The sequence below is a fragment of the Aulonocara stuartgranti genome (assembly GCF_965226115.1).
Source record: "Aulonocara stuartgranti genome assembly, chromosome: 3".
NCBI lineage: Eukaryota > Metazoa > Chordata > Actinopteri > Cichliformes > Cichlidae > Aulonocara > Aulonocara stuartgranti.
The window spans coordinates 77,304,079-77,366,836 of NC_138941.1; the positions used below are offsets into that span (position 1 = coordinate 77,304,079).

Here is a 62,758-nt window from a genome sequence, read left to right on the forward strand (position 1 = left end):
TCCGTCTTCACCTGCTCTCCTGCCAATATATGACCCAGAAAAGAAACAGATGAAACGTGAAATTCACATTTTTCCGCCTTGACATATAGTCTATTCTCCAGCAAACGCTGTAACCCCTCACGTGAACCTGGTGTTCCTTGGGAGTCCTGGAAAAAATAAGAATGGCATCCAGGTATACGAAAACAAAGGGATTCAGAAAATCTCAAAGCACATCGTGACAGCGATCAATCAGGTGAAAAGATAAATACAATTCAGCCCACGCCAACGCTTCCCTGTAAACTACTGTGATGACCGCGACGCCATGCTGCCCCTTTGTCTATAGCGGAGACCTGCTGCTGGTGCTCAGCACGAGATCCCTGCGGTGATCAAAAGGAACTACCGTGGCTGCAGAGCTGGGAAAAAACAAAGACTTAAGAGGAAAAGACTACGTCCTGCTCTCCCGTCAGTAGTGACTGGTAATGTTAGATCGCTGGTTAATAAGATGGAGGAGATTGTGATGTGTGGGGAGCAGGGAAATTATTTTACTGCTATTGTTAAATAATCATCATCATTACTATTGCATTAATAATATAATCTACAGCATTGATATTGCATTCAGATGTTTAAACAGTGTGTGTGTCTTTCAGAAAGACTAAAGTCACAGGCGGACAGGAAACTGCAGGCTTGCAGAGAGTTTGCAGAAGTGAAGTTATTCTGAGGAGCAGGTTAGACGAGGCTATTTTAATTACTAGGTTATTCAAATTGTCTGGTATACTTTTATATTCTTTTATTAAGCTTTTAGTAGAGGTACTTGATTATAACATTTATTCAACGTAGTACATAGATCTTCTGGACCATGGTTGTTTGTACTCTCCTTCCTCAATATTTGAACCTTAACAGACGCTAACAAGGACAGAGAAAGTTTTCCGAGAATGCAGTGTTATGTGTTTCACGGAGACATGGCTGCATAAAAACATCCCGGATCAGGCGGTGGATCTAAATGGATTTACGTGTGTGAGAGCAGTCAGGGATCCAGGCAGCAGCGAGAAGAAGAGTGGAGGAGGACTCGCTCTTTATGTTAGCAACCGCTGGTGTTCCCCCAGTCACGTTAAGGGGAGGATGGCTGTATGTAACAAACACATTGAACTGTTAGCAGTCGGTCTTCGACCATATTATTTACCGCGAGAGTTTTCTCTCGCCATTATCATTATTGTTTACATTGCCCCTGACGCTAATGCGGCACAGGCTTATGACATCATCAGCTTGGCGACAGCGAATCTCCTGAATCGAAGCCCATCTGCGTTTGTGGCTGTAACGGGTGATTTCAACCACGTGAACCTCTCCACTGTTCTACCCACATTCAAGCAGTATGTGGACTGCAAAACAAGAGACAATAAAACATTGGACTTGTTTTATGCCAATGCTATTGAGGCATACACCTCCATCCCTCTCCCTCCTCTGGGCAGGGCAGCTCACAACCTGGTTTACCTCCAGCCCCTTTACAGACCTGCCGTTCAGAGACAACCTGCAGTCACAAAAACAGTTACAACATGGACAAGGGAGTCGGAAGAGACTCTGCAGGGATACTTTGAGGCAACGAACTTGGATGTTCTTTCTGAGTCTCATCAGGACAATATAGACAATCTCACAGGCTGTGTTACAGATTACATCAACTTCTGTGTGGACACTGTTATTCCCAAAAGAAACATTCTTTGCATCCCCAATAATAAACCATGGATAACCAAGAACAAAATAAGAGCTTTCAGAAACAGTGACAGAGGTCAGTTAAAAATGGTGCAGAAGGAGCTGAAAGCCATGATTGCAGAGGGAAAAGAGTCTTACAGGAGGAGGCTGGAAAGCAAACTGCAGGAAAACAACACAACAGGAGGTGTGGAATGGAATGCGGGCCATTACTGGCCTGAAACAAAAGAGAGGTGTTGGGATGGATGGGGACGTCGAAAGTGCTAACAACCTAAATCTACACTTCAATAGGTTTGACTGCCCTGCGTCTCCTGTCTCCACACCCAGCTCTTCTCATCTTCTCCATCGACTCCATTCTCCTCCCCTCTCTCCTGCCCCCTCAGCCTGTCTCACCCTATCCCTCTCAGAAGATAACACCAAAAGGGAATTGGGCAGACTCCACTCCAGTAAAGCTGCTGGCTCGGATGGTGTCAGTCCCAGGGCCCTCAGGTGCTGTGCTTCCCAGCTGCCTGGAGTTCTGCATCGGATCTTCAACATGAGTCTGAAACTGCAGAGGGTTCCATCGCTCTGGAAGACATCCTGCGTGGTTCCTGTCCCTAAAAAGACCCCCAGTGACTACAGGCCAGTGGCTCTGACTTCACATGTCTTGAAGACGCTGGAGAGACTCATCCTGAGACATCTGCATCAGCTGGTGGAGTTGGACCCCCTGCAGTTTGCTTATCAACCCCGTATCGGCGTGGAGGGTGCCATCATCTACCTGCTGGACCAGGCTTATTCTCACCTGGACATTGTTGGGAGCACTGTGAGGGTCATGTTCTTTGACTTCTCTAGTGCTTTTAACACAATCAGACCATCATTGCTGCTGAATAAGCTCATGGAAATGCAGGTGGACGCCCCACTGGTAGGTTGGATCATGGACTATTTAACAAGTCGACCACAGTATGTTTGACTGAAGGGCTGCAACTCGGACAGCATCATGAGCAGCACGGGGGCGCTGCAGGGGACGGTCCTATCACTCCTCCTCTTCACACTCTACACGTTTGACTTCAGGTACAAGTCACAGTCATGCTCTCTGCAGAAATCCTCTGATGACTCTGCCATTGTGGGCTGTATCAGAGATGGACAGGAGGAGGAGTACAGAAGTGTGGTGGACAGCTTTGTTGAGTGGTGTGAGCTTAACCATCTACAACTTAACATCACAAAGACAAAGGAACTGATCATGGACTTCAGGAAGCATGCTCCTCCTCCTACCCCTGTCACCATCAGAGGGGCTGATGTAGAGATCGGTAGAGGACTAAAACTGGACTGGACCCAAGAACACCAAAAAAAGGGCAGAATCGCCTTTTCCTTTTTTTTTTTTTGCCTGTCCCATTTGGTTCTTTAGCCGTCAGAATTGTTGTCTGAAGACCAACAAGGATACCCAATGGATTTACTTTGCCAAATGGATCATCGTGGCCTTGCCGTATTGGTCCATCTGATCGAGCTTTTTGTTATTATTTATTTTATTTTATTTTCAGTTGTTACAGACAGGACAGACATGACTGAGGGATAGGAAAGGGAGAAAGAAAGATGAAGGTAAAGAAAAACAGAAGGGAAGAGGGACAGTGAGAGAGGGCGCTTAAAAAGAGAAAAAAAATCTCCTGGATCACCTGTTGAGAGAAAAAGAAGAGAAAACAAGCAAAAAAAACAGAGCAACATACTAAACACAACACCATCACGTTAATCTAGCTAAGTGTAAACAGCAGTAGTTAGGGCTGGACCAGGTGACCCTGAATCCTCCCTTAGTTATGCTGCAATAGATGTAGGCTGCCGGGGGATTCCCATGATGCATTGAGTTTTTCCTTTCCAGTCACCTTTCTCACTCACTATGTGTTAACAGACCTCTCTGCATTGAATCATATCTGTTATTAACCTCTGTCTCTCTTCCACAGCATGTCTTTATCCTGTCTTCCTTCTCTCATCCCAACCAATCACAGCAGATGGCCCCGCCCTCCCTGAGCCTGGTTCTGCCGGAGGTTTCTTCCTGTTAAAAGGGAGTTTTTCCTTCCCACTGTCGCCAAAGTGCTGCTCATAGGGGGTCATATGATTGTTGGGTTTTTCTCTGTATCTATGAAGCGCCTTGAGGCGACTTTTGTTGTGATTTGTGATAAATAAAATTGAATTGAATTGAGCAGTAAATACTTGTTAGATATTTTAGTATTATGGGAGCATGTACTGGGTATTCTTTTGGTGATATTATACAAAGGACCCTGTTTCTGCAATGCCCTTTGTTTGAACCTCATCTCCTCTTGCTGTGTCAACTGAAGATTTTATGGTGTGAAAGTAGATGCTAAGGTTGGAAGGAAAACACCAACAAAGCACTCTTTTTACTTATCACTCCCTTGCAGAGGATGTGTACGTAAAGACCATCCGGTTTGTGTCAGAACTCAGGATGTCGGAGACCTCTGTATAAGATTCATAGGCCTTGAGAGTGCACCTGTAGAACAAAGGATTCTAACTGTTTAGTGTTTAAACGGACCTGTCAAAGGTATGTTGAGAAACGATTGTAGAAGGCCCCTTTCAGAGGGAGGGGGGGAACTTCCTTATATGGTTTTAACTTGATATTTGTTGACACACGAACCTCTCTGTCTATAAATACCCAGCACAAAAGAATAAACCTTTGAGTTGATTTTGGGAAAGCAACCTGAACAGTCTCTGCATCACTTTGTTCTCCTAACTGCTCCCGACGTCGTAACTAACCCGCTGACGGTATATTGCTGAGTGTTACTTAAGAACAATTTTGAATCTTATAGGGTAAAGACAAAGCTAAGCCCAAGCCTCGGAGAAACCCGGTCCACGGACCAGACCCGGGACGGAGTTTCTTTCAATACTAAATATTGAATGTTGTTGTGTAGCAAGCAGGACCGACAGCACACATTGTGCTTGGAAATCGCAGCCAATAGAGGTGTAGTTTATGTCTATGAACAGTGAACACCCGTGTGCACACCTGTGTGGATCAGCGCGCTTGTATTCAAATGGTTTCCCCATGTAATGGTCTGCTAGAGGATGTAGAGAGCCGTAGCCCCGTCCCCCAGGGCATGAAGCAGACATGGAGGAGATCCAGGCCCCAGACATCCAGAGGCCCTAGAGTGCGAGAGCCCAAGGAGGACCCCCAGAGGGGCATCTATGCCACCCTCCTGGGAAGAGCTGAGGAGAGCCCCAGAAGAGGGGTCACCCAGTAGCCACGGAGCAGAGGCCAGAGGGGGCTGCAGAGGTCGGAGGCCCGAGGGGCCCCTTTGCCCCGGAAGAGGCCTGACCGAGCAACAGAGTCGGCTTTTCCTACTGAGGCAGCTCAGATCCTTTAATGTTTGTAGGAAAATGCTGACAATGTTCTATCACTCTGTGGTAGAGAGTGTTGTGTTCTTTGCAGCTGTGTGCTGGGGCAGTGGGGTGAAGACTCCCGATGCCAACAGGCTGAACAAACTGATTAAAAAGGCTGGTTCTGTCCTGGGTGTCAGACTGGAGAACCTGGAGGAGGTGTCTGAGACGAGAATGCTAAAAAAGCATCTTTGTATCATGGACAACCCCTCCCACCCCATGCAAGCACCGAGCAGACATAGCAAAAGACTCATTGCCCCGAAACGTAGAACTGACCGCCACAGAAAATCATTTGTGCCGGTGGCAATAAAACTGTACAACTCTTCCTCACTCTGTAGGTGATTTTCTGAGGATTAATAACAAAGCTATTCTGTTCACATTCAGACCGTGCAATATCACCCAACAGTTTCTCGTTGAATCTTTGTTTCATCTCCCCATCATATGCTGCTGTTATCCTTTTATCCATTTGCACAATACTATGTCACTTTTAGAATCACATGCACTGATAGCTAAGCTAAGCTATTTATTTTTTTTAGGATATAGTTATATTCTGTTATATAGTTATATTCAATATTATATTTTGCACTAACCTACTGTATATTACTGTATACTTGTATTATATTGTAAATATTGTATATCTTATTAATCTGCTCCTCTGTCTCTCTTGCTACACTGAGCATGTGTATGACAAAAGAATTTTCCTCGGGATAAATAAAGTTATTCTTATCTTATCTGAAAGAGTGCAGTGGTCAGTGTCTTCAACTTGGTCTTGGTACATGTGACAAAAACGGCACTTACATCACAATTTGATGACATTACAACTAAATAAATATGAACTGTGGCTTTTTGAGCAACTTTCTGGTTTGAGTCAATCATTCTAGAGCAGGGGTGGCCAACTCAAGGCCTTGAGAGCCGGTGTACAGCAGACTAAGAAAACATGTAGGGAGGAAACACAGATGACATGACCCTGAACACAGGAAGACTGAGGACTTAAATACACACGGGGTGTTGAGGGGAAGTGGAGACACATGAGGACACAGCTGACTAGAATGAAGATAATAACGCCACAGTAAACAAATAACATAGAAACAAGACTTTGGAAATAACCATTAAACATGATAAGACACAAAAATGACAACATAAAGTGCAACAGAGACCAAAACACAGGAGTGAAGACAAAAGACACAGTTTTAATGTGAACTGGCACAGCAAGCAAAGATAGTTCTTCCCTTGTTCTTGTTAGTTTTATTCATGACTGACAGATAGATAGATAGATAGATAGATAGATAGATAGATAGATAGATAGATAGATAGATAGATAGATAGATAGATAGATAGATAGATAGATAGATAGATAGATAGATAGATAGATAGATAGATAGATAGATAGATAGATAGATAGATAGATAGATAGATAGATAGATAGGATAAAAATAATATTCACACTCTTGGATGTGAATGAAAAATCATATCTGTTTCCAAAGGAGATCTAAAGGATTAGATTTAATTCATTCTATTATCTAAACCCTGTTAACACACGGTTTCATTTGGAAATCTAGCAAATTATTGTCTGTGAAGGTTCTCAGTCATCTAGGTCATGGTAATCTGTGGAGCTGGGAAAGAAAAGCCATTGGACTTCTTTAAGTTTCTTGAAGACTCCCATTCAAGAAGCAAACTTACCATAGCTTCCTCCCACAGGCACAGTGAAAGCAACCTTGGGTTCATTTATGATTCCAAATTGGCTGTAGGTGTGAGTACAAACATGTCTGTTTCACTGTTTTAGCTTTGCAAAATATTTGCCACCTGCGCTCTGTGGGCACCAGTGTTGGGTAAGTTACTTGAAATTAGTAACTTAGTTACATTACTAGTTACTTCTATCAAAAGTAACTCAGTTACTTCAAGTTACTCGTTACTTTCAGAGTAACTAGTTACTAGGGAAAGTAACTTTGGTTTTACTCAGAATTCTCTTGTTAATGTGTTGCTTCCATAACTTTGCCAGTCTTCTAGCTTGCTTACTTGCCACAAGTGCACTGTGCCACCTACCAATAGAAAGGAAAAGATAATGTGCATATTTCCACGAGAGAAATCCCACGCCTGGACCATCGTTGACCGCCGCATGATTCTAGCCTGCTTTTTACATCCAACACAAAAACTGCAGTCGTGGTGCTTTCGATTGTACTCAGACTCGGAAATTCTGCCTTCTGAATAGGAAGATGTAGCTAACACCAGACTGCAGATGAGCTGCTTACAGGGCTGGACTGGGACAAAAAAAAAAAAAAATCGTCCCGGGGAATTTGACTAGAGACCGGCCCATCATTATAGGAAAAATCATAAAGCCTTTGAATGAAAACAAACGCTGTTGTGACAGTGATGTTCACTGTTCTGATGGTATATATGCATCAATCTATCAATCGTTTGTTGTAAGATTCAGATAATTATTTTTTAAAAGCAAGACATTTTAAATGAGAATAAGAAAGAAAAGTATTTCTTTGTGCCCCCCTCTCCCTGTTAATGCCCTACCTGCCCCCCTGGCAACACTTTGCTAGACCCGCCCCTGCACAGTTACCAGCTGTCAGCTGCTTAGAAAAGGATCCTGGTGTTATTTGTCTCTCAGAAACAGTTCATAACTTCAACTCATCCATGTCACCTAAAAGGTAAACCTGTTTCTCCATCACAGCTCTGATGATCCAGTAAGGACATCTCCTGGTTTCATCTTCATGTTTCTCTCTCACCACATATCCAAACCGACATCATGACCAGCAGCTTTACAGCTGTGGCTCCAGCAAACATCAGCTGATACTAGAAATTAATATTAAATAAATTCTAACAACAGCTGATCAAGCTTAAACGTGCTGCTGTTGTTTAGCGCGACATCCGCTGGTTTCCTCTTTCTGGCGAAAAGTGAGCGATAAACAAACAAGAGAGTCGATCAGCTGATCATTGATCAGTTTCATGACTGAAGTAGAAACAGGAGAGGGAGGGGAGAGGATGAGAGAAGAAGAGGCAGCTGTGCAGCAAAGACACAGAATAACTCCAGCTTTGTGCCTTTTTCATTGTAGCTGAAGTCCGGGACAAACTGTTCCTTTTCACCTCAATACAAAACCCGTAATATTTTCTCTGAATACGAGATGATTCTGTTTTTTACGGGACGGTTGGCAACTCTAATAATTAACCGTATGAACAAAATAAAGTTCAACATCAGTAACATAGCACCCACCCAGCTTTATAGAAACTCCGTCATGCTAGCTAGCACGCAGTACGAAAAAGTCAGCATAACGAAAATTAACTCCACCTAAACTTGATTTATATCTGACCCAGGTGGACTGCAGGTCATAACGTCTTACCTGAAGTTCAGTTCACCTGACACTCTCGGACCAGCGGCCGCTTCGGGTCTCTCCTCTTGCCTCCCTTTTCCTTCATCCACCTGCTGGCCTCCACCACTTGCTAATGTTATTGAATCTGTGGAAGCTCCGCGATAGCCACCACACGAAGTAACGAATAACGAGCCTATTTAAATCCCAGTAACGAGTAACGCGTTCCTGGTTTTGGCATAATAACTAGTTACCGTGCTCGTTACCACAATAATAACGTAGTTACTGTAACGCGTTACTTAATAAAGCGTTAGTCCCAACACTGGTGGGCACTTACTTCACAGTGCATATTTTCATGATGCCGCCATGGGTCCTTTAACATATCATGTACTTCCTTTGGTAGAACTTTTAACCACACAAACTCTGTGACATTTCTAGGCCATTGCATTTCAGAGGGTTGTTGTTCCTAAGCAAACTAATTGAATCAGTGACTCAGGTTTTACACATTCAGACACAGAACACTAAACATACTACAGGAGATTAAAGCATACAGTGATTTTGCACAGTGACTCAAATGTGATACACAAGGATAACCACTGCAGGCAGAAGTGAAGAAGTGAAATACAGTTATTCTGTACATCTTAAATACAACTCAGAATTGTGCAAATTCAAATAAAAGTGAGCCTTCAGAGATGCAATTTCATGCAGTCTTTCAAAAAAGCTAATCATAGCCAAAAATAAAAAAGCAAGCATGAAAGGAAAGACTGACTAACACTCAGTTTCAGTGAACTGTAAACTAATTGCTTTTGTGGTTTGTGTTCGTGTAATAGGATAAGATGACCTACCACAGCCTACAAGCTGGAAGACTCCTTCTCATTGCGTCCTGCCCCACATATTTTAAAAAAAAATGCCAGTACACACCTTTATGGTGCGACCTTCCCAAGGTAAAGTATTACCAGCTCTGGATACAGTAAAACTGAGATCCTAGTAGCTTCATATTATAGTGTTGTGGTCCAGTCAAGAAATACATTTAAGTCAGTTGTTTTTTTAGGACTAGACTTGCTTACAAAATAAAAATTCCAAATATGTGTTCTGCAGAGAAAGCAACCAAATGCTAAGTGTTGTCATATAGTTTTTTGATTGGTTTACATTATTCATTTTATTGAAAAAGGGATAGAATGTTTTTGTTTGTTTTGTTTTTTCCTGTTTGTTTGTTTGTTTGTTTGTTTGTTTGTTTGTTTGTTTGTTTGTTTGTTTGTTTGTTTGTTTGTTTGTTTGTTTGTTTGTTTGGGAGGGAGGGGGCTTTCATGTGCTGCCATTAGAAAATGTTATTTTTACCATTTCTAATAAAACATGATGACAGTATTATGGAAAAAAAGGAATGAGTAAATCTTTTATTATAACTCTGGTTTTGCTTGGCGTTTAAAAACAAGTTTTTTTTAAAAAACAGGTGAATAGTCCACACTTTCCACCCAACTCTGTCGACTCCAGAATCAAGAAAAAGTAAAAAATGACCCCTTTCTTGAGTAACTGCAAAGAGATCAAGGTTGTCATTAAGATTTGGAAATTTGCCAACCAGAACACTAGGTGTGGAAACGCACAAATAAAGCTCATGACACCTGGTGCTCCACCTCGTAATGCTTCCCAGTCAATCTGAGGGTTGTGCTGGCTAAGTGAAGAATAGCTGTACTCACACTCAGCTCCAGTCAACCCAACAGTCAGCGTCATGGACTGGTTTGCACTGTATTTCTCACTCCTGACAGCTCTGATGCCTCTTTACAGTGGTGAGTAACATAATTAATTTTTCATTTTAAATGTGCCACGATTCATGTTTAAATTACACACACAGAAAATAAAACATACACATGGTGAATACAGGAAAAATCCACTGATTAAATAGTAACTGAGGTAGAATACTGCATTAATTGTTTGCTTTTTTTAATACAGAAAAACAGAAACTAGACAAAATTAATTGATTAAGTGTATATCTTAATATATATCTTATATAAATTTATTATTCAATTTGTTATGCATTCAGTTTAATGTGTGTCCCCTGAATGTCTGTCTTAGTTTAATGTGCTGTTGAACAAGCACTTTGTGTTGAAGCTCAAAACGTTCTCACTCCCAAAGCATAACATTTTATCCCAATTGACAAATTGTAAGTATGTTATGCTTCCAGTCACGCAACACGTCCCTAGATTACGAGATTGGAAAAATTGGGAAACATGAGAACTGTTTGGAATCAATCTACACATGGACATTCGTTATCATTGTTTTAGAAAGTCTGCGTTTTTTCCTGTGTCCACACTGCGACGGGACAGCTGCGTTTTGAAATGTATGCTTTTTCGAGAGCATTTTCAAAACGCTGCGTTTTTACTTGAGGAAAGCACCGTCTCAGTGTGGACGGGAGGTCAAAATGGAGAGAAAACGTTGCGTTTTCAAACAAAAATGCATTAGTGTGGACGTAGCCTCAATCTGATAACTATCACAGCACTTGTGTCACATGTTGTTAGGAACAGGACCCTAAACACAGGACTTTCTTGGTGAATGACAATGAATTTAATTTACAGTGTAAGAATAAACAATGTGACGCAAACAGTGTTCCAAACTACAATTTTTTTCCGTGGCAAAATTCCCAACTCCCATGGGTGCTCTCCTCCTGATCCATGGTGTTAGAGTAATACAAACAGCACTGCTCACTCTCTTGGATCCTCATTCCATGGTAACCTAACAAACACTTCAGTTTCTACGAGCTGGGATTGTACTAACAGATACATTCAATGATCCAGCATTGATCGAATGACAATCAGCCACACCTGATTGTCAATCAGGTGTGGCCTCAAACCAAGCGTATAACATTGAAGACAAAGCAGATTCACTGGTGCAGACTGATAACCCCTCTCCTCAATGGAAGCCTCCCAGCAACCAACCAAACTTATCATGGTGCCATCTCTGAAATTCTTGAAATATGTTTTTATTGTGAATGGCTAACTGTGGCACCAAAGAAGGCTCTTCCCGACCATACCCTTCCTAATCCACCACATATTTGAAGCCATTACCACAGCATAATCCGTTTTATGGAATAAGCCGGTGCACCATCGATGACCAAAGGAGCGGTGGGGTCTTTGTTTTCAGGATTAGACTAATGTGTGAAATAAATCAGATTATTCTGAAAGAATTCAAGTTTTTATTCATTATTTCAGTCACTGAGGATTTTCTAATGACACTAGTTAAGTCCTCTGCTAAGTTCTGTCTCTGCAGAATAAGCCAGCCAGATTATAAAAAAGCTTTATTGTGAAAATTATAATTACACGGAAAAAAAATTCTAACATGCCTACAGTCTAAATGTGTAATGAATCAACAAAGAAGTCAAATGTATTACTTAAGTCAATGTGATTCACTGTAGATACAATTTGTCACTGAAATATATTGGTACTGATGAGTATTATTTTTCCCTCATAGTCATAACTGAAGGTTTGCACCTCAGTTTCTGTTGTAGTGAGCCAAGGCTAGTTTGTTGACAATTTCTAAAGTAGTGTTAAGATATATATATATATATATATATATATATATATATATATATATATATATATATATATATATATATTTTTTTTTTTTTTTTTTTTTCCTTAATGCTTATTTGCTGATTAGATTGTTTTATGAGACGCCCAGACTTGAGTGTAAAATAGGTGTTTTTGCAGAATATGAGGAGCAGACAGAGAGTGAAACTAAGTTCATACAAAGGGTGACAGACCTCAGAAAGGGGAAGTTATTGCAAGCTGCAGAAGAAGTAAGACACAAAGAAAAGAGAAACTGAGTAGAAGGAGTTGTTTGTATTGAAACTGTGTGTGACATCTGAAGTACTAAAATAACACCTATATGAGACTCATCTTGAGCTTCGAATGTTAGAGATTCTGCAGCTGACTTTGGGCTGTGCAGATGATTGAATAAAAATATAGAAATGTTTTGACCACTCTAAGTCGGGTTTTCATGGGAATCAAAGAATCGGGTTTAATAGTAGTCTGGAGGAAAAGCTCCCTAGCCTTTCAATTTTTTTCATTGTATGGTGGCTCTTTTTCACTTATTTTCCTGAGGAATACTTTCCTGGAGAATAATGAAGAAATGACAAAAAAAATTACAAGAATGCCTGCCTACACTACACATGCGCTTCTAGAGTTAAAAGAATGAATAACTTTCAATCTCAATAATGCAAACATTTTTGCCTCGTAGACTTTGAGTAACATGTTAATGATGACATTTACCAACTAGCAAGAAATCATTTCTACACAATAATATGCACAAGCTCACATAAGTCTAAGTCTTTCATATGACAATACAATACATGTTTTATATGGAATATTTGTATTCAAGGTGCTCAAAGCTGTTTGGGCCCACCAGTTCTGTGTTGCACTGGTGTAGACAACAGCTGTCGTAGAGGATGTTACTGTGATGAAGCGTGTGAGAAAGCTGGCGACTGCTGTCCTGACTACTTTTCAACCTGTAGACAGTGTAAGTAAAGACAAACACTAGAACTACACACAATTTTAAACATTTATATTATGACTACATATGTTCCCACTGCAATTCCAGGCACAGAAAGCACAAAAAGCCACAGCATTTCATCTACAATGTATACATACAAAAATATATATATATCCAAATATTATAACAGCTTCTTTGTCCACGGTTGCCCCGGCCTCCACCGTTGCCTCCACCGCTTCATCCACCGCTGTCCCGGCATCCACCGTTGCCTCCACCGTTTCATCCACCGCTGTCCCGACATCCAAAGCTGAATCCACAGCTGAATCCACCGCTGAATCCACAGCTGTCCCGGCATCCACCGCTGCCTCCACCGCTGTCCCAGCATCCACCATTGCCTCCACTGCTGCATCCACCGCTGCATCCACCGCTGTATCAGCATCCACCACTGCATCCACCGCTGCATCCACCGCTGTCCCGGCATCCACCATTGCCTCCACTGCTGCATCCACTGCTGTACCGGCATCCACCACTGCATCCACCACTGAATCCACCGCTGCCTCCAACACTGTTCCGGCATCCACCGCCGAATCCACCGCTGTCCCGGCATCCACCGCTGCCTCCACTGCTGTCCCGGCATCCACCATTGCACCCACTGCTGGATCCACTGCTGCATCCACCGTTTCATCCACCGCTGTCCCCGCATCAACCGCTGCATCCACCACTGAATCCACCACTGCATCCAACACTGTCCCGGCATCCACCGCTGAATCCACCGCTGTTCCGGCATCCACCATTGCATCCACTGCTGCATCCACCATTTCATCCACCACTGTCCTGGCATCCACCGCTGCCTCCACCGCTGCATCCATCACTGCATCGACATCCACCGCTGTCCCGGAATCCACCGCCGAATCCACCACTGCATCCACCGCTGTCCCGTCATCCACCGCTGCATCCACCGCTGATTCAACCACTGAATCCACTGCTGAATCCACCACTGCATCCACCGCTGTCCCGACATCCACCGCTGAATCCACCGCTGAATCCACACCTGATTCCACTGCTGAATCCACTGCTGCATCCACCGCTGCATCCACCACTGTCCCGGCATCCACCGCTGATTCCACTGCTGAATCCACTGCTGCATCCACCGCTACATCCACCGCTGTATCCACCGCTGTCCCGGCATCCACCGCTGAATCCACCGCTGAATCCACACCTGATTCAACCACTGAATCCACTGCTGAATCCACCACTGCATCCACCGCTGTCCCGGCATCCACCGCTGCATCCACCGCTGTCCCAGAATCCACCGTTTCATCCACCACTGTCCCTACATCGACCGCTGCATCGACCGCTGCATCGATCACTGAATCCATCGCTGTCCCACCATCCACCGCTGCATCCACCGCTGTCCCGGCAACAACCATTGCATCCACCGCTGCATCCACCGCTGTCCCGACATCCACCGCTGAATCCACAGCTGTCCCGGCATCCACCGCTGATTCCACTGCTGAATCCACTGCTGCATCCACCGCTACATCCACCGCTGTATCCACCGCTGTCCCGACATCCACCGCTGAATCCACCGCTGAATCCACACCTGATTCAACCACTGAATCCACTGCTGAATCCACCACTGCATCCACCGCTGTCCCGGCATCCACCGCTGCATCCACCGCTGTCCCAGAATCCACCGTTTCATCCACCACTGTCCCTACATCGACCGCTGCATCGACCGCTGCATCGACCACTGAATCCATCGCTGTCCCACCATCCACCGCTGCATCCACCGCTGTCCCGGCAACAACCATTGCATCCACCGCTGCATCCACCGCTGTCCCGACATCCACCGCTGAATCCACAGCTGTCCCGGCATCCACCGCTGCATCCACCGCTGCATCCACCGCTGCATCCACCGCTGATTCCACCGCTGAATCCACTGCTGAACCCACTGCTGCATCCACTGCTGCATCGACCGCTGTCCCGGCATCCACCGCTGCATCCACCGCTGATTTCACCGCTGAATCCACTGCTGAATCCACCACTGCATCCACCGCTGTCCCGGCATCCACCGCTGCATCCACCGCTGTCCCAGAATCCACCGTTTCATCCACCACTGTCCCCGCATCGACCACTGCATCGACCACTGAATCCATCGCTGTCCCGCCATCCACCGCTGCATCCACCGCTGTCCCGACATCCACCGCTGAATCCACAGCTGTCCCGGCATCCACCGCTGCATCCACCGCTGCATCCACCGCTGCATCCACCGCTGATTCCACCGCTGAATCCACTGCTGAACCCACTGCTGCATCCACTGCTGCATCGACCGCTGTCCCGGCATCCACCGCTGCATCCACCGCTGATTTCACCGCTGAATCCACTGCTGAATCCACCACTGCATCCACCGCTGTCCCGGCATCCACCGCTGCATCCACCGCTGTCCCAGAATCCACCGTTTCATCCACCACTGTCCCCGCATCGACCACTGCATCGACCACTGAATCCATCGCTGTCCCGCCATCCACCGCTGCATCCACCGCTGTCCCGACATCCACCGCTGAATCCACAGCTGTCCCGGCATCCACCGCTGCATCCACCGCTGCATCCACCGCTGATTCCACCGCTGAATCCACTGCTGAACCCACTGCTGCATCCACTGCTGCATCGACCGCTGTCCCGGCATCCACCGCTGCATCCACCGCTGATTTCACCGCTGAATCCACTGCTGAATCCACCACTGCATCCACCGCTGTCCCGGCATCCACCGCTGCATCCACCGCTGTCCCAGAATCCACTGTTTCATCCACCACTGTCCCCGCATCGACCACTGCATCGACCACTGAATCCATCGCTGTCCCGCCATCCACCGCTGCATCCACCGCTGTCCCGGCAACCACCATTGCATCCACCGCTGCATCCACCGCTGTCCCGAAATCCACCGCTGCATCCACCGCTGCATCCACCGCTGCATCCACCGCTTTCCCGGCATCCACCGCTGCATCCACCGCTGATTCCACCGCTGAATCCACCGCTGTCCCGCCATCCACCGCTGCATCCACCGCTGTCCCGGCAACCACCATTGCATCCACCGCTGCATCCACCGCTGTCCCGAAATCCACCGCTGAATCCACTGCTGAATCCACCGCTGTCCCGGCATCCACCGCTGCATCCACCGCTGCATCCACCGCTGCATCCACCGCTGTCCCGGCATCCATCGCTGCATCCACCGCTGATTCCACCGCTGAATCCACCGCTGCATCCACCGCTGTCCCGCCATCCACCGCTGCATCCACCGCTGATTCCACCGCTGAATCCACTGCTGCATCCACCGCTGCATCCATCGCTGTCCCGACATCCACCGCTGATTCAACCGCTGAATCCACCACTGCATCCACCGCTGTCCCGGCATCCACCGCTGCATCCACCGTTGTCCCAGAATCCACCGTTTCATCCACCACTGTCCCCGCATCGACCGCTGCATCGACCACTGAATCCACCGCCAAATCCACCACTGCATCCACCGCTGTCCCGTCATCCACCGCTGCATCCACCGCGGCATCCACCGCTGCATCAACCGGTGTCCCGGCATCCACCATTGCCTCCACTGCTGCATCCACCTCGGCATCTACAACTGTCCCGGCATCCACCATTGCATCCACTGCTGCATCCACCGTTTCATCCACCACTGTCCCGGCATCCACCGCTGCATCAACCGCTGCATCCACCACTGCATCCACCGCTGTCCCGGTATCCACCATTGCATCCACTGCTGATTCCACTGCTGCATCCACCGTTGCATCCACCACTGCATCCACTGCTGTCCCAGCATCCACCGTTTCATCCACCGCTGTCCCCACATCGACCACTGCATCGACCGCTGATTCCACCGCTGTCCTGGCATCCACCGCTGCATCCACCGCTGAAACCACCGCTGTATCCAACACTGTCCCAGCATCGACCGCTGAATCCACCGCTGTCCCGGCATCCACCGCTGCCTCCACCCCTGTCCCAGCATCCACCATTGCCTCCACCGCTGCATCAACCGCTGCCTCCACCCCTGTCCCAGCATCAACCATTGCCTCCACCACTGCATCCACCGTTTTCTCAGCATCCAACGAAAAGCAACATGCATTATTCAAGCTTCTTTCAATAACCAGTCTCATCTCTTTCATAGTTTCAGGGACTTTTCCAGCATAGCTATAAGAGCTTGTTCTTGTTTGTTTTATTCATTATCAATAGCCACAATAAAAGGCTTGCTTTTTGTTTAAACTACACATTCTCTCTCAGCATCTTCTTTTGGGTGTTTCTAAAATAGACCAGTGTACCCCGCTGTGACAGTATCTTTAATATATATTTAGATAGGTTTTAAGGGTTTTTAATACATTTTCAAGAAATTTCACCTCTCATTTTATGTAAAAAAATCTATAAAAATTAAGATTTTTTTTGGGGGGGAGGGTTGTTTTTTGCATACTAATGTAGCATTTAGAAATGCAATTCCACAGTGCTGTTAGAATTTTCCACATGATAATTACTTTAGCCTACATTATGTAATATAGCATAGATTTGAGCTTTAATACTACTGATAAGAAAAATCCATGTAAATGGTGTTACTGACTTTATTTCTGCCATGATTAATGCATTCTTGCATAAACAAATAAACAAATGTAGCAACTGAACAAACAGAAATCCTTTTTATTTCATATGTGTTTTCATTTTCCAAAATGTATATTCTGCTGTGTTAAACTGAGTTGTGCTAGTTTAGGGGCGACCGTGGCTCAGGGGGTTGGGAATCGCATCTGTAACCGGAAGGTCGCCGGTTCGATCCCTGGGCTCTCTGTCCTGGTCGTTGTGTCCTTGGGCAAGACCCTTTACCCTACTTGCCTACTGGTGTTGGCCAGAGGGGCCGATGGCGCGATATGGCAGCCTCGCTTCTGTCAGTCTGCCCCAGGGCAGCTGTGGCTACAACTGTAGCTGCCTCCACCAGTGAGTGAATGTGAGAGTGAATGAATAGTGGTATTGTAAAGCGCTTTGGGTGTCTTGAAAAGTGCTATATAAATCCAATCCATTATTATTATTAGTTTTTACTGTGTGTTGTACTAAATAACTAAGAAATTATTGTTCCTTCAGTTGATGATATTAGCATGCATTTATATATCATGACATCTTCATGTGTATTCAGCAGAGGCAAATAACTGATCCGCATCACTTTTTCATGCATCCAAAGCAGTGTTTCCCAAATGGTGTGGGAAGGCACACAGATGTGTCTTAAGCCAGACACATCGGGATTTTGTCAGTAAAACCTTATGTTATGCCTGCACAACAAGTCATATTGAAAAAGCTCTAACTGGCAGGGATGAGAATGACATTTGTGAGGTGGTAAAACTGATAACCGTCTTGGGGAAAAAATACATTTATGTGAGAGTTGTCAAGACTGGGGATCTTTGTAGTGAGAACTGAAGCTCACATGGTGCAGAGCAAGGTAAAGACACAGTTGATAAACAAACATGTCTTCTGAGAGAAACTTTGCACGGGATCATAAACATTGCACCATTCATGTTTATTTCGTCAGGGCATGCTCAGAAGCACCTTCATCTAACAATGCATCACAGTACAAGCTTTGAGTTCAAAGTTCCCCTGAGAAAACACCCTGGTGCATTTTGCTGTAGCTAATCTGAAAGTGTATCATCATTTAGACTTAATTTAAAAGATATTTTAGGCATCTGAATATGGGTTTACTTTAGCATACAACTGGGACCATTTCATGCTATTTGTTCAAGGGCAATGTTCGGTTCCCCATATATATTAAAGGGTAGCTCACTGAGCGAGAACTTGGCAATCATTGGAAAATGGGGACTGGGTAGGGTTTTTGTGCACTATGACCAGTTTAGACATACGGTATATACACATATACATATGTACATAGATAGACAGATAGATCATTAATATTGTTTTGGTCTTTTTTGGCCTGCAACGGGGGATTTTCCCTGCTAGGCCCGTCTTGTGAAGAATTGTCCTAACACACAGAATATAACATATTCTGTAAGAACATGTCAATCATGTTATTGAGAACAGCATCCTGGACAGCACACAATGTTTAGGACCAAAAAACAGTAAAATCACTCTCCCTTATACCCAACAGATTAAAAACTGCATGCTGTTGCTGTACCACCAACCAAAGCGGCTGAGTTTTTAGCAAGTAAAAGCGTTTGTGCAGCCAACAATAAAGGCTTGGTTTTTCACCTTGTATCTGCAACTGGATCCTCTCACTTCTAATTCCACATGGTTTGCCTCACAAACCATGACATCAATCAATTTAGAAATGGACAGTTTGAAATATTTTTTCCTTTTCAGTTTTTCAGTTGAAATAATTGCAGTTTGAGTTGGGTTTTTGTTTCTTTTACCTCTGGTTTGCTGCACCTGTCATTGAACAGCATGCAAATGTGAGGGAGTAAAATTTTAGGACAGTGATGGAAGAAATATCCTTCACATTGAACTATAGGAACGGGAGAAATCCTATTTTCCAAAAACTTAAAGTTTAAAGAATCAAAAAATTTTACACTTAATGATTGTTTTGCATATTAACCATACTTCTTCTAACTGGTATGTTCTGAGTCATTTTCCTTTATTCCAGTGGCATCCAACATGACCACACCACCTCCCTATATGCCGAAGGAGGGTATTTACTAGTCCAGCAACACTGATGCATTGTATCAAGCTCACAGAGCAAAGCCTGTATCGGTGCGTGCGTCGCTTTAAGAAAAAGTCACGTGATCGATACAGCTGCTGTATCGCTCATTGCCGACGCGCCAAACTGTGTTTAAAAGGTACCGCATCCGCATCCGCCAACGGAATGAGGTCTCCAAAAAAAACCTCAAAATTACTCTCGCAAAGATAAAAAAAACAAAAAAACAAAAAACAAAAACACATCTCTCCATAACAAAATGGAGCTAGAACAAAACCCAGAAATGTTTCTTCTGTGTGGGATCATTTTGATCTTTTAACTGCAAATAGTTTGTCTGTCTTTGTTTTAGTGTAATCTGTCACAATAGAAAAAAAACAGCAATTTGACTTGCAGTGTAAATTATTTATTTCATTTTATGCAGGTTACAGAGCCAAACATGAAAATGAGGAGACAAAACACACCAAGAATGAACACAGGTAGACCTATATAGACACTGAACAGCTTTTTTTTTTCCCATATTGTTTTTTTATTAATATGCATTTTATTGTTTTGAAATCAAGCATCTAGGAAAACTGTTCTGGACCAGGGAGTAATGAATTTTATTATAAAGGACTGCCAACCCCTTAGTATTGTGGAGAGTGTCGGAGAGAAAGACATCTTATCAAAACCTTCTCCACCTGGCTTTACAGTTTTTGTGTTCCCCAGCTTCATCTATGCCTCTGCGTTATCCAAAGCTGGGGAAATGATGTAAAAAAAAAACTAAAAAAAAACGCAATAGACTGAATGCAAAAACATTGGATGAACTTATTTTTCTGAATAGAAATTTATAATAAACTCTGAGTCAATTACATTTAAATGGGTAATATTATATTCACAATACTTTCATTTTAATTTTCACTTAATGTCATTCACAATTGTCAGTTTTGGCCGGCGGTCATAGGTTCTGTCCAATAATATGATGCGAGACTGGAGTAAAAGACAGTCATGGATTGGCACTTTATTAAAGAAGGAGCATGATAACAGCAAAACACTAACTACAACCAAACAAAATGGCTTCCTTTTATACTCTACCTTTTCCAGGTGAGCATCTGGAATAGCCCAAGTATGGGGGGTTAACTAATCAAAATGAACAAATAACCCTCCACACAAACAAACATACAATAACATTAAAGCACATCACAAACATATACATATTTCCAACACATACTATAAACAAACCAATAACATAAGCTTCACCCATTTCTATCTAAATTAAAACCCTCTTTATCCATACTCCCTAACCTGGCACACTGGTCTGCCCCAAGAGCTCTTAAACAGGAGATTGAGCTGCTTTTACTCTTTTGCTCCACATCCTGCAAGAAGCAACTAGGACAGGTGAGTGAAAGAAATCTCTCCTTCCGGGTCATCCGTGGATCGAGTTTCCTTCGAGACGTGGGCAGCGATAAGCAGAGTTTTGTATAAGATTAATTATTCAAAGTAACACACAGGTATGCCGTTCAGCGGGTTAGTTACAGCGCCGGGAGTAGCCTGGGAGAACAAAATGATACAGAGACTGCTTCAGGTTGCTTTCCCAAAATCAACTCAAAGTTTATTCTTCTGTGCAGGGTTTTTATAGGCAGAAGGGTTCGTGTGTCAACAAGTTTCAAGTTACAAGTTACAACCATATAAGGAAGTTCCCCCTAGCTCTGAAAGGGGCCTTCTATAATCTCAACATACTTTTGACAGGTCCATTAAACACTAGACATTTAGAATCCTTTAGTGATATAAGTTTGCACATGGTAGAATACTACATGTAGTTATTTGCATTAGTAAATGTTTAACCATATATACCTAAAGGCACATAATCAATGGTGTGTGATCTTTAGCAGGCTGCAAACTTGATGTGCACTCGAGGAATGCACTGTCCTATTGTACCACGGCAGGATCAACGCAGCTATGCCTGTTCCAGTTTAAGTGCCTTCTTTACATATAGATGAACTGTTGGATTTTCCAGACCAGCAGGCCAAAGGAAGTTGCCCATGGGGTCACAGCAAGAGGAGATGAAGTTTAAACAAAGGGCATTGCAGAAACAGGGTTCTTTGTATAATATCATCAAAAAAGGTATTCAGTACATGCTCCCAAAATACTAAAATATCTAACAGTGAGTACCTTTACAAGTTCTCATTTCACATATGTTTAGGTTATTGATAAATGATTAACTGCAAGCATCTCTAACTTTGGCTCTTCTCCGACACAGGTAGGATGGCCAGTCCCACTGTCTCTTTTCTGTTACAAGCTGTCAATTTAATCGTATGTCAAATAACCTAATAAAAGACTCCATAAGAAATAATGTGTTCTTTATTACCCCATTTTAAATTCCCAATCCAACAATTTATTATTAACAATACCAACCAGGTAATGGAACCCCTGGTCTCCATTACAACAATATATTTTAAAGATTTCTACAATATTTGAAATGTAAAAGATAAAATGATTCCATGAAAAGTACAATACCTTACAGTGTATACAAGTATGACTAGGTCACTGAATCAGTGTCTGTTGTGAGTCTCAAGTAAGTTGCCTGTAATGATATTTAAGGTCCAGCAGGTGTCAGTATGGAGCAAAACAGCAACACTGTGTCGACACAGTGTCGATACATGTGATATATATTTTTCCCTATATGAAGTCATTCTTTTTTGAACAAAACTCAAAGCAGAGCCAATTAATCTTTCAGTCATTTCTACCCCCCCCCCCCCAAAAAAAAAAAAAAAATCCCACACGCATACTACCCTTTAGGGCTAAGCCCCAGGTGTTTCAGATGTCTGGCTCCGCCTCTGGTCGACACAGTATCGATACAGTTTGGGGAATGAGCTGAAACGCTTAATGAGGCCTCATCTACCCATCACTAGTATTTACACAATACAAATTCATTCTGTGGAGGAAAAGACTCTTGGATGTCTGTCACCGTCTGGCGGAGGCAGACTTTATGGATTGACAAAAAGGACCCAAAACGCAGGCTCCATGGAACAGGGACCAAAACTTGAATGTTAACAAAAAGCGAGCTGTTTAATGAGGCTGGTAAAAAAAAAAAGTACAAGCAAAGGGCAAGGCAAACCGAAGCAAAACTAACATTAACCTAAACTGGGTGAACTAAAAATAAAAACAAAAAAACCCTCAACATGACACTTGGCCTGGATGCAACAATACCTGACACTTGGAAACACAACATGAACAACAGACGACCTGACAACAAATGAACAGAAACACACAGACTAAATACAGACAAAGGTGATTAGGGGAAGTGGAAACACATGGGGAAACAGCTGACACTAACGAGACAAGGGAAGCAAAGCTTACTACACTGACGTAGGAGATGGACCTTCAAAATAAAAAGGAAACATGAGTTGCAGACATTACAATACAAACTTGACAACATAAGACATGCAGCATGAAACACATAAAGGGCAAAGGGAGACTAAAATTAAACTAAGGGGTAGAAGAGACAAGGGGAATCTAATAAACAAATGAAGTTAGATAACCTAATGAAGTTAAACATAAACCATAAAAATGAAAATAAACTACAACTCAAAACAGTGGTTCAAAAGACCCAGGATCGTGACAATGTCCTGCCTCAAATGTGGTCAGAAATCTGTATAATGGTAAGATTATTGTTACTAGTGACTGCTGGACACTGGATGAAACTAACTCAGGTACCAGTGTGGTTAACATGATTTCTCAACACTGATTTTGAATTAATAAAGAAATCTTATTGAAGTTCTAAGAGATGTGTCTAATGAACAGTAACTTTAAACAGTGACAAAGGAGCTTGCAAAGAAAAGCGTCTGGACTTCTTTAAACAGTGACAGAGTCACAGGAGGGACCCGAGGCTTTCAGCTCTATTATGGATTTATGGATTTACACCTTGAAAGGTGTAAAAGGGCAAAATTGTTGGATTGATTTTTATCTGCAAGGCTAATACCTCATTAATAGTGTCACATATGTATTTTTTTTTTATTGCACGCAGTTTATTGTAGAGAACTTTTGGAAGCAGACTGTTACCAACAGATAGTGATGTGACGTTCTGTATCGAGGCTTCAAAGCTTGTGTCGGGTAATGGAGGGGGCGTTTCCGCGATGCACGTATCGAGGCTTGCTTCATTTATGGGAGGAGCTGAAAATGATGATGACGTCCGAAGCCTCGCTGCCCGGCTGTACCACGTGACTGGTTCATGAAGTGGTTCGAACTTTGCCACGAGATATGACAGCGATATAAACCCCTCAGACTTCATTCAAAATGTGGGTGTTTGATGGAGAGCTGCGGTTAGTGAGTTTGGAGACAGTTTGGAGGTTTATGAGAGTGAGGAGAGAAAGTCAGGAGAGAATGGAGCCAGCTAAGAAGAGGAGGATGTCCTCCCCTGTGTGGGAACATTTTGATTTTATTCCTCCCAACAAGGTATGTAAATTTCTACAGAAGATGTATTTTCATAATACTGATGGTGCAACACAATTTATGTTAAGCTGTCTTTACTTTTGTACAAGGTGAAGTGTTTTCTATGTGCCAGGGAGCTGGGATATAACAACAACACCTCATCCATGCTTAGGCACTACAGAGCTTTGCATGAGAATAAGAGGAACACCGATTGTGGAGCAAGACCAGGTGAGCCATCAAATGCCATGATAATATAGGATGCAGTAATGTTACTAAATGATATAATAATATTATACAACTGTTATAAGTTACGTGTGTGATATTTATATTTGTGCTTTGTCTTTATTGTTTTTCCTCAGGAGAACAATCTCAAATAGATGAAGACCTGGTTACCATGGTGATTGAGGACTCCCAGCCATTTAGCATTGTGGAGGACAAAGGATTCAAAAGATTTGTTAAAGCATTAAATCCTAGCTATGTTCTCCCCACTAAAGGTTATAAAAGCAGTGAAAATTTAGTTTTTACAGAATAGAATGTGGGCAGGACTGAGGCCTCAGTGCGTAGCTGTCCATACCTCAACGTTACAAAAGCACAACCACTGTGTTAGTCCCCATAGGGAAATTGCTCCTCTGCATTTAACTCATTCACTCAGTGAAGCAGTGGGCAGCCACCAATGCAGCGCCCGGGGAGCAGTGTGTAGGGACGGTACCTTGCTCAGGGGTACCTCAGGGTAACCGTTCAGTGGAGTCGAACCCCCGACCTTCTGATCATGGAGCCACCACTCTACCTACTGAGCTATCCCTGCCCCCCCCCCCCCCCCTTTTTTTTTTTTTTTTGTAAAAAAATAATTTCATCAATAAAAACTTCACTATGTACTTTTAAAGAAGCTAACAAATTTCTTCCATTATTCATTTTAACTTTGCTGCTTTTTTAATGCTTTGTTCAGATAATAATGTACGGACAAAATGGTGAAGTCCAGATTTCTGGGTGGATATGATATCAATGAAACCAGGCATGAATATCTTATTAAGAAGGCTGGGGTTTATCTAACAAACCTGAATGTGTTACAGGTTACAGGTTAAGCAAAGATAAATCACAGGATATCAGTTTGTATACAACAATGAATATCACCAGACATATTCACACAGTGACTTACTTTATTCAAACAACAACAGAACGCTTAACACTGAAGTGTTTGAAACATTCAGTGATTTGTAAAACAAGCAGAAAAAGTCTTTAATGCGGAAATACATTTGGTACGACCCGACTCATAAGCCTCTACATAAATATAGAGACTAACAGCAGGATTTCACAAAGTAGAGCTTTTATTTTTAAGTTCCATAATAAGTTAGTGGTACCAACTACTTTAGCTCAGACAAAGACTGCTGTGCTTCCCCCAAAGCGTCCATCAGGTGTGCTCAATTAGCAACAGCTGAACACTTTTTCACTGCAGAGAGAATAGGAGCTGCAGAGGGTGCAACAACAATTAATAAAGCTAGACTTGATTGAATAATTATGCTTTACATGTTCAAATGTAACATTTTTGGGTTGTAATCAGCTAAAAAAATGTATCCATCAAGCTTTGCATCATGGTAGAAATCTCAAATATTTTTGGAAACATAAGACAGAAAATATTTAGGCAGTTATTTCCAATGAATACAATAATGGTATTACAAAAACAAAAATAGCACTCGGGGACTGGTTTTAACAGGAAATATTCAAAGAAAATGCAAATTGAATTAATCTAAAATCTATACAAACAATATAAACTTGTCATGCAAAACCTGATTATTTTTAATAAACTGTATTTAAAATAAAAACATTACGTTGAAAAGCATTAAAATATTGAAACATGGAATAACCTGAGGGTGAAGAGATCAATAAAACAGCATGTAATTTTTTTAAAATCAAATTAATACTTTTAAACAAAGTAAACTGAGGAATGGTCGTTGGACATGTGAAAATATCCTTGTTTACCATGTTCATGTTTGCGGCCCTAATACGGGCAGACACACGATAGACCCTCGACTGCAAACATATATACATATGCTAAGAATTGCGCTGGGAGACACTTAAAAGAAGTGGAGGATCTATCGGTTTTGTGAGGAAAGAAAAGATGAGAGGTAAATGTGTTAGCCTAAAAATCCATCATTAGTGTTATGTGAATATTGATAAAACACACCTAGCATGTTTTGAGTTCCTGCAACTGGTCCGTCGGGTTATTGTCTCCCCAGAAACACTTCCCTTGTGCTTTTGGAAATTAGTTTTTTCCTATTTCGTTTTGTGTGCTTTTGCAGCGTTTTTTTTTATAGCACAATGAAAGCGGCAGGACCAGATGGCATCACCGGCCGTCTGCTGTGCTGACCAACTAGCAGGTGTGCTCACTTCGATTGTTACAGTTGTTACAGTTCAGTCACAATAGTGCCCAGCAGACTGTTCACAAAGTTGAGGGATGTAGGACTCAACAGCTGTCTGGGTGTTGGACTTCCTCACTGGCAGAACTCAGGTGGTGAGGGTGGGTAGATGCATCTCCGACAGCATCACCATCAAGACGGGAGCGCCACAGGGGGGTGTACTCTCGCCACTGTAATACTCCCTCCACACTTCAGACTGTGTGGCCACTCATTGCTCCAATACCATTGTGAAGTTTGCTGACGACACAGTGGCGTTGTGTGCCATCTCCAACAACGATGAGGTGGCCTACATGGATGAAGTGAAGAATCTGGCATCGTGGTGTCGATAATATCGACAAGGCCAAGGAGCTGGTGGTGGACTTCAGAAGGAGTCAACATAGAGACTACAAGGCCATTATCATCCACCGAGCTCCAGTGGAGAGGGTGCAGTTCTTCAAGTACCTCAGTGTCCACATCTTCTCAGACTTGACATGGTCTGCCCACATTCTGCGCCTGTACCACCTACGACAACTGAGGAAGTTCAGGTTCTCTCCAGGGATCCTCAGGACTTTCTATACAGGCGCTGTGGAGAGCATCCTCACACAGAACAGCACATCTTGGTATGGAAACTGCTTTGTCAAGGACAAAAAAGCTCTTCAGAGAGTGACCGTATGGCAGAACGCTGCTGCGGGGCTGCTCTCCCCTTCCTACAGGACATTTACACTAAGAGATGCTGGGCCAGAGCAGCTCAGATACTGAGCTTTGCTCCACCCCAGCAACAAATTGTTCCAGATTCTGCAATCAGGCAAAAGGTGCCGCACCATCCGGACAAGAACAAAGAGGCTCAAGAGGAGCTTCCACCCTCAGGCCAACCCCCAACCAACCATAATGAACTGAGACAGGACTCACATATTCCCATTTCACGCCTGATCCTTCTGACTTCATTGCATCACAAGCCACTTTAACACCCCACTCACACAATATACATTCCCAAATTTTGAACTATAAATGTCCAGATTGTTTTATTCTATTTAACTGAATGTATGCAATTCACTCACTTATTGCACGTAATGTCCTCTTTGTATATATGTACTTACTTACTGTTGTTAGGTTTTGTATTGTTGATTGTCATTTATGCTTAGAAATATTTACTTATATATGCTTAGAGTTTTGTAATTAGTTGTAGATTGGTAGAGGTTTTGATCCTTGATAGTCTGCAAACTTTGTGTGTATTAGAGAGCACTTTGGGAGCATGAGAGAGGTCGTACCTTCTCTTGTTGTTTTATGGTAGGATTAACGTAGCTACGTTTGTTTTAGTTTAAGTGCTTTTTGTTTAGATGAACTGCAGGACTTCCTCACCGTGTTATTTAGGTTGAACCATTTAGGGTGAGGGGGAGGCTACCCTCTTCCTGACCAAGGATGTTTGCTTGTGTGCTTTTATGTTATATGACCCTTTGATCAGCAGCGCGCACACACACACACACACACACACGCACACACACACACACACACACGCAAGGTACTCTTTGTTTGTATGTAGACGTCATATGTTAATGAACCTATGCATATTCATGTAACCTCAATAAAAGAACAGTGGTACGGGAGAACGAAGAGAGCAACTGGGGTCAAGCGAAGGAACGGCGTCTGTCCGGTTCTCTCCCGTGCACGAGAAACATGAAGAACTTTGCCTACTCGTGTCTTGCTTTGCTGTGTAATTATATTGTCTTCAACGTTCCAGCGAATAGGTTCAAGCTACAAACCTATCATTAATTGGTCCTTCAATGCCGGAGCCCTGGAGTCGACATTCACCGAGGGGAGGAGAGGCACGTTGAAAGACTGACGTCAGCCAGGAAGTTCCTGTGGATTAACTGTCTGTCTTTTCTCCTCGATGAATGACGATCGGCGGGATTCGAGGCTGATATTACACGCTAAGATAAGAGATAAGATAAGATAACCTTTATTAGTCCCACACGTGGGAAATTTGTTTTGTCACAGCAGGAAGTGGACAGTGCAAAAGTTATGAGGCAAAAAACAACACCGAGCAACACCGAGTAAGTTTAGAGTCCAACTCTAACTGTATATCTTCGCCGCTCAGTGGGGAGTTGTCCGTGGCCGCTCAGTGGGGATAAAATTCATTGTTTGTACGTCTTCGCCGCTCAGTGGGGCGTTGTCCGTGGCCGCTCAGTGGGGATAAAATTCGCCGTCTAAGTGGGGTGATGTACAAAGCCGCTCAGTGGGGTTTTTTTGTACAGAAGCATTAAGTCGCAGAGTTGCGCAGTTCGAACTTTTTTGGTTCGCCGTCTTAGTGGGGCGAAATACAGACCGCTTTGTGGGGTACTGTAGTGTGTTCTCCACCGCTCAGTGGGGTGTTGAGAAGTTCCGCGGGGTCCAGATTGTGCTGGACAATAGGCCTATTTTGTGTTGTTGTCGTTGCTGTCGTCGTTGTTGTTGTTGTTGTTGTTGTGTGAGTGTGTGCGGAGCAGAACACGTGGTCTTTGACACCGGCTGTTGTTGTTATCATGGGTTTCTAAGCAACCAAGAGTGAGTCGGAGGGAGACAGACGTTTATGCTGGACTTTGCTCCTGGCAGCACAAAGCATTTAAATAAAAATGAAAGAGAGCGACGGCTCCTTAGCTGCGCGGGGTTCACGCGAGCACGGTCGCGCGGGTTTCACGCGGACCTGAGCCGTGCGGTTAATCGCAGGCTTATAAATGGAAGAGATTCAAATGTTAGAAGTTTTCAGAAAACACACCAGCCTTGAAGAGCATGTGGAGAAGGCCAGCCCACATCAGCAGCACTTGAGATGTGCTGTGGTGAATGGCTTTCCCCCACCCCCTTGCTGACACAAAATGTTTATTCTTTAGCTTGCCCTGATCGACAACAGCCTGTGCTCCAGACCATAGATTTAGTTGAGGTGGATAATTGCTAAAAGTAATCTGCATTAAGCTTAGGGGTTACTCAAGTTCAGTACAATGACATATGAGGTGAAGTGATATAGGCAAATATTTAAACTAATGAAGTGCATAGAGGCACTTGACTTGTGTGAAAGACTGTCTTCTTATTATGAGCCATTGTTGAGATATAGAGCACACCTGTGAAAACAACTAATATGCTGAACCCTGTATGACACATCTAAAAGTACATGATGGAGAAGCTGAATTGAATATGAAAGTGCAAGACTTTGCCACTGCGGGGTTTTTTTTTTTCTGAGCTGATGAGCAAGCTACACATTATCAGATTGAGAGCTGTCTGAGAACTCCTCAAAGAGAGGGAAACAGAACTATGATAACTGTGATAACTGGAGTGTGCAGCGTTTCCGTGAGCAGTTTTCCTCCATCTTGACTCATGTGTGTAGAGTGTTTATAGCATCAGCATCATGTTTTTGTTTATTTGTTTTGTTGGGTTAAAAATAATTAAATAAACTTGTGATCATACACATGGATCACCATGGCACATATCATCAGCCACATGATTTATTTATGCAGATGACAAAGTGAGTGTGAATGTGTCTGACGTCACAGTGTTTTTGTGCGCTGTGTAAAAGTAATTGCCTCTGATTGTGAGAGCGGTGATTCTGCAGGTCACCAGCTATTGTAAAGAAAAAAAAAAGAGTGAAAACAGAAAGAATTTATATTGTAGATGAAAGAAATCATAGGAAAAAGGTTTTGTGTTGATTAGCCAAAAACAACTACAATCTAATTTTCTGCTTTTAAGAAAGGACTGTTCACAAAAACAGAGAGAGAGAGAGAGAGATGTGTGTTGATTAAGCAGTGATGATAATGAACATGTCAACATGTTTAATGTTTTGTATTTTCTTCTATTTAATCTCAAAAAGCTCCTAAAACAGTCAGTGATCACTGTTGACCTCCCTCGGCTTTTATTACCGCTAATCATTTATTTAAGCTCAGTTTTTAAAACCTTAGGATGTAACTACAGCCCAGCCCATGCAGCAGTATATGAATGACTAACCTCGTATTGTGGATGGATTATCTCAGTTGTTCTCCTGGCTGAAGTTTGGTCCTTTTACAGCATCCTGCCATGCGATTACATTTGTTCCTGACCACCGAGAACACTCACGTTAACTTTTATCGCGTGGAAAAAAGTTAGCTTGTTTATATTATGCTAACATAGCTGTGTCACTAGCGGTCACGTAGCACATCATTATATACCAGCTAGCCCAACTTCAGTAACCCTACAAACGTCACTGCTGTTTAGTTTTCTGTCTTCATTTATGCTGGAAGTGATAGCAGAGCTGTACGTTTTAATTTGTTTCCAAAACCCCGCAGTCAGGACATGCTATATTGTATTTAGATAGAAGCTAGCGAGCAAACTCCCTGCTAACTTCTAACTCCGTTAAATGTCATAAATTCCGTTTTCTTGGATGCCTGGATGTTAAACTCAATTGTTACACCTGGTAGAGCAGAACGCTGATCATTTTATTAAAGATGAAAGAATTTAGACAGTTTTTCAACTCTCAGTAATGCCACAGTGATCGTTTGATATATGGACCTGCAGCGGAGTTTAGGTCCAGACACGGCTAGTGACGTCAGACTTTACGACCGGATAAGGGTCTGATCTGTGTGTGATCCCAGTACACCTCTACTGACGAAGGAAAAAAAGAGTGCACGCTGTTAAAAAACTGCAGCGAATACGCTCACAAGCCGCTAGCAATCAGGCTAACTTAGCATGCTAGCATTTCAGCTGTGTTCTCGGCTAAAACTCATTAAAAACGTATATTAGCGAACTCCGCCCTCCACAAAACTTATCCCGAATGAGTCTCTTAATGACAAACAAAAACACGGCGGTTCGGCTGTATTCACATTGCAACTTGGGGTCTGAACAAACTTTAATTAGCAGATAGCAACGTAGCAGTGACTTACCTCCGGCCATGCTGAAAGGAGCTGTGACCGGGGCACACATGCACGCGCCTACGTCACCACGCAGCGCACACACACACGAACGCACACAGACTCAGATCACACAGGTAGGAGATTGAGATGCAAAACGAAATATTTAATTAAAAAAGGGGTGTTTTGGGTGAAATTCACAAGTATTTAACACATATGTTACATATACTTGCAGTGGAAATTAGCAAAGCATCAACTGATGAGACAGGAAGCGCTGCAGAACACACAGGAGAAGAGACTACCACACTAAAACAGGTAGTAAGAGAAACACACACACTAAGACAGACAAAACCAACAGAACAAATGGGGCGAGACACACAGAGATGTGACCAGGGAAGCACAGCTGAACATTGATTGGTTGACTGTTGTGAAGGGGTGTCTCTTCACCATGGAAATGATTGTGTGATCATCCACCGCTGTTGTCTTCCATTGAAGTCCAGGTCTTTTTAAAGGAATAACGGATCTGCCCACACCTGCCCATGAAATAGTGTCAAATTACTCTTTAAAAAGAGGATGGCACATGTTACGGAGCTGAAACTCCTTCATCCAATTTGAATGTGAAAGCTGATCGTGTCAGTTGTATAACTAGAACTGGAATATGTCTCAGTAAGCAGTAAAGAAAACAAAACTTCCGTTAGTGTCCAAACTTGTATGGACCTAACAGTATCCTCCTATCCAGATGATATCTTTTTCAAGGAGGGATGAAGCCTCACGGAAGCTTTTAACCATCCAGTTGGTTAAATAAAGGTTAATTTCTTGAGGCTTCATGTGCACACAAACTGCCCTGCTGGTAAATACATCTCTTTTTTGGTTATACTGCAGGTAATGGTAATGGAGCTCTATCAATGTGGAAAAAAGTCATTAGTCTGATTTCAGTGAGGCATGTCATAGTGTTTTCAAATGATGATTTCAAATTATGCTACTGGGTGGACTTTATTCATCTTAATGAAGAAATAATATTTTTACACTGTGCTTGGACTTAGTCGGTAATTTGATAATAACCTCTCTGTGTTTGGAGAAAACCCTTTCACATGGCACTGAGGAAGCAGGAGGATTCCAGTGTGCCACAACATACCTGTGTAGATGATACTCACAAGGTGCTGTTGCATCCCATTTGCTTGGCACACAACAAACCATTGTTAGGTGCTACAATGACAAGAGGTCTTGTGAATATTATAGCAGCAACATGTTTCATTATTTACAGTATTACTTTACTGGGAGAGACCATCACTGACGTCACTCGCCTGTAAAAAGGGAGTCTCGACACACGCTACATTAAAGACTTCCTGGATTAAATAAAACACACACTGAAGCTGCGATAAAGTACGTCCCATCACTATTTTCAGGGACGACATTTCAGCAAGACAATGCTAAACAGCAAACTGAATCTGAACAGACTTAATAACAGAAGAGTTCGGGTGCTGGTTGGTTCTTATGGCTCATGGTCAACAACCTTTGATCCATGGCCTTTGATCAATGGTTGTTGATCAGTGTTTGTTGGTTCACTTTCCAGCTATTTATCTCGCCTGTTAGTCACAAATACCCACCTGTGTTGGAGAAATGACTGTCATTACTGAGAATGATTTATGACCTGCCAGACTGCTTCATGTTGTAACCTTTTAAACTCCTAGAGTCCTGCAAGATAAAGGAACTGAAACCACGACTGCACCTGCCAGTTCCAGTCATCTCACAAGAAAGACATGTTCTGCAAAGACTGAATATGCTGATAGTTAGAGGAAGTCACATGACCATTGCTTCTATGTGTCCTAATACGGTTGTCATTGTGCACCATAAATCTTTTAGCCAACTAGAAGATTTATTTTCAGCTTTGCTCATTTCCACTGCAAGTATAGTGCTTTCTACTCGGTCTTGGTACATGTAACAAAAATGGTATCTGTCACGACTAGCAGGGCAAGCCGTGTGGAAATTATTAAAGTACCCAAGATGCAGGCAGCTTCTGAAGTGAGTGAGCTTTATTAAGGAGGATGATATAAAACAAAAAGGCGAGGGTAGAGTTAAGGTTCAAAATATCGGGGGTGGAGACAAGAGAAAAACCACAATAACAACACTGGTCCGGTCGGGTTACGTCAAACGATGATTTTAATGATCACACACGTGGGAGATGGACACTGATGCAGACAGCCTCAGATCTCAAAATGGTGGAGCATTGCTCAAACTCTTATAGCCTCTGGTGCCTCCACCTTATCATAAAAGCCTAAACATTCACATGCTCTCTCTCACACAGCGCCTAAGCTACGACCTTGGCTCCCTGTTTATCTGCTCCTGCTGAGATGGGGCAGAAAACTCCAGCATGTTCTCTTCTAATCAGACAAATAAGGCGATGACTTTTCTGCGAACAGTATTTCTTATAACTCAGCAGTATAATGCATCATAAAACAATATCATTCATTCACAATAAATCAACAGTCTACTTTAATGCAAATCAGTTTAACTGATGCAATAGTTATCAGCTTCTTCTAATTCAGGAGAATAATGCAAACTAAAACTACATAATAATTCACAATCTTTAATTAGGGGTATAACATGGCATAAAATAATATTATAATCTAACAATTCCCCCTGATGAGGTCATTAGAATAATGACCTCACAAACACCCTTCAGTTCAGTGTGGCCGGGTTCATCTCTTCTCACTCCTGAGGTCCTTTGTCCCCCTGAGGGGCGAACCATATGTGGGATGACCTCTATGTTTGCGCAGTTCAGATGCAAGAAAAACTATTATTCCAACAATAGCGGGTACATATGACACTCCCCAGTTCTCCCACAGCTTTATTTTGGTGCTACCTTATACCCTTCAGACGTACTCGGACTAGAACCTCTGTCCAAAGAGCTTTTAGCCTTTATTTTATTGCTGCAGCTACCAATGTCGTCCAGTTGGGTGATCCTCTGCTCTTCATTCTTCAACCTTAGGGGTTAGACAACCCTTCAGTCGTGGCACAGATCAGGGGATTATTCTGCCCCGATTTCAAACAACGATCTGTGTATCCTCCAGAAAAAGGAACAGGAAGGTGTCCCCCTTTTTGCCCAAGAGCCTCTCGAACTTCATTGGTCTGGTGTTCCCGGATTTCCGCCAACCCCTTCATGGTTATTGCTGTGTTTATGGGATCCATCCTTTTGTGGTGACTAGCTGGAGCCCAAACGCCATGACCCTTGGACTCAGTTGGTGTCTCGGCAGTCACTGTGTCTGTCTCTGCTGCGGAGGATCCTCGCATCTCTGTGACCTCGTCTGGTGTCTGTTCCTTTCTCTGTAAGAGACAGAAAACCAAAACACCTCTCTTCCTAACCCTAATAATCTAATGTTGTTATCTACTGACCTTCTAGTGATTCAGAATTGGTCTAAAACATTCAGAATGTTCCAAGGACTTATTCTAATCATATCCTATGTGTGTGTAAGCGTGTTTGCATTTAGCCCTCTGCACTCAAAGTCAATACCTACAATATATCAGTCCGGACCATCACGCCGAACGAAGCTTATGACCTTCAAAAGACCAAGTGCCAACTCATTATAAGCACATTTGCAAGGTGTGTCTGAGAATTATTGAAACCCCTCTTTTTAACAAAAGACAAAGAAATTAACAAATCTTCTAAACGCTATTCACTTCATTTCAATGATTAATGCTTAAACATGGACGTGATGATCTATGCTTCTCACTGATTCTCTAAAAAAGTCCAGAAACTTCCCGGACCGCTATTAGCTTAAGCTTTACCATACCTAAGGTATTAAAGACACAAATGAAGTTATAAAATGTTCAAATAATCCTGGTTTGATGTTAAAGCTCAACCTTCCCCCCCTTTTTTGACACATTCCAATGTGTCAAATCAACGGAGCTAGAACATTCAAAAAAAGTTAGGCAGCTACAAAGTTTCCCAGACTCTTACGGTGTGTTCACACCGAACGCGATGGACGCGAATAAAACGCCCCAAACGCCCCTAATTTGACGCGTGTACATTCGCGTCTCAACGCGTGTCCAAGAAAAATCCATCGCGCGTCAAAATATGATATTTTGACGCGCGTGACGCGCGTGAACCGGAAATGTGGGAGGAATGTGGGAGGGAGTTGTGCCAGACCTGGTTTTGCAAGATGGCAGCTATCGAGCTAGCGCTTCAAGAGAGAGTCTCCCTTCTCTATTTACTGTGGAGAGCAGAGCAGCAGCGTAAAAGACGTCCTCGCCGTACCTGGGTCCATCAAGTCCTCCAGGCGCGTGAGCAGTTTGGTGAGTTTCACCATTTGCTCCAGGAGCTGCGCCTGGATGACGGCAGATTCCAGCGATATCATCGTCTGTCACCCGGCCAGTTTGAGGACCTGCTTTCCCGCGTCGGTCCCAGAATCGCCCGCCTAGACACCAATTACAGGCGCTCAATCCCACCTGCAGAGCGCCTGTCCGTCTGCCTGAGGTTAGTAAAAGTGGTCAATACGGTAGTCCTTTATTGATACCTGTGCTAATATATGCTAAACCATCCATTTATACACTGCTAACATGGATGTGCTATGCTAACAGTGAATGCTGTCGGCGTTTACTGATGGCATAGCACATCCATGTTAGCAGTGTATCGTGTATACACTGCTAACATGGATGTGCTATAACAGTGAATGCTGTCGGCGTGTATAAACTATCATTTATACACTGCTAACATGGATGTGCTATAACAGTGAATGCTGTCGGCGTGTATAAACTATCGTTTATACACTGCTAACATGGATGTGCTATGCTAACAGTGAATGCTCTCGGTGTTTACCGATAGCAAACTGGTACTGTTTATAATATTTCTAGTGATACTCAGATGGTCTCATCAAGTCCCGATTTAATTTAATTCGATTTATGCTGTTATCAGTGGTTGAATGATAGCATGGCTGTGGTGTCATAGGTATGGTGAGCCAGATCATCCCCCAGGTAGCGACGGCCATCTGGGACTGTCTAGTGGACGATTTCACGGCTGTGCCTTCAACTGAAGACTGGCGGTCCATCGCAGAGGGATTCCAGGAGTGCTGGAACTTCCCCCTCTGTTGTGGAGCTCTGGATGGGAAGCACGTCCAGACGAAGGCACCCCCCAACTCAGGATCCATGTTCCACAACTACAAGGGAACTTTCTCCTTTTTAAAATTTTCTTAATAAATGGATCTCTACTCCAAAATAACCTAACCTCTCTTTATTCTCTTAAGTAACTTGTCTTCACTATGTTCCTATAACCAGTGTGATGCAAAAGTTTGAGCAACCTTATTAATAGTCATTATTTTCCTGTATGAATCGGTTACAGTAAAAAATGTCAATTACATATATCATATAGGAGACACACACATTGATATACACTACATATTTATGTTATTTCTCTTTTTATGTGTTGCCAATATATGCACCTGCTTTATTTAGTGTAAAGTTATTGCACACTTTCTGTAAATCCAGTGAACTGCATTTCACTTCTCAAATATCACTGTGTGTGTCTCCTATATGATGTATTTAACTGACAATTTAAATTGTGACAAATAACGATTTGTACAGGACAATGATGGCTATTAACAAGGTTGCCCAAACTTTTGCATCCCACTGTATCAGTATATTTTGTCATTAGTATAATATGAAATAAATTCTACTTGTGTCAAGTCGGGTGCCAATATTTGCTGTGTAGTAGAACAGAGACATTTGTCATTATAAATGTTTATTTGATAAAATATATAAATTCAGTAATAAAAAGATTCAACATAAATATATGAAATTTAACTATTTACAGAGAGACAGGAATAAAAAGGACCCAGCTTGGAGTGGAAGAGCCTCAGGGGAGAAGGAGGAGAAGAATAAGAACATTGTTTCTGCCCTGGAGAGCTGCTGCCTCATCAGAAAACTACTGATCATTAGGGTCCAATGTTTCCAAATTTAGCACAGCTGTGCTGTTGTCAAAAACTAATTTATGAATTTGGAATTTCACGAATTCTCGTGTCTGAGGCGGCATGCTCTCCAGAGCAGGAACAAGGCCGAGGAGGAAATACTCTGTTGCAGACGGGCGTGGCCTCTTTAGGGACTCCAGGATAGCCAGCTCCACCGCCGATGGACCATCCTAGGACCCTTCCCTCGACCGCCTTCGAGCTCTCCTCCTCTGTGGGCCTGTAAAAAACAGAACAAAACACCACAAAGAAATGAGAAGGCTGCTACTAGATTGTCATTTTCAAAATTGAAAAAAACCAGGATATGAACAGATTGGTTGTAGATATTTAGTAAAGGTGATCACAAGGGAATCCAAGCAAGTAAAAAGCTATCAGTGCTTGATGTTCATACCTGTGGGTGCAGCAGCAGGAGTGGAGGGACCAGGGACTGGGGAGTCAGGAGAAGCAACAGGGGAGGACTCTGCTGCATGATAACTTGACTCTATCAAGACAATATTAAATGTTAACAGGTTGAAGACAATAGTCATAGAGAATATTATATTATTATATACTTATTATTATATACAGTGGTCTCCCATTTATTGCAGCACATGAACAGTAGTCACAGTTCTCACAAGTTGATTCTCAAAGTGCAAACCTTTGTCGATTTTAAAACGTAAAAGTATTATGCCGCGCTTTTTCTCCGTCTGCGGCGCCACTTTTGTGCGCCTTTTTTGCTCCCGGTGCAGGTGTCTATTTCCGAATGAGGGTCATAGTTATGAGTGTTTTTGTGCTGTTTTTTTCTATTTGAAGTGATGGTTATCAAAACCAAACATGATAAGTTTGGCAAGCGCAGGAGACACGACACGGAGGAGATTTGTCATTTGGGCTGCAGAATGCAATGCGCATCGTTGAAAGCTGTACGGTGCAATAAAAAAAATCAGCGAAAAGGCGAGGCAGTGACGGATGAACAGCGGGACTACTTTATACTGTTTATTAATAAACAAAATATATTCCTGTATGACAACACGCATAAATTAACTGCCTACATTAATTAATTGTAAACATACCTTCTGACTGACACTCCCCTGCTGCCTCTTCGGGCTGTCCCTGGTCCTCGGGGGAGAAGTTCTCCACGGTCCGCACCATATTACCGCTGGTCTCCCGCGGGGTGAGGAAGGGGTCCAGAAACCCCATGACCGCGAAGAACTTCCATCTCCTCCCCGATCCTGCTGCAGACCCACTCCTCTTCTCCTTCTCTGACCTCTTCTCCTTATTATATGTGTCCCTGAGGCTCTTCCACTTTCTCCTGCAGATGTCCTCTGAATAAACGCATTATCTGGTTAGCGGAAAGGTATTTGTACAACAGTGGGAAAATCGCGGGACAGTAGGCGCGCTTGCTAGCTTTTGCACGGCTTCATCGGGTCAGTCTGAAAATTAAAAAGAAGAAGGAATGAACTTACCAGGTTGCCCGATCTCCTCACTTATGTGTCTCCAAGCTAGGTCCTTTTTATTCCTGTCTCGGTAGAAATAGGAGCTGGCATCATATAGCTCGGGGTGGTTAGCCACGGCGCTGATCAGCTTTTCCTCCATACTGAATGAAGAATGAAGGGCTTTGGCTGGATCTGCCCCTTTGACCTAGGTCAGAGCCACGTCACCAGGCTCCTGATTGGTTGTCGCGGCGCGATTTGACGCTGGAGTTCAGATTTTTCCAACTCGAGCGGTAGACGCGAAACGCGCGTATGCACAAAGTGCAACACAAAAACTCACGCGCGTGGTTTTATTCGCGCGTCAAACGCGCCTGACGCGCTACACTGACGCGCGTTTCGCGCGTCAAACGCGCCTGACGCGCTACACTGACGCGCGTTTCACGCGTTTTGGCGTTTTCGCGACGCAAATCTGCTTCCGAATTTTCGCGGGACCCGCAATCGCGCGTCTACGCGCCTTTCCATTGACTTTACATGTAAACCTGACGCTCTATTCGCGTCCATCGCGTTCGGTGTGAACACACCGTTAAGGTGATCCGCGTGTAACGTTCTGACTCAGGTATTTAATATTTTAATAAATGTCGTTTAATTAACTGCCACTATTTAAACTAACCTTAAAGACATAATTGAAGAAAAGATCACAAAGAATAACATGATATCAATGTTATGTAAGCGTGTGTGGCCTTCTATGCTCGAAGCCTTTCCCCTCAATAGATCAGTCAGACATTCGCGCTGACTGTAGCTTTTAACCCTTATTAACTTGAGCACAACTCTACAATGAGCAACAAGTTGCAATATGTATGAAAATGATCATGGTTACACCTGCAATGAAAAATTATATCATTATCCTAACACCTGTAAATAGAAGATTCATCAGAGGTTATAACAATCACAGGAACACAGATGTTAGTATAAGGTCAAAAGCTTCAATAAATGATCATCGATGCAATGCTTGTTGCTTGATTCTCATACAATAATAATGCTGATATTAAAAATAACAGTATAACACCCCCTTTTATCCCGTTTCACTCGACACAAACGTTTATAAATGCCTCTTTTACTCTTAATTTTATTTCCCCCTGTTCTCCCCTTACTGACCACAGCAGGGGGATCTTAGTTTTGAATCAGCCATGAATCCAGCTCACCTGATTCATCAGTGAGCTCCACCATCACTGGCGTCTGACAGGGTGGCGCTGCATACTCGTCCTTTAATGTCACTATTTTCAACCTGTTAATTAGAGTGTTTAAACCTGAAGTCGACTACGTCCACAACAAATCAATACAGCTGTAAATGTGGCCAATTATCAATCTATTACCAATCAACAACAACAGATAACTTCTATTTTATGCATGCTTTTAATCAACCACTCACCCAGAGGATCTCCAATCCCAGGAAATGCCTTCTCCTCCTTTAATGAGTCTGTCCCCCTTCCATGCCCTGGTAACCGGTCCATCCAGAGCCATATGATCTCAAATATACATACAACAAGCCAAACCACACCTTGGTCACACCAACCCTCCTCCGCCCCGAAGATGTCCAATGCCATCCTCGTATGGACTGTCAAAAGTGGCTTTAACGCTGACTGTTCTGACAATCCATCTTATACCGTTCCTGGTCAGATTTGCCAATCTCTGCACCAGGGTTTTAAACGTTTCGCCATTTTCATTAGGTTTTATTTTTATTTAGTTTCGACTCCAGAATTTCAATTTTTTCCAGTTGTAATTAGTTTTTACCAATTCTTTGCTAGTTTAGTCTAGTTTTTATTTTCTGAAAATCCTTAGTTTCAATTTAGTTTTATTTGTGTTTTACAAAAATTAAGTGTAACAAAATCTCAGTTCCATCATATCAATCATGCTCTTCTAATTATCCTTGGGTGTTGAAACTAATCACTATTAACTCTAGCCGCACCGAGTGTTCCTAATTTTGGTTGAAGTGAATTGATAACCTTTTTGAAGGCGATTGTTTCACACATTTATTTAGATGTCCCAGTCCTGTTGTCTCGGGATGCATCACGCTGCCTTATCTGGGGTTAGCTGTTTTCTTGGGATGCGAGTTAAGTGGGTGAGCTCTTCAAGGAGGGGGAGAGTGCTCCCCCTGATGAGCCCTTCAAGGTAAGCTAGGTTAACCTTCTTGTGTGAGCTTTTCAAGTGCACTTCGAGGTTTGTGGGATTTTTAGTTTTATAAATGTCCCTCATAACCCCCTGATGACCCAGTATTTCATTTTTGCGCAATGTAGTACACATTTAGTTTCTGCTTGTAGCTCTCATACTCTACTTGCCACTCCTCTAAGTCCTGATGTTTCTTAGCGAGGACAACAGTACCTTTAAAATTATATCACATGTGTGGGGGTGTGACCTTGCCAATTGTTTTTCCCACCTTTTCAAAATGGCTGGCGTGCCCACAAGCACATTTTATAGAGGAAAGAAAGGTAGGCTTGATATTTACATTTAAAATGTTTTGTTAAACTCAGATTTTTATTTTATTCAAAAAACAAACATCTAGTAAATAATTTGAGGGGTCTTTAAGAATTAGGCTTATTTAGTTTCACAGAGAACATGACTAATTTATTAATGTGTGCTCTACACATTGGGACTTTGTATTTATACTTATTTCACTTTTTCCTAATAGACAACTCTTTGACAAAGGCAGAGAGAATTCATAGCAGAATAATTGAGGGAGATTCAAACATAGATTTTTTCAAAAGATAAGAGTCATGTGAGCCAGATAGGAGAGTGTGAGAACCCAGTAGGAGCCACACAAAGATTATCAAGATGCAGTGGCAGATGTAATAGAGGAAAACACAGGGCCACCTGAAATCTGTCGTCCTATCTGGTGCAAAACCAACATGTAGGAGAATCTGGAATTTTTGATTTTGAATTAAAAAATAAAATATGGGTAAAATGCAGAAATGTTTTCCAGTAAAGTAAAAATAAGAGTCGCAATTATAGCTGAATCCATGACACCTAATTGTTTCTACAAGATCACGTCATTGCTAAAAGTTATCAGTGATCTCAATGTGCGAAAAGAACTCCCAGTATCTGGGGTTCAAGCTCCTCTTGGCTGAGAACCCTGGGACAAACATGTGAACAAGACCTGAATAATACCAATAATGAATAGTTCTTTCCAAAAATCAAGAAAAGGAAGCCCCAATCAGATGAGAGTCTAGCAAAATATGGTTCACTCCACTTGCCTGAAGTGGTTAACAGTCCAAGGCATTTCAGTTGTAGATTGGGTGCAACAATAAAACATATGTGAGATGTGGGAAGTGCCAAATGTTCCTTTGTGTCTCCAAATAAAAATAAAAAATCACAGTACTTCCTCAGATATCATAAATGAACTGACTTTTGTGAAATAAAAAGCCCAGTGCAATCACTTGTTCCTGAACCTATGGCTTACAGCTAGTGAAGTGTCAGTGACTTCTAAGTTGGTCCCTGATCTACATTTTTATGATATTGACATATAAATAAGTTTTAATATCCTGCTTACAAAAATTTCAGTGGAACATGTAATCTTCTTAACTAGCTCTTGAATGTTGTTAGTTTCACATTCGTGATCAATGAACTTCCCTTTTGCACTGTAGTGCACATGTTGTAAAATTTAAATAAAATTAGTTTAAAACAATTTTGTTTTTGTAATGTGTTTATTTCACCGTCCCAACACTTGATTTATCTTAAAAAGAAAAAAAGAAAAAAGAAAAAGAAAAAATGAAAATACTTATCAATGCAACTAAACACATTCTGCTATAAATCTAGTTAATTTTAGTTAGTTTTGTGAACATTCAGTACAGTTTTAGTTAGTTTTCCTTTTTGTTTTGATTTTATTTCCGTTAACGCAAATTTTTCCACTTCTAGTTTTCGTTATTTCATTTGTTGTCTTTAATAATAATAATCTTCTCTGCACCCTGGAATAAACATAATCAATATGATCAACATTTTGCAGCGTATCAATTCACCTTTTTGATTCAAATGCTCCATCCTTATGTGGTTTATGACATTATGTTTATCTAAACCTCCACTCTGTCTCTAAATGTTTGAAGAATTTTTCAAGTTCGGGGTCAAATTTTGAGAATTTGACCATAAGTGAAAGTTATGGCGTTCTCACCCCCTTTGGGGATTACCTTTTTCCAGTTTTGATGATATTCCTCCCCATTCTCTATTTTTTGCAAGTACCCCTCTTCGGTGGCGAGAAACTGTTGGTGTGATCAAGCGGGTGCTGTAAAAACAAAAGCTCAGGACAGAACAGTCACCAGTCATGTACTTCATTCAAAATTAACATATATCAAACTTCATATTGATCCTCTGAGTGTAATGGTACATTTTAATTTGCACTTCTCAAAACTAAAAACAATGTTTTCTTCGGCACCGTTTTTGTCTCAGTATCAAGTCAGTTAAAACTTTTAGTCGTCAGTCCATCACAGTCCAGTCACATGCATCCATCCACACACATTCATACCAAAAGTTGCTGATAATGGAGTCTCACGCGCAACCTATTCGAGGCTCCATCACCAGCAAGATGACGTCATCATTTTAAAGGAAACAGCTCCTTGTTTTTGGACTGGACTGACTCGCTGCAATCCTTTTAGGCTCAGGACTTCTCTGTGATCAATGTCACATATAAGTGACTTTTCTCCCAAGCCCATTATAATCATGGAGAAAAATACTTTGCGACTGTTTTCAGTAAGAATATTTTATAGCGCTTTAAAGTTCAACCTCTCAGGCCTGGATTAAAGAGCTGATTTGTTAAATCAGGAACTCACAAAATACCAAAATATCACCACCGGTGGATCATACCTCTCAGATGTTCTTATCTCAGTGCACTGTAACAAAAGCACAAACAAACGTAAACAATAAAACACTCATATAATAACAGATACTGGGGCCCATTGCAAACATGTCCAAGCATAAAACCATCTTTCTCTCTCTTAGAGAAAGAAAACAATCCAAACTTCACTGATAAAATACACCTAGTGTCAAGCAAAACCCAAAAATCAACCAAAACTTCACACACACTATATTGTGTAGGCCTACAGGCACCGTAACTCCTTTTTTTTTTTTTCACTGACAAAGACATATTGGATTGACTTGATTCAATAGTGGACACTGGTTGCACACAAATGTTTTGCTTTGGCAGAAACTTAAACAACTGAGTCAAATCAACACAACCTTTTCATATTCTCTCCGAAATAAAACTCACATCATTCACTCATCATTTTCACTCTGTACCACTGCTCCTTATCAGGCTGTGTGAAGCACAGTACACAATTCAGTGGAGGCCTTAAGCCATAAACAGACATCACGCACAGACATTGTTTTCACAACCAAACTACTTTAGACCTTGTCCCCTAAATCTACACAGATGCCCTCTGTGTGGCATGAAATGCATTTAACCAAATAACAATCAATGAGTTCTTATTGTTTTAACCGACTCCATATTTGGATGTTTGTGTGCAGCATTTGTTAGTAAAGCATTCTTCATTGCACAAGCTTGTAGATGTGTGTGTGTGTGGATCACTTCTCAGTGAATTGAATCAGCATTTCGATTTTTTGCAGGTGTGTGTGTCATTTCTCACTCAATCAACGAGTGCATATGTGCATATGTTTGTTTCTCTTCATTCTGAGTCAGTGCATGTAGATGTGTGTGTTTGTGTTCATCACTTTCCTGTTCTGGGTAAACCACGGCCTGAAGCGTGCCCTGGGGTCCTGCCCTCCTCCTTTTCAGTCCGTTTGCATCTGTTGGTGCTGCTGCTCAAAGTTCTGTCTATACTGGTTCTGGCCCCAATTGAGGCAGTGCTTTTCTCCAGTATCCTGCATCTTCTCCTTATTCCACTCCTCCTTAACTTGACCCTTTTGCTTCTGTAGCTCCTTCAGGGTTTTGATACGCAGCTCAATCGTCTGGATGTCTTATGTCAAGCTCCAGTCTACGCTGCTGCTCCAGCTCTTCCTCTGTTTCTCCCAGCCAAGTCAAGATTTTGTTCAGGTCAAAGTTCAGCTGCTGTCACTGCTGCTCGTTCTGCTTTGTTCTCATCTCCTTGCTGAGGTCCTGAGCCTGATTTCAAGTCCTGTGTCTGGGACTCCAAGCCTGATGGGTTCGATAATCAGCTAGCTCCTCCTGAGCCATGCTCAGTTTTCTGCTCTGATGCCTTGAGCTCTTACTGAGGGGCAGAAACCTCACAATCTTTTCCGTCCACTTCAGATTGAAGTCCATCGATGTTTTCCTTGCTTTGCTCCACGGCCTTTTGCGGCTCTGCTTTTCGGCTCTTCTCAGAGGTCAGCTCCTGGCCGAGCCCCGACACCTGTGCCTTCAGCTTATTTTCTCCTGGTGCTTTTGTTCATCCTGAGGTGCCTCCTGACCTCAGTTACTCCTCCTGTCTCTGGCACGCCCTTTTTGCTGCCCGATGGTCATTGTTGGTCCGTCACTGTCCTGCACAGTTTTAATGCAGAGTGGTTAAGGTCAGCATTGTTTTGCTCGGCCTCACTTTTCATCTGGGCTTAATGGGTGTCTCATCACAGCTCTGTCAGCTGAAGCTGTCTTTTTCCATATGGCAAGAATGTGAAGAGTGTGTGAGAGGGGTGTGTCCGATCAGGCACAATGCTGGTGGCTTTGCGAGTGCCTCGTTTTCCAAATCCAGATGTTTATTTCTCACGTACACAGCAACAGAGAGAACAGTCTGTTGTTGGGATGGCTGAGGTCCTTCACGATCTTCCTGGTCTTGGTCCAGCACCGCCTTCTGTAGATTGAGTGCAGGTCAGGGAGCTCGGAGCGGATGGTGCGCTCAGCTGATCGCACAACCCTCTGTAGAGCTTGTCTGTCCGGCATGGTGCTGTTCCCGAACCAGACAGTGATACAGCTGCTCAGGATGCTCTCGATAGTTCCTCTATAGAAGGTGGTCAGAATCGGTGGTGGGAGCCGGGCCTTTCTCAGTCTTCTCAGAAAGAAAAGACGCTGACGGAAATCTCCCCGTGTAGTGAAACGGGCCTTGGATTTAACGCTCTCCGTCTCTGCTGCATGAGATCATTTTCCTGCAGCACTGTTGATGTTTTCAAGTTGTTGTTGTGGGTCCAGCTGCTGTAGCATTTGGTCAGGGTCACATCAAAGATGGTAAAGGAGAGAGCAAAGATGGTAGGGGGGAGAGCAGGAGTCCAGGGTCAGCCTCGGCTTTTCCGGGTGACAAAGCAACCTGTAATCAAGCATAAAGAGAAAAAACAAAACAAACACAAAACAAAAACAGATGAACAGGAAAATGATGTTATTTTGGCTGCGTTATTCAGAGGGGGAGAAACACCGGGGCCAGGCCCTGTGTCAACCTTCTCTCCCCCTTTTTTTGTTTTTTCTCACCATATAATCCACTCATGACCCACTAAGCTGACAGGACAACACAGGTACATGTTAAAATTCTTAAGATCGTGTTTAAAAGCACAAAAATTGGAATTTTCTTTCATCTGGTAATCACTTGTATTAATCAATCAGCAGAAAACATGTCACAATTTGACTTTTCTAACCACTAAATTTGTCGTGTTATCACTGCTTGGTCAGACCAGTGCCTCTTTTTTTTTGAAGTTAAGTTGTTGTCCTGCAACCCAGAGAGTTTATTTGTTAGTAGTGGATAGACTTTATTATTTAACGGCGGATGTATGTTAAGTTTCACTGCTTTAAACTTGCTGGAAAATCTTCACGTGTTCATGAGTGTAAGCTGTTTCTTCATTGCGTGTATGTGCGTTTGTAAATGGGCTAATTTAACGTTTTTTCTCAAACGAGGCATTTCTCTAACACGTGCCTCTCTCTCACATTTCTCTGCTTGTGTGTTTTGTTTCACCTTTTTGTTGTGATGCTCCGGACGCCTTCCCAACCTCCACAAGTCTGTTGGCCCCAATTTTATGTGTTAAAGCTTCTCTTAATTTCTCCTTTAATTCTCTGCTAGCTGCTGTCTTTTCCACAGCTGCTGATTCTTGCTGAGTTTGGTTTCCATTACTATAATTTGCTTCGGCCGCTGTGCTTGTGGGGGCAGTTGGTCCAGGCCCGTAGCCACCTGTATCAACACACTGAGAGATTTATTTAATATCATTTTCATCACAATCTTACTCTGCCGGCTGACGTGCCGGTCTAAATCATACACAATTTGTCTCTTTTATATCAAAACCCAGCCGAACATCAAACATTCAGCGTAGTCATTCAAAACCTTATCTGTAGTATTATAATCAGCAAAATCAGCGTTTTAATTACAGGCATGTATCATTATTTGCAAATCATAATTATAAAACTCAAAAACACGCTAAACAGCAACAAAAGTCCTCTGTGCGCGTCACAGCTCATTTGCATGTTCACACACAATCTAAAAATAGCTCGCAGCGCTGCAGCGCGCTGTCGTCACACACAGGCTCACACAAAGCTCAGACAAAACTCTTTTATTTTATATTACAAAGACGTCTTATATTTACAATCACTGCAAGGCCAGACAGATTCAGCACCTAACAAATTTCGACAAATTTAACCATAACGGGTCCAACCGAAGAAAGGTCACTTTTTTGTAATCAATCAACCAGTATCAGACTCTAACTGTATCTGGCCTAATCCCTAAGGTCCCTAACTCAATTGTACAGTATTCAAAAAAGCACATAACACCGTATCTGACGGTGAAGTGGTGAAACCACTTAGTTGTTCTGGAGTGCCCCAGGCTCCACAGTAAACCAACTGACTATCCCTCAAAGAGGACGGGCATTGAGCGTCCCCAACCCCGGCAAGCGTTACCTCTGAGCAATGCGCTTCTTAGCGGACTCTAACCGACGTTCTATAATAATTTTCGCCTACACAATTTCGACAAATTTAACCATAACGGGTCCAACCGAAGAAAGGTCACTTTTTTGTAATCAATCAACCAGTATCAGACTCTAACTGTATCTGGCCTAATTTCTAAAATATACCTAGCCAATTCCCTACCAAACTACTTGAGCCTTTCTTTCATTTCCTTGGGACTCGAACCCAGCATTTCTTTCATACTTTTTCAACTTCATTAAAGACTCTTAGCCGACTTTAACTGCATAACACACACACGGGGATCCTCATCAAAATCAAAACAGGCCCTCTACCAGTAATTTCAGTGAGTAGACTTTAATTTAGTCATATCCAATTTGGCACACTTTGGAAATAATTCAACAGGTAGTGCCTTACCTTTACATAAGCCGGCTTATGCCCACTCACATCAGACCACTGGCTTGTGCCTGTCCGTTCGACAACCTCGGACCGTCCAAACCTTTAAATTCCACCCCAATACCACAGGACGAGCCCCCAAAATGTTAAGGTTCAAAATATTGGGGGTGGAGACAAGAGAAAAACCACAATAACAACACTGGTCCGGTCGGGTTACGTCAAACGATGATTTTAATGATCACACACGTGGGAGATGGACACTGATGCAGACAGTCTCTGATCTCAAAATGGTGGAGCATTGCTCAAACTCTTATAGCCTCTGGTGCCTCCACCTTATCATAAAAAGCCTAAACATTCACATGCTTTCTCTCACACAGCGCCTAAGCTACGACCTTGGCTCCCTGTTTATCTGCTCCTACTGAGATGGGGCAGAAAACTCCAGCATGTTCTCTTCTAATCAGACAAATAAGGCGATGACTTTTCTGCGAACAGTATTTCTTATAACTCAGCAGTATAATGCATCATAAAACAATATCATTCATTCACAATAAATCAGCAGTCTAATGTAATGCAAATCAGTTTAACTGATGCAATAGTTATCAGCTTCTTCTAATTCAGGAGAATAATGCAAACTAAAACTACATAATAATTCACAATCTTTAGTTAGGGGTATAACATGGCATAAAATAATATTACAATCTAACAGTAGCAAGAGCAGAACTGACAAAACCTAAACTGGGAAAACTAAGAATAAAACAAACCTGAAACCTTGAGACATAAACGGAGATGCAGGGAGACGTAGACAGATGAACCACACACACAAACGAACAACGCAAGTAGTAATACGATGGCACTAGTCCAATATGGCTGCCAACCAATCCGGTTTGACAACCGTTCATGTGTGGAAACACACAGGGCGTCAGAGGGGTTATATGAGTTCATGTGTTTTTAACTGGGTTTTAATTTAAACTATTTTTATCACTTTGGCGTGTCTCAACATTCAGTTATGCAGAAATACTTGTTCTTAAAAGCAAGTCTTTGTTTTTGCCTGGAGGGGTGGAAGCCGTTTTGGTTCACAGTGCACCTTAACAAAGCTGGAATGCTTTTTATTTACATCTAGTCAAAAGGGTTGGTAATAGTGTTTTAATCACACTAATTTTGTGATTCTGACAATGTGTCAGCTTGCAGTGATGCAAGCATCCATCCATCCATCTTCATCCGCTTTATCCGGGGCCGGGTCACGGGGGCAGCAGCCTAAGCAGAGAAGCCCAGACCTCCCTCTCCCCAGCCACCTCCTCCAGCTTAACACCAAGGCGTTCCCAGGCCTTTCGGACTGCCTCGAAGAGATTCTGGCAAACTGTCAGGCGTCTCAGGAGGGGAAAGCGGTGCTCTACCTGCACTGTGTATAGTGCTGGCGGAGAGCTGCTGACTTTGACTGAGAAAATTGGCAGGCGGTGGAAGGAATACTTCGAGGACCTCCTTAATCCCACTGACACGTCTTCCGAGGAGGAAGCAGAGTCTGGGGATGAGGGGAAAGACCCGCCAATTTCCGGAGGCGAGGTCACTGAGGCAATTAAACAACTCCTTGGTGGCAGAGCCCCTGGTGTTGATGAGTTCCTGAAGGCTCTGGACATTGTAGGGCTGTCCTGGTTGACACGCCTTTACAATGTTGCGTGGAGATCAGGGGCAGTACCCCTGGACTGGCAGACCGGGGTGATGGTCCCCATCTTTAAGAAGGGAGACCGGAGGGTGTGTTCCAACTACAGGGGGCTCACACTCCTCAGCCTCCCTGGGAAAGTCTATGCCAGGGTGCTGGAAAGGAGAGTTCGTCCGCTAGTCGAACCTCGGATACAGGAGGAACAATGCGGTTTTCGTCCTGGTCGCGGAACACTGGACCAGCTCTTTATCCTCTCAAGGATACTTGAGGGTGCATGGGAGTTTGCCCAACCAGTCTGCATGTGTTTTGTGGACTTGGAGAAGGCATTCGACCGTGTCCCTCGGGGTGTCCTGTGGGAGGTGCTGCGTTTTATTTCAAAAACGGCAAAAAATGGGAATTTCTTCTGTACGGGCAATTTCAGCCTGTTCACAAGTGATTCATTTAATCAAACCACTAGTTTTAATTTAACTATTTTTTACGCATCTACTGGGGTTTCTTTCACGGGTTGATGCGATCGTTTTATTTAAAAATCTGGATTTCGGAATGTTGATCCAAGAGGGAGACAGAGGCTGCTAGTTTTTAACACAATAGGTGGTCACAAATAACATTCAGCCCCTTTAGAAATAAATTACTGCAGTGATACTTCTAAAACCAGTCGCGCAAACCCCATCTGTCTTTTCAACAGCCGGTTAATTGTTTGAAATTGCTCAGGATTACAAAAGCCCACCGTGGATATCATTTAATTGTTGGGATTCCTTAGGAAAGGGTAAAAGCCAACAGGTGTACCAGTCGAGCTGGGACCCGACCTATTGTTTAAAGTGGCCGGTATCGGCTCTTTTTTGTAATTCCTCGACAAGGTAAAAGCCCCGCAGATGTACCAGTCGAGCAGGGTCTCGCCTATTTTCTGAAGTAGCAGCAACAGCGGACCCTTGGGCCTATTTTGGCCAGTTACACCGGAGCTCAGCAACTGCGTGCCCCCACCCTCATTGTTTTAAACTTGCACAGCAAGGTGATGCCATGCAGGTGTATCACCCCCCAGACTTATCGGCCCCCCATCTATTGTTTTTGGAAGCACCCGGTCCTATATGAAGCGTTCCTCAGAGCGGGAGACCCTAGCCATTTCGCGTCAAGACCAGTGCCGGTGCAGACCATTTTCTACCCACACAGAGCGTTTTTGACAGGCTGGCGTTGCTTTGTGTGTGCGTGTTTATGACCAACCGGCGTTGCTTATGCATAAGAGAAAAGCAACAATACAACGCGGTTCTCAGCTCCAAGACATCCACGGTCCTTTCACACGGTAAGCATGTGTGTTATAGCCGGCGCTTCATAAATGGCTGTCTGACAGCGCAGATTATTCAAACTGTTTTTAAAACGTGACTCATTTGTTGTCCAAAAAACATTTCCTCTAAATTTGCAAAGTTACTGATTTAAAAATATATATATTTGAATTTTTAGCTGGATGTCAAACATATGATAGACTCTTGAGCATATTTATATAACAAAATTCATAAAAGGTGCCCAACTGTGCACCAATGCACTCTAATGCAAGCCTTTAAACTGTATGTTGATAAGTGCATGAAGTATACCTTTACCTCTTTAGCTGAAAAGAGTCTGTATCCATAATTTGTGGATCTATTGATTTGTTTTTAATGTGGCACTTTTTTTTCATGAACTGCAGATGATGAAATCCTCTTTATTGGAGAAAGTGTCCCTAAGCTATTGTTGCTCATACCTACTGAGTTCCCTAGCTACACAGCAAATTCAAAAGTGTCAAATGTTTTGGTGTTAGTAGACTTCTTGCTAAAGTAGAGTTAATTTTACTCTAAGCAGAGTCACATTCTTTTAATGTAACTCTGAGGTGTAAAATGATAGTAGTTAAAATCAAGTGTTAAAAATTAGTGTTTCTATGTCAAATCTGGAGGTGTTACAATGGAAACATTAACTCTTGACCTCTTAACTCTGAACTCCTACAGGGGCTATGACACCAATAGAGTAAATTCACAGACTCCGCCCCAGCACCATAGGCTCCAATCGAAGCTGAAGTGAAGCCGTTTCAGAACATTTTGCTCTACATATTTGAGTTGTTTGCCATGCTTGGTAAGTCATTTCTTCAAAGATCGTTTCAATTATTATTATGAGCTTTTACTTCTGTGGCTCTTTGGAGTTGAGACAAAGCTGTGTGAAAGGCATTAGCCATGTTGCTTGCTGATAGCATAATATTCTGTTTTAGCTAGCTGAAAGGTATTGTCTGCGGGCAAATACCACAGCCTTGAAAAAAAGCTTGCATATGAATTTTCAGTCAAACTTTTGGTCAAATACACCTAAAACAATGTCTAGAATGTGAAATGTTGGTATAATGGTGCTGCTTGAAGCCTGAAAACGATCGCCCATAAAAAAAAACAAAAAAAACGAGCAAACAGCAGTAGCAGGCGTCCTGACTGGGTTGTACGTTTAGATCCCTCCAGAGTTTTGTAAAAATGAAAAAGATTGAGTTTTTAAATTTAGTTCACCATTAACTGTTGTCTGTGTTCTTCAGTTGTTTTAGAGAGCACCATTTTAACAGACATGTTCGGGTAGAATATTGCCTTTAAATATGGGCATTGGATTCGTATCTGGAATCTTTTGGGAAAATACAAGTTATAGCTCAAAAATGATTCTTTTTTTTTCTTCTTTTTTTTTTTTTTTTTACTGTGCTGCAATTGATTGCCAGATTATTTGTGCAATTAAATAGTGCGCAACTAATTTTTATTGAATCTCCACACAGGATATTGTATTGAAGAAAAGAACAATGAGCATGCTGTTGCATTTATCTATGTCAGACCGTTTGATAAACAATATTCTAATGAAAGTGAGAACATGTCCATTGCTCCACCATAGACACCAGGTAAGTTTACAGGTAAAGTTCATGTGTTTGTCGTGCTGTTGTTTATTTGTTTGTTTGGTTTCTATCAGCTCGGCCCAGCCTCCTCCTCCTGCTCCCATCATGCACCTGGGTGAGTGGGCTCTGAGCAGCAAGCAGAGGTGCACTGTGGGACAGCTCAAAGGTCACGTGGTGTGTTTCCTGTTTCTGCAACTGCAGTGGAGCTGCTCGCTGTGTGGCAGCGTGTACACACAGGTACTGCATAAAATACACACAGTGTGTACAGGATGTGTTTAGTTGCAGTTTCTCGGGTGCAGTGAAAGTAGGGGAGACCGGGGATAGTTGTAACGTGGGTCAGTTGTAACATTTCCAATTTCTCCAATCAGGGCTAAGTTTCAAATGATGTGACTCATCCTGTGCATGCCCAACTCAGTTCTGCTATCACATGTGAAAAATCAGCACATTTTGTCAAACACAGACAATTTAACACGAAAAAAAGTAATTTGTATGCCAAAAAGTAAGTTTTTCTACTTTATTTCAATTTCTAATAGCATTATCTGCTTTGCAGTTAAACTCATCAAACTTAAATTATGTTATTTGTATGTCTATGGGGATATATTCTGTGTAAGTCTTTAGTGCTAATGTTTTAGCCGTTGGCTGTAATGTTAGCTAGTTCATGGCTATAGGAGTCTGGGTCAGTTGTAACAGCAACAGTCTGGGTCAGTTGTAACAATAATGCAGATGTTACAACTTACCACACTATTACTTTAACTTATATTAAACAAGTTGGGGCAACGACATCAGCAGAGAGAGGTTCACTGGTCGCTTTTGTATATGCGGTTAATGCCAATGGCAACACAATTCCTCCACTGTTTGTGTTCCCCACACATACATTATGCAGACCACTGTGTCAGAGATGGACCAGTAGGAAGTACTGGTAGTGGAAATAAATCAGGATGGGTACAAGAAACAGATTTCCTCATCTTTCTGAAGCACTTTGCAAACCACACCAAGGTAAGCCATGATAAAAAGTAATGGAATTGTGATGCTGGTGAACAACTACATTTTTTCAGCTTCATTGTTATGTTCAAAATTGGTGCAAGAGTTGTCGGTTATAATGCCCACTGAGCCAATGAGGCCAAACTCAAGGAAGACCAACCAAAATTAATGAAATATTCAGTTGCAGAAAATTCCATAATTTGTCTTTTTTGGGGGGTTGGAATATGTTCAAAAGTTAGATTTCTGTATTCTGTCACACACACACACACACACACACACACACACACACACACACACACACACACACACACACACAGCTACATGAATGGATGTAAGTGCATTCATGTGTTGAATAAACAAAGATTACATGTCAATGTTTTGTTAGTACCCTTATTTCATTGTGTTACATTTCACCCCGGGATATGTTACAACTAACCCAGACTATGGGGTTAATTGTAACATTTCACTCTTTGTGTTTGAGACCATACCATGCAATGGGTAATTGTGCTGCAGAGAAAATAGCTGCATTATTTAATAGCCGAGACATGTAAATACTTTGCATTACATTTTGAATCCACTACCTTAAAAGAGCTCCAATTTACAGACAGAAATGTGAAAAATGTTACAACTATCCCCGGTCTCCCCTACTCAGAGTGCTTCATGTGTTGTTAGCGTGTTGGTGGCGTGTTAGTGTTGGTGCAGTAAGTAAAGTGTAGTTTTGGAGGAAACTGCTCACGATTTCAGGTGTGTGTGTTTACCTGTTGCTCTCTCTCTCTCAGGGCTGCAGCAGCTCTCAGTGTCACTCGACCTCGTCAGTGTTTCAGTCCAAAGCAAAGTAAGAGCAGCTTCCTGTTGAGCTCACCTGCTGATACGTGTTAATCACCTGGATGAGTCAGGTGACAGTCACATGATCAAACCATGTCGCTCTGCTCTTCGATCAGGCTGGTGATCGATGACGGGACAGGTGAGGCTCACGTCTGGTTCTCAGCTGCTCTGGTTCGTGCTCTGCTGGGATTGGCTGATGCTCAGTGGGAGGGGCTTCAGAGAGCACTCAGGGTCAGATGTCACATCAGAGTCTTCCCTCGTGGGCAGAGCCAGGTCAGTAGCACCTGTCAGGTGTATATGTTTACCTGTCACAGGTGAGTCACGTGCTCATCGTCGTCTTTAAACTTTATTTTGTCTTTAAAATTTAAGATGAGGCTTTAACTGTGAAAGGGCACATCCTGTTTACATCCTGGTAACAGCTCCGTCTGCTCACACCTTACTGCTGAACTGGTTTGGGGGCGTGGCCACTTCCACCTTTAAAAGTCTGTAGGTGTGACGGACCCACGCTGGGCTCACGTGAACAGGAGGGAGGGGCCTTACAGCCGTGTGTTTCAGCGAGACTCAGGTCGTGCCCCTGACTCCACCCACTCGACCTGATGAAGCAGCAGGTGGTGTAGTTCTGAGGGTAATCAGGGCTGACTGTGAATGCCACACCTCCCACATGGAGGGTGGAGACCACAGGGGAGGGGCAGGACAGCGAGAGGCATTTAGGACTCGGGTCACACCAGGAGAACCCACAGGGCCCCTCCACCCACAGGTGGAGCTGTGTTAAAAGACTGAAACGTCCTGTGGTCAGAGGAGGTGAAACGAGAAGAAGATGCAGCTACAACCCAAAGAACAGCGTCCACACAGTGAAGCACGGTGGGGACGCTGTGGGGGGGCCACCACAGAGAGAAACAGGCGTCCTGCAGGACGTTTCCACAGGGCCGAGCCGTGAGTCTGCAGAGACATAACCTCTGTGTCTGTCTCAGGTGTGTGACGGGGACGCTGACGACTTCCTCCTCCACTTCCTGTTGTGTCTGTGCAGCAGCGATGTCATGATTCGGCCGCTCAGCCTCACCTGCAGGAAACACACCAACCAGAGACCAGAAGGTAACCCCACCCTCACACACCACCCTCACCACCCTGACTGCAACCTTCAGAGTGTGTGTGTTTCAGAGGTGAGGAGGTTCACTCGAGGAGACAGAGAGTTCCTGACCAGACTGGCTCCTCCCCTTCAGCTCACCTGTCTGCACCTCCACCCTGACTGAGCTCCACCTGCTTCGTTCTGACTTCATCTGTTCTACGTGTTCGTACAAATAAAACTTTATTGTTCCTCCTCCTGTCACACGGTATCTCACCTTCACTGACCCTGACGCTGGTGATCAGGGTCAGAGGTCACACGAAGCTCTCTGGGTTTAACAGGTCATGTGACCCTTCTACAGGAAGTGATCCCTGTGAGTGGCGCCCACATCGGAGACGTTCTCAGATGGTGATTCATGAAACCTAATTGGTAAAACTAAACACTGAACGTGTTTCGGTTTGTTTACAGAGGTCAGACGGTGAAAGCTTCAGCCTGACCAGGAAAGAATCAGTCCTCTTTAAATCACACTTACTTTAAATGAATTCCTCCTCACCTTCATGTGTTTTGTATTATTGCATCTTATACTGAAAGAGTTCATCCATCGACACATTTGAATCCTGCAACATTTCACCGTGTCAGTTTGTCATGAATTGGACTATTTTAGGATTTCAGTTCATCTTTCCAATAAAGCTGGCAGCTCTGAAACAGCTGTTCTCTCTGAGGCTGTTTTGCATGTAAATAAAAGTGAAATAATTAAATGTTCTGTGAACAGACCGTCCAGTGGAGCTCCTCAGGGCTCTGTGCTTTCACCACTTTGTTTTCTATGCTAATGAGTGTCAGAGCACGTCAGCATCAGTCCTTCAACATGGTCACAGCCTCTGATGAAGGTGTTCAAATGTGGCTTTTAATCCAGGTTTACACTTAAACAGTCTCCATGAAACGGGCCTCTGCCCTCATTCATCCTGGAGATCACTCGTCTAAACCAACCAACATAAAGAATGTGATGTTTTCAAAGCGAACACGTACACACAGTTGTTATGGATACGATTAAATGTAGGAGCGATGATTCGTGAAATCCTACATGTGTGTTCTAACATGCTTTAATGATGGCACGAGCTGACAATGAATAACATAAAGTTAATAGTTAATCTGCAACAAAACTTTTTCACCGCTTCAGTTTTTGGTCTTTTCCACATACGGTTGTTGTTGTCATGGAAACAGAAACCAATCGGGCCTTGGCTGGACGTCGGGAGTTCTTAACAGCAGCTCGTTGTTCATTCTGATGTTGTTTTTTAATTATATTTTATATTTAATATCATATATTGGCCTTTTTCAGCTTTATCTGAAGGGCCACAGGTCAGACTCCACCTGGGCCTGCCGCTCTCAGCCTCACTCTGAGGAAGCCCACAGTCTGTCACAGTGGAAACTACACCGGGGGACCCCATCCTTGGGGTGGACCCATTTTTGTTGTAGCGTGTTTTGGGGTTTAAAAGCCACAGAGACGCGGTGCGTAGAAAAAATGCATTTCAGCTGTGCTGATGCTCCTGACACGTTGGAACGTTGGGTTGTGTTGCGTGGTTGAGAGGAGGCGGCAAAACACCTAGCAGGCTAGTCGGAAGAACACACACCCACGCTGGTATCGGTAATCCACGGTGGTTCTTTAATACGCCTTCTTCAACAACCATATAAAAGCCCGGCTGAACGGCTGCGGCTCAACAACATAACGCCCAGCGTTCATACAACCCAAGCGTTGCAAACAAAACAAGAAGAAAACGTAAATCCGTCCCTCGTTAAGCAGAAGCGTGCAGGCACGTGTCCTCATAATCCCAGAGAGAGAGAGCAGCGGCACAAACTGATGACACCATCAACCCTCGACTTGGGTGTCTTAAAGGGACACCGCACCATAGTGGCTGTCACAACGTATAAGACTGGGGAAACCTGCATTCAGCTGGACCTGAAAAACACTATGTCCAGATAAACACAATCAACTTTTGGAGAAAAATAAAAGATTCTTCATCAGACTAACAATTAAAAACATGACACTTACCTTAACAGTATGGGCTACATCAAATATATTCAAGACCGACAACAACACTTCTCACTGCTGCTAATTTTAACAAAACTAAACAAAAAGTAGAAAAAGGCAATTCACCAAGTCTTGAAAAGTAAAACTGAAAAATAGAAACACAGAATAAAGTAAAATATCCATCCAGATCTTTACCACCAACAACATAAAATCTATCTTGATTAAATGGCCTAATTCTCCAATAAATGAGCAATAATAAAGTAAGAAAAAATAAGACATTCAATTTATGGACGCTCAAATTAACAGAGCGACATTAAACGCACCTCATTGCCTGCCGTAGCGTTCTTCGCAGCTGCACTTCACCTCAAAGGTCGGTTAATACATCGGATTGAACTTAACCAAAGTCCAATTAAAGGAAAATAAATGTTTCTAACAAATACAATGAAGAAGATTAAAATAATTCACTGTCAGTTACTGTCGCTGTGAGTTTGACGAGGTCAGCTGCTTCATTTGGTTCTGCCTAAAGTTCTCTCAGTGATCCAGTGTTTATATGATAAGATACGTGTTTAATGCAGAGAGTTGGAATTACAAGTTGGTAAGAAGCTTTTTAACAAAGGTTTGATTTAAGCTTGAAGTTCAAAGGTGAAAGAAATTTCACGTTTGATGAAGGAAGATCAAGGCTAACAAGGACATAGGTCAAAGGTCAAAATAAGGTGAGAAAATATAATAGATATATATAATCAATCAATAAGGTGAAAATATCAGATAAAAGGGTTTTTTGGTTATAAGGAATAAAGAGGTCAAAGGTCAAAACAAGAGACACTGGTAGAGACCTCAAATCATTGTTACTGAAGAAGGAGGAGTTCTTTAACAGTACGACATTGATAGAGTTTGTTTGTGTGTTTGAGAGTTCAGACTGAAAGGGAGCGCACAATCGTGTGTGTGTCTGCAGCTGTTGTGTTGTTGCTGCATCGTTGCCTCAGGGGGAAAGTTGTGTGTGTGTTATGCAGACTAGCAGAGACTGCAGCTGTCAGCAGCCACACACACTTTCTATTCTTCAAATCAAATCACAGTGAAACATGTTCACTGACAGCTCAGCTTCAGCATCGTCTTCATGCTGTGACTGCAGCCGTTCAACTCTGTTTGTCTTTAACCCAAATCATCACAACATGCAAATATAATCATCAAAATGATGTGACTGGAAGGATGCAGCAGTCTGTGCTCCACCTTTCTCCTCCACACCTGCAGGTGGAGAACATGGATGCATGAATCTCTACAGAGTTCTTTGAATATTATCCGTCTCATCAGTTTTCAGTGAACAAAACTCCTCACAGAGCCAAAATAAGCAGTTTGTATCCAACATAACTCAGCTGGACTCTGATGCTCCGTATAACAGCCACACATGAGTCTGGATTCACTCAAAGCATTGAACAAACTTTATTGGAAATGAAGCTTTTGGACATTTGTTCTCTGATATTTGCTCTTCAGCTCGAGTCTCCATCAGTGGGAACATTTCCTGATTCAACTTTTCTTCTGTTCAAATCAAACTCCATGAGAATCAAAGTGTGAATCAGAGTCCTGATGATCAGATTCTATAGAAACATGGAGACTGTAGAGGATTTACACTCAATATGTTCATTTGTTCCCTTCAAGAAAAATCAATCATTCATCCAATAAAATCAGTTGTTGATCAGTTTGATTGACAGGACAGATGATCAGAGGTGCAGAGTTTTTACCTCCATCATTAGGACTGGGACTGAAGAATGGGTGGAGTCTGTGAGTGAAGGAGCAGCCAGTAAAGGAGTAGATCAGAGCTGCAGCACCTACATCATAAAAGGAGACCAGACCCTCCTCATAATCCACAAACACCCCCACCTTCTCAGGACCAGGATGGAGACAGAGGGGGACGAGAGGGGAAGCAGCAGCTTCGTACTCATTTCCATTTCTCAGCCCTACAGTCCAGAAACCATCCTGAGGTCTCAGTGTGATGTCTCCCTTCCTGTTGATCGACTCTGTGGCCACTCCTAAAATCCACTCAGTCTTTCCTTTAACCTGAACCTCAAAGTAAAATCTGCCTGAAGAGAAACTCTGCTCTCCTAAAACACAAACACAGTCAGAAAATCTCTCTGGGTTGTCTGGAAGATTCTTCTCCACATCAGTATCATACACTTGTTTTCCATCATCAGACAGGATGAGGTCAGGATGAGCTGTATCAGGATCCAGAGTCACATCCACCTCATGCTGCTGCACCCTCTGCAGCTCAGCCTCAAACAGCTTCTTCTTCATGGGTTTCCAGACTGTCTCCTCCAGCTGAGCCACAGCTCTCCCCACAGTCCCCTCATATGATGGTGGATGAACTCTGACCTCTGTCCAGTCCTTGCTGGGTGGAGCAGCTTTCAGGGAGGAGAAGCTTTGGAGGAGGTGGAGGTGGTCTTCGGAGCGTGAGAGCTGCTCCACCTCAGAGCTTCTCTCCATCAGCTCAGAGATTTCCTGTTCCAGATCTTTGATGAGACCTTCAGCCTGTTTCTCTGTAGCTTCCTGTTTGTCTTCGATCTCCTTCATGAGCTCCTTCAGGCGTCTCTCAACAGACTCCATCAGAGCCGTGAGGACCTGAACACCTTCTGCTTTCTGTCTGTCTGCAGCATCTTTACTCATCTTCACCGACTCTGTGATCTCCTGAATCTTCAGTCGTCTCTTCTGGATCATCTGCTGAATCTCAGCCTCTGTCTTCTCCAGCTCTGCCTTCTTTCCTTCATATTCTTCTCTCAGAGGAACAAACTCGTGGTTCTTGTGGTCTAAAACAGAGCAGAGCATGCAGACACATGTCTGGTCGGTCTTACAGAACAGCTGCAGAAGGTTATCGTGCTTCGTGCACATCCTGCCTTCCAGGTTCTCCACAGCATCAACCAGCTGATGTCTTTTCAGACGCTTCACTGTCAGATGAGGCTCCAGGTGAGTCTGACAGTAGGAGGTCTGACACACCAGGCAGGACTTCAGGGCCTTCAGTCTGGTTCCAGTGCAGACGTCACAGGGAACTTCTCCTGGTTTGGCAGCTTGTTGCTCTGAGCTGCTGCTGCTGGCTTTCTGCTGAGCTTCACGTCTGAACTGAGCAACCATCTCAGAGATGAAGGTGTTGACCCTCAGCTGAGGTCGAGTGTAGAAAGTCTCTTTACACATGGGACACTGACAGCTCTGATTCATGTCCCAGTGCTGACTGATGCAGGTTTTGCAGAAGTTGTGTCCACATGGTGTAGAGACTGGATCAGTGAACACATCCAGACAGATGGAGCACAGAAACTGATCTTCAGATCGCAGATTGCTGGCAGCAGACATGTCTGCACTCTGAGGGAGAAAGAAGAGAAACATTTGATTCAAAATTCACTTTAAATTTCATTTTTACAAAGAGAGAAACAAGCGTCAGTAGTCTGAGGAGCTTGGAGAGAAAAGCGTCTGGACTTCTTTGAGTTTCTTGAAGACGTTTCATCAGAGAAGCTTCTTCAGTTCTCAGAGTAACTGGTGGAGACCCAGCAACACACTCAGACACAAACTGGTTCATCCAAACACAAACCTAACATCGTAGTGTCTGCTGTACAGTGCAGCGTCCAGATGGACAGGATCAACGTTTGGGGATGAAGATAAATACAGTCGTTACAAAGATGTGAAATTGTTTCTCTGTTTTACAGAAGGTCCAAGATTCATCCAGATCATTTGTATACTTGAATAAATCAGTTTGTTGGATATTTTCCATCAATCACTGTGAAGTAAACTTCGACCTTGTTGGTGACTGAATACTTCTTATTGTACGTCCAGATCAACGAGCCATTAATATTAAACAGTGACTGTTCCAGTAGAGCTGACAGTGAGGAGGACGATGAATCACAAACCTCAGAAATGTGTTATTAACTGTTGATCCAGTATTTTAATGGCATTGATGAGAACATGTTTATTCAGAGGTGTCTGTATATTTGGTCCATTTGTGCGTCAGTAAAAACTGTCCTGTTTTCTCTCACAGATACTGGAACATCCTCACAAACTCAGGATGTGGAAGAAGATGAACTTTTCCAGTCACTCGCTGGGATACATCATTCATGTTATTCTGGATCCTCAGAAAACATTGATTTATTTTTGTGTTTCACATATTTGTTTGTCCAAATCAAAGATTGATGTTAGTAGAGAAGAAGCCACCATGATAAAGCCTGTGTGTGAAAACGAGATCAGTGGATTTGATCAAAATCCCATTTAAGGAGGAATTCTGTCCTCCAGTTTGTTTAAATAAGCTTTGGGATTAAACAGCATCATCTATGTTTGTGTCTGATGACATGTTTGATCCAGGTCAGCTTGAATATCACAGCTGATGTGTGGAACTCTGACATGTTTAAAGCCTGATTATCAGGATGATTCAAACACATCTGTCTAAATAATGAGATTCATGTTTCCACACAAAGTTATAAAGTGCAGCATCGACTGTTTTCTGAATGATTGAGGATCATCTGTGACTCTTACAGGATACACTAAGTCAGATAATCTTTGTAAAATGTGTGAATGACTTTTTGAAGTACTGACCAAAATCTGCTGGTTTACAGTATCAAAGGCTTTATATCAATAAAGAATAAATAGGTGTTTTCACGTCTGTAATCCTTATGATCAATCAGATCCAGAATCAATCTAAGAGGAACAGGAAGTGATGAATAACCAGGAAGTGTGGAGTCAGTCTGAAGTCCAGAGCACAGCCTGAGTCCACAGTCCTGAGCAGAGCCACAGTGAGACTGAAGCAGCAGCTCGATGCTCCTACAGTGGATCTGTGGTTACATGAGCAGATTTCTATGGATCCAGTGTGACTGTGATGAGTCCTGATGAAGTGAACAGAGTGAAGATTTGTGTAGAAGCAGGAAGTGTGATCAGCTGCACTCACCACTGTTGCTGAGAGGAACCTGATGGACTCCAGTGAATCTTCTTTTAGAGACAAACAGGACTCGACTGCAGCTCTGCTGCTGCTCTCTCACACTTTCACTTCTGCAAAATGACGTTGGGCTTCTTGTTTTTCAGCTGTTGCTCCGCCTCTTCCTGCCTCTCCCTTTACAGGAATCAGCCGGTCTGTACTCAGTGACTGTGTGCAGCGGGTGGGAGGAGTGAGGAGTGGTGTGTGGGTTCACACAGTAATGACGGCCTCAGGTGATCAGGAGAAACTCACCTGGATTTCCTTTTTCCACAGCAGACTGAGAGCTTCAGCTGGACCCTGAAGGAGGTCTCAGACACAGGTGGTAAAAGTACACACAGTGTGTACTGAAGTAGAAGTACTACTGTTAAAAATACTCCAAGTACTAATTCAACTTCTTTACTCAAGTAAAAGTAAAAAAGTACTGGCTGTGAAATGAGAGTAAAAAGAGCTGATTGAAGAACATTTCTAACACGTGTTTATACAAAGCTAACTGACTGTGTGACTAACTAACTGACTAACTGCTGTGGTTTGGAGTAGAGATTCCTGAATTTACCAGGTGCACCTGAAGGCAGCACAATTTAAACCGTAAATAATGATGTAGGTGCGCAAATCCTTTTCAAGCGTCACAGCATCAGATGAGCCGGCTTCCGTTTGTT

At 43.0% G+C, this 62,758-nt stretch overlaps 3 protein-coding genes and 1 long non-coding RNA gene across 4 annotated transcripts; 2 read left to right on the forward strand and 2 right to left on the reverse strand.

Moving 5' to 3' along the window:
- Window positions 1–35,118: 35,118 nt before the first annotated feature.
- Window positions 35,119–36,380, forward strand: LOC309702904. Its single transcript, XR_014275783.1, has 2 exons — window positions 35,119–35,639; window positions 36,111–36,380. It is a non-coding gene; the product is annotated as an uncharacterized lncRNA (long non-coding RNA).
- A 95-nt stretch (window positions 36,381–36,475) lies between these two features.
- LOC309702903 (uncharacterized protein) lies at window positions 36,476–39,044 on the reverse strand. The gene is made up of 4 exons (XM_082527537.1): window positions 38,565–39,044; window positions 38,172–38,423; window positions 37,514–37,603; window positions 36,476–37,342 (listed from the first exon to the last, which is right to left on the reverse strand). The coding sequence occupies exons 1-4, from the start codon at window positions 38,692–38,694 to the stop codon at window positions 37,296–37,298; spliced, it is 519 nt and encodes a 172-aa protein (XP_082383663.1). The 5' UTR covers window positions 38,695–39,044; the 3' UTR covers window positions 36,476–37,295.
- A 13,329-nt stretch (window positions 39,045–52,373) lies between these two features.
- LOC309703206 (CST complex subunit CTC1-like) lies at window positions 52,374–55,911 on the forward strand (the record flags this gene model as incomplete). The annotated part of the gene is made up of 5 exons (XM_082527918.1): window positions 52,374–52,505; window positions 53,966–54,084; window positions 54,191–54,347; window positions 55,046–55,166; window positions 55,233–55,911. 5 exons carry the CDS (start codon window positions 52,374–52,376, stop codon window positions 55,322–55,324), a joined length of 621 nt encoding a protein of 206 aa, XP_082384044.1. The 3' UTR covers window positions 55,325–55,911.
- Window positions 55,912–58,576: 2,665 nt separating this feature from the next.
- On the reverse strand, window positions 58,577–62,374 carry LOC309700004 (E3 ubiquitin-protein ligase TRIM21-like). The gene is made up of 2 exons (XM_082523324.1): window positions 62,076–62,374; window positions 58,577–60,505 (listed from the first exon to the last, which is right to left on the reverse strand). Exon 2 carries the CDS (start codon window positions 60,494–60,496, stop codon window positions 58,826–58,828), a length of 1,671 nt encoding a protein of 556 aa, XP_082379450.1. The 5' UTR covers window positions 60,497–60,505; window positions 62,076–62,374; the 3' UTR covers window positions 58,577–58,825.
- Between the last annotated feature and the right edge of the window lie 384 nt (window positions 62,375–62,758).

Excerpts from the sequence above, each read along its gene's own strand:
- LOC309702903 (XM_082527537.1), bottom strand. The coding sequence starts at position 38,694 with ATGGAGGAAAAGCTGATCAGCGCCGTGGCTAACCACCCCGAGCTATAT. Across the intron at positions 38,424-38,564 it reads TGAGGAGATCGGGCAACCTG|AGGACATCTGCAGGAGAAAG; the intron begins GTAAGTTCATTC and ends GCGTTTATTCAG. Across the intron at positions 37,604-38,171 it reads AGGGGAGTGTCAGTCAGAAG|AGTCAAGTTATCATGCAGCA; the intron begins GTATGTTTACAA and ends TTGTCTTGATAG.
- LOC309700004 (XM_082523324.1), bottom strand. The coding sequence starts at position 60,496 with ATGTCTGCTGCCAGCAATCTGCGATCTGAAGATCAGTTTCTGTGCTCC.